Source organism: Triticum urartu, chromosome 3A (genome assembly GCF_056163025.1).
Source record: "Triticum urartu cultivar PI428250 chromosome 3A, HENAU_Tu73, whole genome shotgun sequence".
In the NCBI taxonomy this organism is placed as follows: Eukaryota; Viridiplantae; Streptophyta; class Magnoliopsida; order Poales; family Poaceae; genus Triticum; species Triticum urartu.
This window is the reverse complement of record NC_141875.1, coordinates 642,555,071-642,627,159: the sequence shown is the minus strand read 5'-3', so window position 1 is coordinate 642,627,159 and position 72,089 is coordinate 642,555,071. Positions and strand designations below refer to the sequence as shown.

Here is a 72,089-nt window from a genome sequence, read left to right as displayed (position 1 = left end):
TTTCATTGGGTGTGTAACCATATAAGGTTTTATTCATGTAAACAGAACAACAATTTATTCTCTTACTTAAATGAATAACCGTATCACAATAAACATGATCAAATCATATTCATGCTTAACGCAAACACCAAATAACACTTATTCAGATTCAACACTAATCCCGAAAGTATAGGGAGTGTGCGATGATGATCATATCAATCTTGGAACCACTTCCAACACACATCGTCACTTTACCCTTAACTAGTCTCTGTTTATTCTGCAACTCCCGTTTCGAGTTACTAATCTTAGCAACTGAACTAGTATCAAATACTGAGGGGTCGCTATAAACACTAGTAAAGTACACATCAATGACATGTATATCAAATATACTTATGTTCACTTTGCCATCCTTCTTATCTGCCAATCACTTGGGGTAGTTCCGCTTCCAGTGACGAGTCCCTTTGCAGTAGAAACACTTAGTCTCAGGCTTAGGACCAGACTTGGGCTTCTTCACCTGAGCAGCAACTTGCTTGTCGTTCTACTTGAAGTTCCCCTTCTTCCCTCTGCCCTTTTCTTGAAACTAGTGGTCTTGTCTACCATCAACACTTGATGTTTTTCTCGATTTCTACCTTCGTCAATTTCCGCATTACGAAGAGCTTGGGAATCGTTTCCGTTATCCCTTGCATATTATAGTTCATCACGAAGTTCTACTAACTTGGTGATGGTGACTAGAGAATTCTGTCAATCACTATCTTATCTGGAAGAGTAACTCCCACTTGATTCAAGCGATTGTTGTACTCAGACAATCTGGGCACATGCTCACTAGTTGAGCGATTCTCCTCCATCTTTTAGCTATAGAACTTGTTGGAGACTACATATCTCTCAACTCGGGTATTTGATTGAAATATTAACTTCAACTCCTGGAACATCTCATATGCTCCATGACGTTCAAAACGTCTTTGAAGTCCCGATTCTAAGCCATTAAGCATGGTGCACTAAAGTATCAAGTAGTCATCATATTGAGCTAGCCAAACGTTCATAACGTCTGCATCTGCTCCTGCAATAGGTCTGTCACCTAGCGGTGCATCAAGGACATAATTATTCTGTGCAGCAATGAGGATAAACCTCAGATCACAGATCCAATCCGCATCATTGCTACTAACATCTTTCAACACAATTTTCTCTAGGAACATATCAAAATAAACACAGGGAAGCAACAACGCGAGCTATTGATTTACAACATAATTTGCAAAATACTACCAGGACTAAGTTCATGATAAATTTAAGTTCAATTAATCATATTACTTAAGAACTCCCACTTAGATAGACATCCCTCTAATCTTCTAAGTGATTACGTGATCCAAATCAACTAAACCATAACCGGTCATCACGTGAGATGGAGTAGTTTTCAATGGTGAACATCGTTATGTTGATCATATCTACTATATGATTCACGCTCGACCTTTCGGTCTCCGTGTTCCGAGGCCATATCTGCATATGCTAGGCTCGTCAAGTTTAACCTGAGTATTCTGCGTGTGGAAAACTGGCTTGCACCCATTGTAGATGGACGTAGAGCTTATCACACCCGATCATCACGTGGTGTCTGGGCACGACGAACTTTGGCAACGGTGCATACTCAGGGAGAACACTTCTTGATAATTTAGTGAGAGATCATCTTATAATGCTACCGTCAATCAAAGCAAGATAAGATGCATAAAAGATAAACATCACATGCAATCAATATAAGTGATATGATATGGCCATCATCATCTTGTGCTTGTGATCTCCATCTTCGGAGCACCGTCGTGATCACCATCGTCACCGGCGCGACACCTTGATCTCCATCGTAGCATCGTTGTCATCTCGCCAATCTTATGCTTCCACGACTATCACTACCGCTTAGTAATAAAGTAAAGCATTACATCGCGATTGCATTGCATACAATAAAACGACAACCATAAGGCTCCTGCCAGTTGCCGATAACTCGGTTACAAAACATGATCATCTCATACAATAAAATTCAGCATCATGCCTTGACCATATCACATCACAACATGCCCTGCAAAAACAAGTTAGACGTCCTCTACTTTGTTGTTGCAAGTTTTACGTGGCTGCTACGGGCTTAAGCAAGAACCAATCTCACCTACGCATCAAAACCACAATGATAGTTTGTCAAATAGACTCCGTTTTAACCTTCGCAAGGACCGGGCGTAGCCATACTTGGTTCAACACATAACCAAGAAACCTTCGGAAATCATCTACCTCAACCTTCGAAAAGCATCCGTTATACGAGTTATGGCGATACTCCCGAACTCCCGCCCCAGTACTGGGTGGCGTCGAGGTTATCTCACCAACGAACTGCATAAAAGAGATTTTTGATGTCGGCGTACTAAACTCAGGTATTCCAGAACTGCAACGATAAAATTATGACGACAACACCTCAGAGCTCAACTCCCCGGGACACTTCCACTAAACCCCTGACAGGAGGCACCAAGACAATGTTCTCATCATAAAACCATCGGAACGATTCCAAGATACCCGCGTGATCCTAAATTTTTTTTAGTGAAATTTGAGAAGAGAAGAGTCGAAACTCTACGTCAGGATGCCTTACCAGAGCGATGAGGAGACTGGGAAGTAAAGAATTCCTAAACTCTCCGATATATAATTCCTAAATGACTCAAAACATTTTTCTAGACACAACTCGGCCGCTAATAACGATCAAGCAATGGGGCTCCTAAGGTCGGGGAAGGCTCTGATACCAACTTGTAACGCCCTCGATGCGACTATATCTCCCACGTGTCGAGGCACGACTTAGAGGCATAATCGCATTGAAGGCATATGTCGCAAGTGAGGTAATCTTCACACAACCCATGTAATATAATAAGGAAAGAGAGATACATAGTTGGCTTACAATCGCCACTTCACACAATTACATGAATAAAACATTACATCATCCAGATACAATCAAGGTCCAACTACGGAACCAAAATAAAAGAGGAACCCCAAATGCGACAAAGGTCCCCGATCGACCCCAACTGGGCTCCACTACTGATCAACTAGAATGAAACAACACAAAGGACAAGATCTTCATCGAGCTCCTCCTGAGCTTGGTTGTGTCATCTGCATGGACTCATCGGCACCTGCAAGCTGGTTTTGGAAGTATCTGTGAGCCACGGGGACTCAGCAATCTCGCACCCTCGCGATCAAGACTATTTAAGCTTATGGGTAAGGTAAAAGGTATGAGGGTGGAGCTGCAGCAAGCAACTAGCATATATGGTGGCTAACATACGCAAATGAGAGAGAGAAGAGAAGGCAAAGCACGGTCGGTAAAAGTATGATCAAGAAGTGATCCTATAACAACCTACGTCAAGCATAACTCCAACAACCGTGTTCACTTCCCGGACTCCGCCGGAAAGAGGCCATCACGGTTACACACGCGGTTGATTCATTTTAATTAAGGTCAAGTTCAGGTTTTCTACAACCGGACATTAACAAATTCCCATCTGCCCATAACCGCGGGCACGGCTTTCGAAAGTTCAAATCCCTGCAGGGTGTCCCAACTTAGCCCATGACAAGCTCTCACGGTCAACGAAGGAATAGACCTCCACCCGAGACGTTCCGATCAGACTCGGTATCCCGGTACAACAAGACATTTCGACAGGGTAAAACTAAACCAGCAACACCGCCCGAATGTGCCGACAAATCCCGATAGGAGCTGCACATATCTCTTTCTCAGGGCACACCGGATCGTCCAAACTTCCGGTAGGCCAGCCCAGAGTTGCCCCTGGTGGCCACCGGCGGCTGACAAGTTGGACCAACACTCAGAGGAGCACTGGCCCGGGGGGGTAAATAATGATGACCCTTAGGAGCACGACTCCCAAGGGAAAAGAAAAGGCTAGGTGGCAAATGGTAAAACCAATGTTGGGCATTGCTGGAAGAGCTTTACTTAAGGCGAACTGTCAAGGGGTTCCCATTATAGCCCAACCGCGTGAGGAACGCAAAATCCGGGAACATAACACCGATATGATGGAAACTAGGGCGGCAAGAGTGGAACAAAACACCAGGCATAAGGCCGAGCCTTCCACCCCTTACCAAGTATATAGATGCATTAAGATAACATAGCAATATAATGATATCCCAACAAGTAAATAAATGTTCCAACAAGGAACGGCCTCCAATCTTCACCTGCAACTAGCAACGCTATAAGAGGGGCTGAGCAAAGCGGTAACATAGCCAATCAACGGTTTGCTAGGACAATGGTGGGTTAGAGGTTTGACATGGCAATTTGGGAGGCTTGCAAGCAAGTGGTAGGCATCGTAGCAATGGCATAGCAAAAGAGCGAGCAAACTAGCATAGCAACGATAGTAGTGATTTCGAGGATATGATCATCTTGCCTGAAATCCCGCAAGGAAGAAGAACGAGTCCATGAAGAAGACAAACGAACAAAGTCGAACGGATCCTCACAAACGCGACGTTAACGGAACCAACCCGAAGAAGCAACACCGGAAAGAAGCAAACAATATAGTAAACAACCATCACATAAACATGGCATGATGCACAATCAAGTATGATGCATGTCCGGTTTAAAGAGGCATGGCATGGCAAAATGCACAAGCAATCCTACAAATTAAGTGGAGCTCAATATGCAACGAGTTGCATATTGACGAAACACCACATCAATTATTTAGTTCGATCTCGTTTATGTACCCAACAATATTAAATGTTGTTATCATGGCAAGAGGTGAAGCATGATGAAACTATCTAATCTAGGCAAGTTTAAATGAGGCCGAAAACAACGAACAACAAGTCCGGAAAAATCCCCATGTGCAATTTAAGGATTTGGTACTGTTCTGCCCTAAACCATATTTTATAGCTATTAAACATGCAAGATGATGCCACCATGTTAAACTAGGCAAAATTCTACCCCATTTACATCTAAAGTTTATTAAATTTGGAGCTATGGTTAATTAGTTATGAATTAAATCATATTAGCATGGCATAGGAGCAAATTAATGCAAACAACATTTTAAGCATTTCAAATATAGATGAAAGTTGGATATTATTAAACTACACAAAATTCTGAGCAAGTTTCATATATAAAACATTTTAATCCGACGCACGGTTGTGGGGTTGTTAAATGCATGATGTTCAAGGGTTTTTCTGCAAAACTGTAAACTCCTGGATAAATGGACAAATTCGCAGCGCACAAAAAAAAACAAATATGGGCTGAATCTGAAACAGGGCAGGCGGTGGGGGCTCTCTCACCACGGGCTTCGGCCCGGTAGAAGGAGGAGGAGGCAGGCCGGCGATGCTGGGTCTCGGATCTGGTTGGCGGCCCAGCAGAGAGGAGGGGCTGGCGCTGGGCCTTGACGTGGCGCTGGGCCGGGTGGAGCTGGGCCGGATCGGGCGAAGGGGAGGCGGCCCGCGCGAGGGGGATCTCGTCCCCGACCTCCCGCCGAGGCCGAGGCGAGCCATGGTGGCGGCGGCAGGGTCCGGTGGTGGCCTGAGGCGGCGGGGCGAGGCGGCACCGGCAGGAATGGACAGATCGGGAACTGGGGAAGCCGGATCCGGTGTCGGGGGTGGCCGGTGGCGCTCGGGGAGACTCCAGATGTGACGAACGACGCCCTGCGGGGCGGTGGCGGCTTGAACGAGGTCCGGCGATGGAGGCAGCGAGGCGACGGGCGAAGAGGCGGCGCCGAGTGCGGGCGGCGGCGCGAAGACCTGGCGGTGGCCGGCGACGGGCGTGGGGAACCGCGCCGGCGAGGTGGAGCGCTCCGGTGGGCGATTCCGGCGACCGGAGATGGTGAAGACGACGGACGTGGGCGGCGGTTGTGCGGGGAAACGGCGGCCCGGCTCGGGCCCGGGGAGGGCCGGATCTGGGCTCCTCCGGGCCCCGACGAAGTGGGGCGCGGGGAGGACATGTGGCGGCGTCTGTGTGGAGGAGAGGGGCGGCGGAGCTGACGTGGCTCGCCCCCATTGGTCGGAGGGACGTGGCAGCGGGCGGCGGACATTGTCTGGGCGCGGGGTGGACGCGTCCGGTGGCGCGAGGAGGACGAAGTTAGGGTTCATCCGCGAATTGATCCGAAATTTCGGGGAGGGGTGCTCTTTTATAGGTAGAGGGAGCTAGGAGAGTCCAAATGAGGTGCGGTTTGCGGCCACGCGATCGTGATCGAACGACCGAGATGATGGAGCAGAGTTAGGTGGGTTTTGGGCCAAAATGGAAGGGTGTTGGGCTGCAACACACATGAGGCCTTCTCGGTCCCTCGGTTAACCGTTGGAGTATCAAAGTAAGTCCAAATGGTACGAAACTTGACAGGCGGTCTACCGGTAGTAAACCAAGGCCGCTTGGCAAGTCTCGGTCCAATCCGGAAATGTTTAATCCCCACACACAAAAGAAAGGTAGAAAAGACCACCGGAGGAGAACGAAGCGCCGGAATGCAAAACGGACAACGGGGAAAAATGCTCGGATGCAAGTTTTGAAAACATGATGATGCAATGCACATGATGACATGATAAGATGCAACACGCAAGCACATGACATGGCAACAATAGCGAATAATTGGAGGACACCTGGCACAACGGTCTTGGGGCGTTACAACACTCCACCACTATGAGAGGATCTCGTCCCGAGATCTAGAATGGCACCGGAGGGAAAACGGACGAGAAAGAGAAGCGGTAAAACTAAGTTGCTTCTTTGACAAACGAGTGAAACCAAGAACCTTGCGAGGTTGAACAAATTCGAGAAAAGAATACAACGAAGGTGAACTAGGTCAAAAACACTCCATTAGAAAAGAGGGACAAAGAACATTGCGAAAACCTTGAGGTTTTAAGGAAGATATACATAGAAAACACTTCGGTTAAGGAAGGGGATCAAGGAAGACCAAATTCGGGCAGCCTCCGGTAGAAAAGAGAGGAATTGAATAAGAACTTGATAAGGTGATATAACTTGAAAAGAAGGCACGACACTCCGGTTAAATGAATAAGCAAGGAAGGAACAAGGTCCTGACAAAAAACAAAAGGAAAGGTTGAAGATAGCAACATCACCATGCCTCCGGAACAAAAGAATAGAAGATAGATAATTGAGATAGGGGAATGGAGAAGAAAATGCCAACTTCTGCCACAAAATAGCTTGAGAAGGCATCCTTAGGAGAAGGGTCGAATTGGGAATCCAACAACGAAAAGAGTAAGCTGGCAGTGGGCTTATGGAAGACATCTCAAAATTATGAGGTGAAATTCTTCCACTAACGAAAACAATAAATTGGCTTGATATCAAGAAGGATACGAGAAACTATCGCACCGGGAGAATAAATCAAGAACTTGGATCATTTATAAGCACCATAGATAGCAACAATCCTTAGGGAAGGCTTTAGGTGAAATATAACCCAAGGTAACTCCAATGACGAGATTGAAGGATTTAAAATACCTCATTCTTAATAAGATGTGAATCATGAAACATGAACTCAAATTATCAAGAATGACATAATACCACCTCCAATGATACAAAAGAAAGAATTGCACTCCGGATAGCAAGATGAAGAATACTTGAGCTCACTAGAAATGAATGTTGATGAACATTTTGAGAAGGAATTAAATCCTTGATGAATCATCATGTAGAACCTTCATGAAGAACTCCGGTAACAAAAGGATGATCAAACAGGAAGGAAAGAGAAGTTGAAACACAAGGTGAGCCTTGTAATGATTTAGAAGAATCTCCGTGGTGATATAATTGAAAGAGGTTGGAACTCCGGGAAAAAGAGAAGACGAACAATTGAAAATAGGAATTTGATGAGCCTACGGAATAGGGAATTGAGCTCACTCGATGAAACAAAAATAAGAATTGCATTATGCGTATCCTTCACCAATTTAAATTGATGACAATCACGGGAAAAAGAATTGGATTGGTATATTACTTATCCTCATAGAAAGGATTAAAAGAGATATAGCGCAAACTTGAGAAAGTCTTCAACGAACCACCGGTAGGATTGGAACAATGAATGAATTGATACGATAACGAATGATGAGAACTCATGCACGAACCACCGTTAGAATTGGTTATGAACGAAGTAAGGATAAAGAAACACCGAAAAGAAATATGAAATGAACGAAGATACTTGAGAGGATTTAGATACATTAGAACGAAGAGATCACGAGCCGATACAAGATCACTTGAACGAAGCACCTATAAAATAGGAGACTGATAAGTGACCGCTGAGAATGAATAAACCTGAATTGACGGACTCCGGATAACAAACTGAGAAGACTCTTGAATTGCTCCGGATAGTTGAAAAGAATTCTCACGATCAAAACAATTACGAGAGGATGGCAACAAGCTAGAATGACGAATCTTGAAGAGAATGGAGCAAGATTAAAGAGAAACTCTTCTTCGGTCTTCAAAAATCTGAGAATTACAACGGGAAACACCACCAAGAATTGTTGAGGCACTCCGGAATGAAGAATGGAAAGGTTGAGCCAACGATGAAAAGAATTTGAGAAATCTTGGAGAATGCATTTGACTGAAGATAAATCATTCTTACGTCAAACTTCTGAAAAAGAATTGAGAATAACTCCGGGAAAATAAGAAGAGTCAGGTAAGATCCTGGAAAAGACCTATGGGTTAGGGGCCACTCAAAAGATACACCGTTGAACGATTTCAAAAATAGATTGCACCGGTTGAATTTAAATGGCTTGAAAGAGATAACATCCTCGAAATAGCTTGAATGAAATAAGAGTGGAAACACGATTCTTCGAGATATCTTCAGCACTCCGGAACAATTAAATAGCGAGAAGTGAATGAATATGAGGTGCACCGGTATGACAAAAGCATTTGAAATACAGAAAAGAATATGATCAACACCGAAAGCTTGAATTAGATCCACCGGAGAAGAAAAGAATGAATAATGGTGAACTAGAAACTTCGTTAAAATCTTCATGATCATCACCGGATAAGAACATTGAAGGAAAAGAATGGAGAGGTTTCACATCAATAAGATGGATACTCGATTAAGAAATCTGAGTCCTTGAAGAAAACAAGGGAGGGAGGGCGGGAAAACAAAGACAACTTGGGATGGATGAACGAACACCGTTGAGAAAGCTGAGATTGGATCTTGCGGATGTTGAAAATGTTCGGATCCACTTGAAGAGAAACACATCGGTGAAAAGGATTGACATGACAGTCTCGATTATCAAGAGGATTGGTATTCACATCGGAGTATGAGAACACCATTTCGGAAAGGTATGGAATCAACACTTGACATTGAAGCAACTCGAATACCACAACTCAAAACAAAACAAAGGATTGGCTCGCCGAGTAAGCCGGAACAAACATATGATAGAGATTTCGTCCGAAGTTTTCGTGGTGGGGCCTACACGGGCTCGATCGTACAGCACCATCATGTACAAGGCAGTGCACATGACATACGAAGCGTCCCCGAGTCGGCATAGCCAAGGACTCTTTAAGACAAAACGAGACCACTGTAAAACCGACCGTGAATAGGCGGACCACTAGACGTCGAACCCCAATTTCATATCATACATCTGTCGGAAAGATATCCTAAGAGCTACTTGAATTCCCACCTATGAAACTCCCGAAATTTTCCGGTTATGCAATCAGGTGTTGGGGATACATGGGAAGCATAATATCTCACCCAAACTAGCAAATCCTACATCCAGCTGTATCCATCCTTCAACACATAACCAAGAAACCTTCGGAAATCATCTACCTCAACCTTCGAAAAGCATCCGTTATACGAGTTATGGCGATACTCCCGAACTCCCGCCCCAGTACTGGGTGGCGTCGAGGTTATCTCACCAACGAACTGCATAAAAGAGATTTTTGATGTCGGCGTACTAAACTCAGGTATTCCAGAACTGCAACGATAAAATTATGACGACAACACCTCAGAGCTCAACTCCCCGGGACACTTCCACTAAACCCCTGACAGGAGGCACCAAGACAATGTTCTCATCATAAAACCATCGGAACGATTCCAAGATACCCGCGTGATCCTAAATTTTTTTTAGTGAAATTTGAGAAGAGAAGAGTCGAAACTCTACGTCAGGATGCCTTACCAGAGCGATGAGGAGACTGGGAAGTAAAGAATTCCTAAACTCTCCGATATATAATTCCTAAATGACTCAAAACATTTTTCTAGACACAACTCGGCCGCTAATAACGATCAAGCAATGGGGCTCCTAAGGTCGGGGAAGGCTCTGATACCAACTTGTAACGCCCTCGATGCGACTATATCTCCCACGTGTCGAGGCACGACTTAGAGGCATAATCGCATTGAAGGCATATGTCGCAAGTGAGGTAATCTTCACACAACCCATGTAATATAATAAGGAAAGAGAGATACATAGTTGGCTTACAATCGCCACTTCACACAATTACATGAATAAAGCACTACATCATCCAGATACAATCAAGGTCCAACTACGGAACCAAAATAAAAGAGGAACCCCAAATGCGACAAAGGTCCCCGATCGACCCCAACTGGGCTCCACTACTGATCAACTAGAACGAAACAACACAAAGGACAAGATCTTCATCGAGCTCCTCCTGAGCTTGGTTGCGTCATCTGCACGGACTCATCGGCACCTGCAAGCTGGTTTTGGAAGTATCTGTGAGCCACGGGGACTCAGCAATCTCGCACCCTCGCGATCAAGACTATTTAAGCTTATGGGTAAGGTAAAAGGTATGAGGGTGGAGCTGCAGCAAGCAACTAGCATATATGGTGGCTAACATACGCAAATGAGAGAGAGAAGAGAAGGCAAAGCACGGTCGGTAAAAGTATGATCAAGAAGTGATCCTATAACAACCTACGTCAAGCATAACTCCAACAACTGTGTTCACTTCCCGGACTCCGCCGGAAAGAGGCCATCACGGTTACACACGCGGTTGATTCATTTTAATTAAGGTCAAGTTCAGGTTTTCTACAACCGGACATTAACAAATTCCCATCTGCCCATAACCGCGGGCACGGCTTTCGAAAGTTCAAATCCCTGCAGGGTGTCCCAACTTAGCCCATGACAAGCTCTCACGGTCAACGAAGGAATAGACCTCCACCCGAGACGTTCCGATCAGACTCGGTATCCTGGTACAACAAGACATTTCGACAGGGTAAAACTAAACCAGCAACACCGCCCGAATGTGCCGACAAATCCCGATAGGAGCTGCACATATCTCTTTCTCAGGGCACACCGGATCGTCCAAACTTCCGGTAGGCCAGCCCAGAGTTGCCCCTGGTGGCCACCGGCGGCTGACAAGTTGGACCAACACTCAGAGGAGCACTGGCCCGGGGGGGTAAATAATGATGACCCTTAGGAGCGCGACTCCCAAGGGAAAAGAAAAGGCTAGGTGGCAAATGGTAAAACCAATGTTGGGCATTGCTGGAAGAGCTTTACTTAAGGCGAACTGTCAAGGGGTTCCCATTATAGCCCAACCGCGTGAGGAACGCAAAATCCGGGAACATAACACCGATATGACGGAAACTAGGGCGGCAAGAGTGGAACAAAACACCAGGCATAAGGCCGAGCTTTCCACCCCTTACCAAGTATATAGATGCATTAAGATAACATAGCAATATAATGATATCCCAACAAGTAAATAAATGTTCCAACAAGGAACGGCCTCCAATCTTCACCTGCAACTAGCAACGCTATAAGAGGGGCTGAGCAAAGCGGTAACATAGCCAATCAACGGTTTGCTAGGACAATGGTGGGTTAGAGGTTTGACATGGCAATTTGGGAGGCTTGCAAGCAAGTGGTAGGCATCGTAGCAATGGCATAGCAAAAGAGCGAGCAAACTAGCATAGCAAAGATAGTAGTGATTTCGAGGATATGATCATCTTGCCTGAAATCCCGCAAGGAAGAAGAACGAGTCCATGAAGAAGACAAACGAACGAAGTCGAACGGATCCTCACAAACGCGACGTTAACGGAACCAACCCGAAGAAGCAACACCAGAAAGAAGCAAACAATATAGTAAACAACCATCACATAAACATGGCATGATGCACAATCAAGTATGATGCATGTCCGGTTTAAAGAGGCATGGCATGGCAAAATGCACAAGCAATCCTACAAATTAAGTGGAGCTCAATATGCAACGAGTTGCATATTGACGAAACGCCACATCAATTATTTAGTTCGATCTCGTTTATGTACCCAACAATATTAAATGTTGTTATCATGGCAAGAGGTGAAGCATGATGAAACTATCTAATCTAGGCAAGTTTAAATGAGGCCGGAAACAACGAACAACAAGTCCGGAAAAATCCCCATGTGCAATTTAAGGATTTTGTACTGTTCTGACCTAAACCATATTTTATAGCTATTAAACATGCAAGATGATGCCACCATGTTAAACTAGGCAAAATTCTACCCCATTTACATATAAAGTTTATTAAATTTGGAGCTACGGTTAATTAGTTATGAATTAAATCATATTAGCATGGCATAGGAGCAAATTAATGCAAACAACATTTTAAGCATTTCAAACATAGATGAAAGTTGGATATTATTAAACTACACAAAATTCTGAGCAAGTTTCATATATAAAACATTTTAATCCGACGCACGGTTGTGGGGTTGTTAAATGCATGATGTTCAAGGGTTTTTCTGCAAAACTGTAAACTCCTGGATAAATGGACAAATTCGTAGCGCACAAAAAAAACAAATATGGGCTGAATCTGAAACAGGGCAGGCAGTGGGGGCTCTCTCACCACGGGCTTCGGCCCGGTAGAAGGAGGAGGAGGCAGGCCGGCGATGCTGGGTCTCGGATCTGGTTGGCGGCCCAGCAGAGAGGAGGGGCTGGCGCTGGGCCTTGACGCGGCGCTGGGCCGGGTGGAGCTGGGCCGGATCGGGCGAAGGGGAGGCGGCCCGCGCGAGGGGGATCTCGTCCCCGACCTCCCGCCGAGGCCGAGGCAAGCCATGGTGGCGGCGGCAGGGTCCGGTTGTGGCCTGAGGCGGCGGGGCGAGGCGACACCGGAAGGAATGGACAGATCGGGAACTGGGGAAGCCGGATCCGGTGTCGTGGGTGGCCGGCGGCGCTCGGGGAGACTCCAGATGTGACGAACGACGCCCTGCGGGGCGGTGGCGGCTTGAACGAGGTCCGGCAATGGAGGCAGCGAGGCGACGGGCGAAGAGGCGGCGCCGAGTGTGGGCGGTGGCGCGAAGACCTGGCGGTGGCCGGCGACGGGCGTGGGGAACCGCGCCGGCGAGGCGGAGCGCTCCGGCGGGCGATTCCGGTGACCGGAGATGGTGAAGACGACGGACGTGGGCAGCGGTTGTGCGGGGAAACGGCGGCCCGGCTCGGGCCCGGGGAGGGCCGGATCTGGGCTCCTCCGGGCCCCGACGAAGTGGGGCGCGGGGAGGACATGTGGCGGCATCTGTGTGGAGGAGAGGGGCGGCGGAGCTGACGTGGCTCGCCCCCATTGGTCGAAGGGACGTGGCAGCGGGCGGCGGACATTGTCCGGGCGCGGGGTGGACGCATCCGGTGGCGCGAGGAGGACGAAGTTAGGGTTCATCCGCGAATTGATCCGAAATTTTGGGGAGGGGTGCTCTTTTATAGGTAGAGGGAGCTAGGAGAGTCCAAATGAGGTGCGGTTTGCGGCCACACGATCGTGATCGAACGACCGAGATGATGGAGCAGAGTTAGGTGGGTTTTGGGCCAAAATGGAAGGGTGTTGGGCTGCAACACACACGAGGCCTTCTCGGTCCCTCGGTTAACCATTGGAGTATCAAACGAAGTCCAAATGGTACGAAACTTGACAGGCGGTCTACCGGTAGTAAACCAAGGCCGCTTGGCTAGTCTCGGTCCAATCCGGAAATTTTTAATCCCCACACACAAAAGAAAGGTAGAAAAGACCACCGGAGGAGAACGAAGCGCCGGAATGCAAAACGGACAACGGGGAAAAATGCTCGGATGCAAGTTTTGAAAACATGATGATGCAATGCACATGATGACATGATAAGATGCAACACGCAAGCACATGACATGGCAACAATAGCGAATGACTGGAGGACACCTGGCACAACGGTCTCGGGGCGTTACAGTAACCTTAAGCGTGCGGAACCTATGGGTTCGAGAACAATGTAGACATGACCGAGACACGTCTCCGGTCAATAACCAATAGCGGGACCTAGATGCCCATATTGGCTCCTACATATTCTACGAAGATCTTTATCGGTCAGACTGCATAACAATATACGTTGTTCCCTTTGTCATCGGTATGTTACTTGCCCGAGATTCGATCGTCGGTATCCAATACCTAGTTCAATCTCGTTACCGGCAAGTCTCTTTACTCGTTCCGTAATACATCATCTCACAACTAACATATTAGTTGTAATGCTTGCAAGGCTTATGTGATGTGCATTACCGAGAGGGCCCAGAGATACCTCTCCAACAATCGGAGTGACAAATCCTAATCTCGAAATACGCCAACCCAACAGCTCCCTTTGGAGACACCTGTAATGCTCCTTTATAATCACCCAGTTACGTTGTGACGTTTGGTAGCACCCAAAGTGTTCCTCCGACAAATGGGAGTTGCATAATCTCATAGTCATAGGAACATGTATAGGTCATGAAGAAAGCAATAGCAACATACTAAACGATCGGGTGCTAAGCTAATGGAATGGGTCATGTCAATCAGATCATTCAACTAATGATGTGACCTCGCTAATCAAATAACAACACTTTGTTCATGGTTAGGAAACATAACCATCTTTGATTAACGAGCTAGTCAAGTAGAGGCATACTAGTGACACTCTGGTTGTCTATGTATTCACACATGTATTATGTTTCCGGTTAATACAATTATAGCATGAATAATAAACATTCATCATGAAATAAGGAAATAAATAATAACTTTATTATTGCCTCTAGGGCATATTTCCTTCACCTTGAGGGTTGGCTCATCACTTTCTTGGCCTTCCAGGCAAGATTGGAGTTCTTGGTTGCTTGAGCAATTGCAAAGGTCTTCTTGGACTTGGTCTCCAAAAGAACATGAGTGGAGAAAGTGGAGACAACTTGAGTCGCGGTCAACTTGTGATAATCTGGACGTTGATGTATCATCATGACCATGGTATGTTTCGTGAGAACCATAGCATCTATAAACTTGTCCTTGATGAAATCATCATTTGCCCAAGTGCACCCAAAGGTTCTCAAGTTGAGAACAAGGGACTTTAGCCTTCGGTAAACCTCTTCCGCGGACTCGCCCTCATTCCTCACAAAGAGATTGACTTCTTGCTTGAGCAAAGCCAATCGAGATATCTGAATTGCTTCATCTCCTTCGAGGGCCTCCTCAAGGCAATCCTAGATTTCCTTGGAGGTCTTGAGAAGAGCAATGGAGTCACTATAGTCTTCGGTCACCGCGGTGCGCAACATGTTGTGGGCAGTTGCATTAAGTTGGTCATCAATCGCTTCTCTTGGAGTGAGATTCATTGGGTCCTTGGGGTTGAATCCATTGACCACAATCCACCAAAGTTGTGTTGAAGCACTGTGAAATACGAGACTCCAATCCAGCTTCCATTTAGCAAACGCATTAGCTTTCAAAGGGGGTGGAGGCCCAACAGGATTAATGCGAGGATGTTGCAAGGGTTGCGGAGAGTAAAAGGGTTCCACAACATTGTACTTGGGAACTTGAGTACGAGCCAAAGATGCAAGAGGTTCTCTCGAGTCATTGTAACGCCCGGGTAATTAAGCTACAGTAATCCCACGTTAACGGTGCCACGTCACCTCGGTTACTGTTGTTAATATCGCGTTGGATCAAAACTTTTCAAAATTTAAATTCAAATTAATGTCAACAATAAATTTTTTCGAAAGTTAAGACAAAAATGTTCGGGCAGTGCCTATTATTACGTAGGTAATTATAGTGAAGAGAACCCCCTTTTAGAAAATGCATAGATATTTTAAAATGATTTAAAATAGAAAAGAAAAGAAAATACAAAAAATATAAAAAAGAGAAAGCCCCCCCGGCCCCTTGGGCTTCGGCCCACCAGGCCACAACCGACCGGCCCACCCCGCCTCCCTTATCCTCCCACGACCCAAACCCTAGTGCTCACCACTCCCCACTCCCCCCACTCCTCGCTCTCCCTCCCCGATCCAGATCGGGATTGGGGGCGTTCGACTCCGCCCCCCGCCGCTCGACGCCATCACCTAAAGCCGCCCCCGACGCTGCCGAACCCCGCCGCCTCCTCCCCACCGTCGCTCGTCTCCGTCCTCCTCCTCGCCCCCATTGCCCCGATCCCTACAAGCCCCCCGTGAGCTGCCCCCTTTCCCCCTCTCTGCCCTGCACCGTCTCCCGCGCATGCCCGCGCAGCCATAGCAGCGCCCCGCTTCGGCTCACCTCGGGCACCCCCCTGCGGCTCCTCCTCCCGCGGCCGCGCGCATCCTTGCGTCACGCCCGCGCCTCCCTTCGGCACCCCTGCTCCGCGCCACCGCACGCGCCCGCAACCTCCCTCTCGCGCGCGCCCCACACCGCACTCGCCGCCCACCCACGCGCACCCGCTGCTCCCGCCGCCTCTGCTCACATTGCCGCCTCCTAGCTACGGCCCTGCGTCGGCGCTCGTCGCCGCCCGCCCGTGTGTTCACCTCGTCGTTGCCGCTCCATCGCCGCGGCCACGCCTTCCCTGTAGCTGCTATTGCCGTTGCCGCTCTGCGACTCCTCCCGTGCTGTGCCCCGCCTCCCCTGACATCTCCTGCGTCCACTCGCCGCCGCCGCCGCTGGCTACCTCGCCGCGGCACCGGCTCGCTGAGCGCGGCCCGGCCCGGCACCCGCGGCCCCCGCCGTCTCGCTCCCCCACCGGCGCGCAGCCCTGGACCCCTGCACTGCTGCTGCCGCTCGACACGGTGGCCGCCGGCGCCCAGCGCCCACCACTCCTCTATCGGCCTGGGTGGGTGCCCAGCGCCCGCTCCTGGCGCCCGCGTGCCTATTCCCGTTAAGGCCCATAGGGCCAATGACAAGTGGGGCCCTGCCCCCAGAACGTTTACAAAAAAAGAATTTAAAAATATACAATTAAATAATTAACTTAATTAATTCTGTTTAAATTAACTAATTAAGTTTAATTAACCTAATAACTAGGTAATCTAATTAACTACTGTTAATTAGTCAAACAGTCGCTGACAGGCGGGACCCACCTGTCAGGTTGACCAGGTCAACGCTCAACTGCTGATGTCATGCTGACGTCAGCGTGCACTGTTCTGGATAATGTTGAATTAAATTAATTAAATAAATGCTAGAATTTATTTATATCTTTTAAAATCAACTAGCAAAAATGCCCGTGCGTTGCAACGGGAGAAAGAAAACTTGACACACCCCGCATGACCTATGCTTGTTGTTGGATTTCCTATTCACCACCATTGCCGATATGGTCACGCTATTCACGTATTCACGAGAAACATGATTAATCCCAATGCGATGAGCTTTATGTGCATTTGGTACAAAAGTGGTTTTGCTATATCATTTATAACCCTTTAGTATTTTGAGTCTTCAATATACCAATTTTTTTATGCATCCATACACAATTTAATAGGTTTAGCTATTATTTCTTATCACTCAAATTTTCAGCTATGTGTATACCCAAACAGGATTGAATTAGCATGGTTCAATTTAGCACTTACCTACACTTAAATCAAATAAATAGGAAATAGTGTATCTGGAACAGAGGAGCGTCACATCAAATGTAAACTCATGTGCAAGTCTGTATTGAACTTTCAGATATGTGACTTGTTGAGATAACAACCAGGTAACTTGAAGATTCTCACCAGAACCCAAGCAAAAAAGAAGAGTATTTGACAGGATTGTCCTTTCATACACAACAATCAGGTGTGTGGTTAAGCTCAAAGTACCGGCAGCTAATAGCTCAAAGTACGCCTTTCCACTCATCTAGCCCTTTCAGAAGAAAAGAGAGACAAGGTTAAATTGAGATGTCTTGTATTGTATTGATGGTTTGGTAGATCCTTTTCCTATGCAATATCACAAACCATATATGATCGCTCTAACTCTGAACTGCAAAGAGAGAGGAGTATGTTTTATCTCTCTCGTTGTTTCTGTCCTCACGAAACCCTTCACTTCTCCTTGTTGCCATCCTCCTCATCAAGTGCCCCCAACTCTTCTTAATTGGCGCAACACAGCAAGCTGGGCACAACAGCGAGAGAGGTTGAGGATTGAATAGGGCTTCACTTCCTAGGTTTTAAGAGAGAGAGAAAGCTTGGACTTGACACAAAATTAGAGCATTGCATTTGAAACGAACATTAGGGCTGGTGTCTCACTTTTGATGCTAGTCATACCATTGACTATAAATCTTCCTGCATCTACATCTTTCCGAAGGATACAATACTGTTGTGATACCTAACAAACAATAAATCAGAAGTTACAATAAATTTCCCGTTCATTATTTACCTTTGCAGACTAAGCTACAATTTCTGGAAGTTCATTAGCCATAACATCACTCAAAGCCTGCAGCCAATTTGCATCCAGAACTACCTGCATAATCAGCATTTTATTATCCAGTTTATGCTAAGAACCTGAGTAGCAGCAGAAAAATGAACCATTGAATGGTTATTTCACAACAATGCTCAAGCCTTAATATCATTCAAAACCTGCGATGAATTTATAACCAGAAGTACCTAGTATTATGCTACCAGCTTATGCTAAGCATCTTGGTAGGAGTAGAAAGAGTAATCATTAAATGGTTATTTCACATGGTTGCTCAAACTGTAAAAGGTCATATTTCTATCAGTTCTGGACCTTCTAGGTGACACCGATAAAATGTAATTTCTCGATCAAGTATGAAGTCTATAATTGTCTATGGAAGAGAACAAAAATGTAATAAAATTTATTATGAGCATGCTATATATTGCTTTTTGCCAGCTCATGACTCAATATGTTCAAACAGCAAAACTTGCGTTATTTTTAATTCAAACCACAATCTTGAGCCAACCTACCAAAATTTATCTTTTTCTTCTTAATTTTATATTTCAACTTATATATTAACTCCATGGCGTATAAATTCCCATGCTAAAGGAAGCATTCCAAGAACCACATCACCTGCACCCAGGTGATTCTCTTTTGAATCAACAACATATAAGAAGCTCGTAGTAGCCGCTTTGGAACATAGTTTATCATCTATGAATAGAAAGTTTGTTAATGGTATAAGAGACTCTAGAATGGTATAAGAGACTCCAGAATGGCTGCTCTGGAAAGTACTAAATGTAGGTTGATGATCAAATAATTAATTAATTAAACATAAAATGATAAGAAGAGAAAACATTGAAAAAGATGTTATTTTAGAAATTACTACCAGGCAGAAAAATCCTATTGTCCATGAATTACAAATAATTCTTATTGTACCATGAGTCGGGCATGAACAAAAATCCACTGCAAAGGACTACAGTAATACTGTAAGAAATTGTAGAAACTGAATTCATCTACTGACGGAGATCCAAAGTATGCAAAAGATGATCATGAGGGAAACAACAATGGAATGAAAATATTAGTAAACATAGACGTGGCAGCTTTTTTGCAAGTCTAATTCTCAAGCCTAAATATTAAGGAATACGGGACTGACTGCATGGACTTGTTTACCACTGTTTATGTCAGGTGACAGCGCCATCCTCCTCGCCACGCTACTGATTGCTAGATGTCCATCTCCTTGTTTTTTTCTCATGTAGGCCAATCCTTTTGTTGTAATGTTTCACATGGCATACCTAGTCCTCTTCCTGAGTTATCATCCTCGCACATCTTCACCTCCGCTGCTTCCCCTCCCCCTCTTATTGTTGTCAACTCATCCACAAAATTGAAAGGAGCAAACCATCAGATTATTTCCCAGAAAAAAGGACGGGTCTTCTTCCCATGGTTGTCCTTCTGCTACACACGCAACTTGGACCCTTGTAGCCCTTGCATTGTGTCATCATCCAAATGTCATGGCAGAAGCGCCTTGTGCTCGCCGGTGTCCTCCTTTGATACTTTCTGCCATGGTAAGGACGCCCAGAACACCGCTGTCAGGGCAGGCAAGGGAGAAGAGGCCGGGTTCTTACCACAGCCACCATTGCGCACCCTTGATGGAGGAGAAAGTGACCTTATGGGGTGAGTGAACGTAGTTCGGCTGGATGAATTTGTCGGTGTCGAGCTTGAGGTCAGACTCGATGAAGTTCTGGCCGAGCTTGTTAGCGCATGTCGAGCACTCCCTCTACAAGTAGCTCATGAAGCGGCATGACCGGGTGGAAGGGATCCGGTGGGGGGGTGCACGGTGGGGTGCTGTATACGGTGGCGATCTGGGGCAGCCACGAGCAACGCCTAATGCTGGGGGCGACATGAACGAACGGTGGTCGGCCGAAGAATCGTCGAGCTCGGAGCATGGACGGGCGGAGACGTCAACCGGGAAGACTTGCAGCGGCTGTTGGGACCGTGCTAGAGGCGGCGGCGGCATCGCATCTCGTAACCCTAGACAGGGATGGGGGATTGAACCCGAGTGGGATGGGGTTTCAGAATTAGGCATAAACACCCCTGTGTGTTGGAGGTTTGTTTGGTGCCCGGCCGAGCGAGCAAAGGCTTGTGGAGTAGCAAGCATGGGCCGAGGCGGCCCAACGCAGCGATTCCGATTATGTAGCGTTTTTACACCGGGTTGCAGTGGGTAAATATTAGTACCACCCCGCGTATATGTTTTAAATTCAAACTGAAAGCATAAAATCATGGAAAGAAGCGTATTATGACGGTGAACCCGAAGACTCAATCCGTGCTTTATTATTAGGGAGAGATATAAAATAAACCGTAGCTCGGATGGAAAAACTTTGTACATGAAAGTTGCTCAGAACGACAAGACGAATCCGGATACGCAGCCCTTTCGTCCGCCACACATCCCTAGCATAGCGAACATGCAACTTTTCCCCTCCGATTCATCTGTCCGAAAACGTGAAACACCGGGGATATTTTCCCGGATGTTTCCCCCCTTCACCGGTATCACCTCATACCGCGTTAGGGCACCCCTAGCACCGCTACTTGTCATGTCATGCATCGTTATGCATCTGTTTGCATTGAATTCATTGTTTCTTCCCCCTCTTCTCTCTGGTAGACTACGAGGCTGACGCTGCTGCTGGTGCCCCGATCGACTACGCTGTTGACGACCCCTCTTTCTTGCCAGAGCAACCAGGCAAGCCCCCCCTTGATCACCAGATATCGCCTACTCTCTTTCTACTGCTTGCATTAGAGTAGTGTAGAATGTTACTGCTTTCCGTTAATCCTATTCTGATGCATAGCCTGTCATTATTGCTACAACTGTTGATACCTTACCTGCAATCCTAAATGCTTAGTATGCTAGTTTATCATCAGTGGCCCTACATTCTTGTCTGTCTGCCTTGCTATACTACCGGGCCGTGATCACTCGGGAGGTGATCACGGGTATATATTATATACTTTATACATATAAATGTTGTGACTAAAGACGGGTCGACTCATTGAGTACCCGCAAGTGATTCTGATGTTGGGGGTTGAAGGGCAGGTGGTTCCACCCAGGTAGTGGTGGGCCTGGGTTCCCGACGGCCCCCGGCTGTTACTTTGTGGCGAAGCGACAGGGCAGGTTGAGACCACCTAGGAGAGAGGTGGGCCTGACCTTGGTCGGCATTCGCGGTTAGTTCAAAATAACACGCTTAACGAAATCTGGGTATTTGATCTGAGTCTGGCTACTGGCCTATACGCACTAACCAACTACGCGGGAACAGTTATGGGCACTCGACGTCGTGGTATCAGCCGAAGCCTTCGTGACGTCAGCGACTGAGCGGCGCGCGCCGGGTTGGACTGGAACGCCTGCTCTTGTATAAGGGAGGCTAGGTCTGCTCATCGGCCGTGTACGCAACGTGCAGGTGTGCAATGGGCGATGGGCCCAGACCCCTGCGCCATAGGATTTAGACCGGCGTGCTGACCTCTCTGTTGTGCCTAGGTAGGGCTGTGACGTGTTGATCTTCCGAGGCCGGGCATGACCCAGGAAAGTGTGTCTGGACAAAGGGGATCGAGCGTGTTGGGAAATGTGGTGCACCCCTGCAGGGAAGTTAATCTATTCGAATAGCCGTGATCTTCGGTAACAGGACGAGTTGGAGTTGTACCTTGACCTTATGACAACTAGAACCGGATACTTAATAAAATACACCGTTCCAAGTGCCAGATACAACCGGTGATCGCCCTCTCACAGGGCGACGAGGGGAGGATCATTGGTTTGGATTATGCTATGTGATGTTACTTGGTGAACTTACCATCTACTCTCTTCTTCTGCTTCAAGATGGAGGTTACCAGAAGCGTAGTCTTCGATAGGACTAGCTATCCCCCTCTTATTCTGGCATTCTGCAGTTCAGTCCACATATGTTACCCCTTTTCCATATGATACCAATGCATACATATGTAGTGCAGTTCCTTGCTTGCGAGTACTTTGGATGAGTACTCACGGTTGCTTTGCTCCCCCTTTCCCCCTTCCTATACCCGATTGCTGCGACCAAACGTTGGAGTCCCGGAGCCAGACGCCACTGTCGATGACGACTGCTACTACTCGGGAGGTGCCTACTACTACGTGCAGGCCGCTGACGACGACCAAGAGTAGTTTAGGAGGATCCCAGGCAGGAGGCCTGCGCCTCTTTCGACCTGTATCCCAGTTTGTGCTAGCTTTCTTAAGGCAAACTTGTTTAACTTATGTCTGTACTCAGATATTGTTGCTTCCGCTGACTCGTCTATGATCGAGCTCTTGTATTCGAGCACTCGAGGCCCCTGGCTTGTAATATGATGCTTGTATGACTTATTTTATTTGTAGAGTTGTGTTGTGATACCTTCCCATGAGTCCCTGGTCTTGATCGTACACGTTTACGTGTATGATTAGTGTATGATTGAATTGAGGCGTCACAAGTTGGTATCAGAGCCGACTGCCTGTAGGAATCCCCCTTCCACACTCCTTGGCCGAAGTTGAGTTTAGACATTACAAAACTTTTTACTAACATGGTTGTGTGCCTTACGGGCCCACGTCGCCATTTGGGTGGTATTAGGATCTTTTACTCCTCGATTCTTACTCTAGGACTCTGAACTCTCTTCTACTCGGGTTAAACGATTTTACTAACTCTAACATTAGGATCCTGTGACCACGTTCACCCCAAAGTTGGATAAGCCCTAGCTATTTCTTAGAGTAGTATATTGAACATTTTCCACACTGTCATTTGACTCCTTTGAAACATCTTTGTTTTCAGATGGAACCCACGAGACAGGTCGTGCGCCACACGACGGCCATTGGTGCCTCAGGATCACCTGCTGTGTTGGTTGAGATGATGACCTATCTGGATTATCGCTGGCACCCTGAGTACACCGTCTACGAGGAGTACCAGGACTTCAACCAGGAGCAGTACCATGCCATCGTCCACCTCTACTCTCGGGAGTATGACTCCACTACCGCGCTGCACACTGCTCATGGTGTTGGAGTGACTATCGACATGGCGGTCCATGATGCTTCTTATGCTGCTCTGACACATCTTCATGGAGAGTATCAGGAGTTGGAAACCTCCCCTTGCAGGCACATTGCTATCTGTTGTGCCTAGGTAGGGCTGCGACGTGTTGATCTTCCGAGGCCAGGCATGACCCAGGAAAGTGTGTCCAGACAAAGGGGATCGAGCGTGTTGGGTGATGACCCACAAGTATAGGGGATCTATCGTAGTCCTTTCGATAAGTAAGAGTGTCGAACCCAACAAGGAGCAGAAGGAAATGGTAAGCGGTTTCCAGCAAGGTATTCTCTGCAAGTACTGAAATAAGTGGTAACAAATAGTTTTGTGATAAGATAATTTGTAATGAGCAACAAGTGACAAAAGTAAATAAGGTACAACAAGGTGGCCCAATACTTTTTGTAGCAAAGGACAAGCCTGGACAAACTCTTATATGATGTAAAGCGCTCCCGAGGACACATGGGAATATCGTCAAGCTAGTTTTCATCACGTTCATATGATTCGCGTTCGGTACTTTGATAATTTGGTATGTGGGTGGACCGGTGCTTGGGTGCTTCCCTTACTTGGACAAGCATCCCACTTATGATTAACCTCTATTGCAAGAATCCGCAAATACAACAAAAGTATTAAGGTAAACCTAACCATAGCATGAGTCGGAGAGGTATCTCTGGGCCCTCTCGGTAATGTACATCACTATAAGCCTTGCAAGCAATGTAGCTAATGAGTTAGTTACGGGATGTAGCATTACGGAACGAGTAAAGAGACTTGCTGGTAACGAGATTGAACTAGGTATTGGGATACCGACGATCAAATCTCAGACAAGTAACATACCGATGACAAAGGGAACAACATATCCCGTTATGTGGTTTGACCGATAAAGATCTTCGTAGAATATGTAGGAACCAATATGAGCATCCAGGTTCCACTATTGGTTATTGACCGGAGACATGTCTCGGTCATGTCTACATAGTTCTCGAACCCGTAGGGTCCGCACTCTTAACGTTCGGTGACGATCGATATTACGAGTTTATGTGTTTTGATGTACCGAAGGTAGTTCGGAGTCCCGGATTTGATCACGGACATAACGAGGAGTCTCGAAATGGTCAAGATGTAAAGATCGATATATTGGAAGCCTATGTTTGGACATCGGAATGGTTCCGGGTGAAAACGGGAGTATACCGGAGCACCGGGAGGTTACCGAAACCCCCCGGGAGGTATATGGGCCTTATTGGGCCTTAGTGGGAGAGAGGGGAAATGAGCAAAGGAGAGGGCGCCCCCCAAGACCAATCCGAATTAGGAGGGGGGCGTCCCCCTTTCCTTCCTCCTCCCTCCTCCTTCCTTCTCTCCTAAATCCAACAACGCAAGGGGGGATCCTACTCCCACCGGGAGTAGGACTCCCCTTGGGGCGCGCCTAGGAGGCCGGCCCCCTCCCCCTCCTCCACTCCTTTATATATGGGGGAGGGGGGCACCCCATAGACACACAAGTTGATCATTGATCTTTAGCCGTGTGCGGTGCCCCCTCCACCATAATCCACCTCGGTAATATCGTGGCGATGCTTAGGCGAAGCCTTGTTCCGGTAGCAGCATCATCACCGTCATCACACCGTCGTGCTGACGAAGCTCTGCCTCGAAGCTCTACTGGATCGTGAGTTCGCAGGACGCCACCGAGCCGAATGTTTGCAGATCGCGAAGGTGCCGTATCTTCAGTAGTAGATCGGTCGATCGTGAAGACGTACGACTACATCAACCGCGTTGTCATAACGCTTTCGCTTATGGTCTACGAGGTTACGTAGATGATACTCTCCCCTCTCATTGCTATGCATCACCATGATCTTGCGTGTGCATAGGAGTTTTTTTGAAATTATTGTGTTCCCCAACAGTGGCATCCGAGCCAGGTTTATGCGTAGATGTTATATGCACGAGTAGAACACAAAGGAGTTGTGGGTGTGGGTATATACATATTGCTTGCCATCACTAGTTGATTCTTGATTCAGCGGCATTGTTGGATGAAGCGGCCAGACCGACATTACGCGTACGCTTACGCAAGACTGGTTCTACCGACGTGCTTTGCGCACAGGTGGCTAGTGGGTGTCTGTTTCTCCAGCTTTAGTTGAATCGGATTCAATGAACATGGTTCATTCTGAAGATCAAAAAGCAATTACTATACCGCGTTGTGGTCTTTGATGCGTAGGTAAGAACGGTTCTTGCTCAGCTCGTAGCAGCCACGTAAAACTTGCAACAACAAAGTAGAGGACGTCTAACTTGTTTTTGTAGGGCATTTTGTGATGTGATATGGTCAAGACATGATGCTAAATTTTATTGTATGAGATGATCATGTTTTGTAACACAGTTATCGGCAACTGGTAGGAGCCATATGGTTGTCGCTTTATTGTATGAAATGCAATCGCCATGTAATTGCTTTACTTTATCACTAAGCGGTAGCGATAGTCATAGAAGCAATAGTTGGCGAGACGACAATGATGCTTCGATGGAGATCAAGGGCACAAGATGATGATGGCCATATCATATCACTTAAATTGATTGCATGTGATGTTTATCCTCTATGCATCTTATTTTGCTTAGTTCGGTGGTAGCATTACAAGACGATCTCTCACTAAATTTCAAGGTATAAGTGTTCTCTCTGAGTATGCACCGTTGCTACAGTTCGTCGTGCTGAGACACCACGTGATGATCGGGTGTGATAAGCTCTATGTTCACATACAACGGGTGCAAGCCAGTTTTGCACATGTGGAATACTCGGGTTAAACTTGACGAGCCTAGCATATGCAGATATGGCCTCGGAACACTGGAGACTGAAAGGTCGAGCATGAATCATATAGTAGATATGATCAACATAGTGATGTTCACCATTGAAAACTACTCCATCTCATGTGATGATCGGACATGGTTTAGTTGATATGGATCACGTGATCACTTAGATGATTAGAGAGATGACCATCTAAGTGGGAGTTCTTAAGTAATTTGATTAATTGAACTTTAATTTATCATGAACTTAGTACCTGGTAGTATTTTGCATGTCTATGTTGTTGTAGATAGATGGCCCGTGCTGTTGTTCCGTTGAATTTTAATGCGTTCCCAGAGAAAGCTAAGTTGAAAGATGATGGTAGCAACTACACGGACTGGGTCCATAACTTGAGGATTATCCTCATTGCTGCACAAAAGAATTACATCCTGGAAGCATACATCCTGGAAGCACCGCTAGGTGACAAACCCGCTGCAGGAGCAACGCTAGATGTTATGAACACCTGGCAGAGCAAAGCTGATGACTACTCAATAATTCAGTGTGCCATGCTTTACGGCTTAGAACCGAGACTTCAACGACATTTTGAACGTCATGGAGCATATGAGATGTTCCAGGAGTTGAAGTTAATATTTCAAGCAAATGCCCGGATTGAGAGATATGAAGTCTCCAATAAGTTCTACAGCTGCAAGATGGAGGAGAATAGTTCTGTCAGTGAACATATACTCAGAATGTCTAGGTATCACAACCACTTGACTCAACTGGGAGTTAATCTTCCTGATGATAGTGTCATTGACAGAGTTCTTCAATCACTACCACCAAGCTACAAGAGCTTCGTGATGAACTATAATATGCAAGGGATGGATAAGACGATTCCTGAGCTCTTCGCAATGCTAAAGGCTATGGAGGTAGAAATCAAGAAGGAGCATCAAGTGTTGATGGTGAACAAGACCACCAGTTTCAAGAAAAAGGGTAAAGGGAAGAAGGGGAACTTCAAGAAGAATAACAAGCCAGTTGCTGCTCAAATGAAGAAACCCAAGTCTGGACCTAAGCCTGAGACTGAGTGCTTCTAGTGCAAAGGAACTGGTCACTGGAAGCGGAATTGCCCCAAGTATTTGGCGGTGAAGAAGGATGGCAAAGTGAAAGGTATATTTGATATACATGTTACTGATGTGTACCTTACTAATGCTCGCAGTAGTGCCTGGGTATTTGATACTGGTCCAGTTGCTAACATTTGCAACTCGAAACCGGGGCTACGGATTAAGCGAAGATTGGCTAAGGACGAGGTGACAATGCGCGTGGGAAATGGTTCCAAAGTCGATGTGATCGCCGTCGGCACGCTACCTCTACATCTACCTCCAGGATTAGCTTTAGACCTAAATAATTGTTATTTGGTGCCAGCGTTGAGCATGAACATTATATCTGGATCTTGTTTGATGCGATACGGTTATTCATTTAAATCAGAGAATAATGGTTGTTCTATTTATATGAGTAATATCTTTTATGGTCATGCACCCGTGATGAGTGGTCTATTTTTTACTAAATCTTGATAGTAGTGATACACATGTTCATAGTATTGAAGCCAAAAGATGCAGAGTTGATAATGATAGTGCAACTTATTTGTGGCACTGCCGTTTAGGTCATATTGGTGTAAAGCGCATGAAGAAACTCCATTCTGATGGACTTCTGGAACCACTTGATTATGAATCACTTGGTAATTGCGAACCATGCCTCATGGGCAAGATGACTAAAACTCCATTCTCCGGAACAATGGAGCGAGCAACAGAGTTATTGGAAATCATACATACTAATGTATGTGGTCCAATGAACATTGAAGCTCATGACGGATATCGTTATTTTCTCACCTTCACAGATGATTTGAGCAGATATGGGTATATCTACCTGATGAAACATAAGTCTGAAACATTTGAAAAGTTCAAAGAATTTCAGAGTGAAGTGGAAAATCATCGTAACAAGAAAATCAAGTTTCTACGATCTGATCATGGAGGCGAATATTTGAGTTATGAGTTTGGACTTCACTTGAAACAATGCGGAATAGCTTCGCAACTCACGCCACTTGGAACACCACTGTGTAATGGTGTGTCCGAACGTCGTAATCGTACTTTAGTAGATATGGTGCGATCTATGATGTCTCTCACTGATTTACCGCTATCATTTTGGGGTTACGCTTTAGAGACAACTGCATTCACATTAAATAGGGCACCATCTAAATCCATCGAGACGACACCTTATGAACTGTGGTTTGGCAAGAAACCCAAGTTGTCGTTTCTTAAAGTTTGGGGTTGCGATGCTTATGTGAAAAAACTTCTCTCGAACCCAAATCGGAGAAATGTGTTTTCATAGGATACCCAAAGGAGACTGTTAGGTACACCTTCTATCACAGACCCAAAGGCAAGATATTCGTTCCTAAGAATGGATCCTTTCTAGAGAAGGAGTTTCTCTCGAAAGAAGTGAGTGGGAGGAAAGTAGAACTTGACGAGGTAATTGTACCTTCTCCCTTATTGGAAAGTAGTTCATCACTAAAATCAGTTCCAGTAATTCCTACACCAGTGAGTGAGGAAGCTAATGATGATGATCATGAAACTTCTGATCAAGTTACTACCGAACATCGTAGGTCAACCAAAGTAAGATCCGCACCAGAGTGGTACGGTAATCCTGTTCTGGAAGTCATGTTACTTGACCATAACGAACCTACGAACTATGAGGAAGTGATGATGAACCCAGATTCCGCAAAATGGCTTGAAGCCATGAAATCTGAGATGGGATCCATGTATGAGAACAAAGTGTGGACTTTGGTTGACTTGCCCGATGATCGGCATGCCATAGAAAATAAATGGATCTTCAAGAAGAAGACTGACGCTGACGGTAATGTTACTGTCTACAAAGCTCGACTTGTTGCGTAAGGTTTTCGACAAGTTCAAGGAGTTGACTATGATGAGACCTTATCACCCGTAGCAATTCTTAAGTCTGTCTGAATCATGGTAGCAATTTCCGCATTTTATGATTGTGAAATTTGGCAAATGGATGTCAAAACTGCATTCCTTAATGGATACCTTAAAGAAGAGTTGTATATGATGCAACCAGAAGGTTTTGTCGATCCAAAAGGTGCTAACAAAGTGTGCAAGCTCCAGCGATCCATTTATGGACTGGTGCAATCCTCTTGGAGTTGGAATATACGCTTTGATAGTGTGATCAAAGCATATGGTTTTATACAGACTTTTGGAGAAGCCTATATTTACAAGAAAGTGAGTGGGAGCTCCGTAGCATTTCTGATATTATATGTAGATGACATATTTTTGATCAGAAATGATACTGAATTTCTGAATAGCATAAAAGGATACTTGAATAAGAATTTTTCAATGAAAGACCTCGGTGAAGCTGCTTATATATTGGGCATCAAGATCTATAGAGATAGATCAAGACGCTTGATTGGACTTTCACAAAGCACATACCTTGATAAAGTTTTGAAGAAGTTCAAAATGGACCAGGCAAAGAAAGATTTCTTGCCTATATTACAAGGTGTGAAGTTGAGTCAGACTCAATGCCCGACCACTGCAGAAGATAGAGAGAAAATGAAAGGTGTTCCCTATGCTTCAGCCATAGGCCCTATCATGTATGCAATGCTGTGTACCAAACCTGATGTGTGCCTTGCTATAAGTTTAGCAGGGAGGTACCAAAGTAATCCAGGAGTGGATCACTTGACAGCGGTCAAGAACATCCTGAAATACCTGAAAAGGACTAAGGATATGTTTCTCGTATATGGAGGTGACAAAGATCTCGTCGTAAACGGTTACGTCGATGCAAGCTTTGACACTGATCCGGATGACTCTAAGTCACAAACCAGATACGTGTTTTTATTAAATGGTGGAGCTGTCAGTTGGTGCAGTTCCAAGCGGAGCGTCGTGGCGGGATCTACATGTGAAGCGGAATACATAGCTGCTTCAGAAGCAGCAAATGAAGGAGTCTGGATGAAGGAGTTCATATCCGATCTAGGTGTCATACCTAGTGCATCGGGTCCAATGAAAATCTTTTGTGACAATACTGGTGCAATTGCCTTGGCAAAGGAATCCAGATTTCACAAGAGAACCAAGCACATCAAGAGACACTTCAATTCCATCCACGATCAAGTCAAGGAGGGAGACATAGAGATTTGCAAGATACAAACGGATCTGAAAGTTGTAGACCCATTGAAAAAACCCCTCTCACGAGCAAAACATGATCAGCACCAAGACTCCATGGGTGTTAGAATCATTACAATGTAATCTAGATTATTGACTCTAGCGCAAATGGGAGACTGGAGGAAATATGCCTTAGAGGCAATAATAAAGTTGTTATTTATATTTCCTTATATCATGATAAATGTTTATTATTCATGCTAGAATTGTATTAACCGGAAACTTAGTACATGTGTGAATACATAGACAAACAAAGTGTCACTAGTTTGCCTCTACTTGACTAACTTGTTGAATCAATGATGGTTATGTTTCCTGACCATAGACATGAGTTTTCATTTGATTAACGGGATCACATCATTAGAGAATGATGTGATTGACTTGACCCACCCGTTAGCTTAGCACGATGATCGTTTAGTTTGTTGCTATTGCTTTCTCCATAACTATACATGTTCCTATGACTATGAGATCATGCAACTACCGAATACCGGAGGAACACTTTGTGTGCTACCAGACGTCACAACGTAAATGGGTGATTATAAATGTGCTCTACAGGTGTCTCCGATGGTATTTGTTGAGTTGGCATGGATCAAGATTAGGATTTGTCACTCCGATTGTCGGAGAGGTATCTCTGGGCCCTCTCGGTAATGTACATCACTATAAGCCTTGCAAGCAATGTAGCTAATGAGTTAGTTATGAGATGTAGCATTACAGAACGAGTAAAGAGACTTGCCGGTAATGAAATTGAACTAGGTATTGGGATACCGATGATCGAATCTCGGGCAAGTAACATACCGATGACAAAGGGAACAACGTATACCGTTATGCGATTTGACCGATAAAGATCTTCGTAGAATATGTCGGAACCAATATGAGCATTCAGGTTCCACTATTGGTTATTGACAAGAGACATGTCCCAGTCATGTCTACATAGTTCTCGAACCCGTAGGTTCCGCACGCTTAACGTTCGGTGACGATCGGTATTACGAGTTTATGTGTTTTGATGTACCGAAGGTAGTTCGGAGTCCCGGATTTGATCACGAACATAACGAGGAGTCTCGAAATGGCCGAGACGTAAAGATCGATATATTGGAAGCCTATGTTTGGACATCGAAATGGTTCCGGGTGAAAACGGGAGTATACGGGAGCACCGGGAGGTTACCGGAACCCCCAGGGAGGTATATGGGACTTATTGGGCCTTAGTGGGAGAGAGGGAAAAGGAGCAAAGGAGAGGGCGCGCCCCCCAAGCCCAATCTGAATTGGGAGGGGGGCCGCCCCCCCCTTTCCTTCCTCCTCCCTCTTCCTTCCTTCTCTCCTAAATCCAACAAGGCAAGGGGGGATCCTACTCCCGGTGGGAGTAGGAATCCCCTTGGGGCGTGCCTAGGAGGCCGGCCCCCTCCCCCTCCTCCACTCCATTATATACAGGGGAGGGGGCACCCCATAGGCACACAAGTTGATCATTGATCTTTAGCCGTGTGCGGTGCCCCCCTCCACCATAATCCACCTCGGTAATATCGTAGCGGTACTTAGGCGAAGCCCTGTTCCGGTAGCAGCAGCATCACCGTCATCATGTCGTCGTGCTGACGAAGCTCTCCCTTGAAGCTCTACTGGATCATGAGTTCGCGGGACGTCACCGAGCCGAACATGTGCAGATCACGGTGGTGTCGTATCTTCGGTACTAGATCGGTCGATCGTGAAGACGTACGACTACATCAACCGCGTTGTCATAACGCTCCCACTTACGGTCTACGAGGGTACGTAGATGATACTCTCCCCTCTCGTTGCTATGCATTGATACGTCCATTTTGCATCATGCTTTTATATCGATATTTATTGCATTATGGGCTGTTATTACACATTATGTCACCATACTTATGCCTATTCTATCTTATTTTACAAGGTTTACATAAAGAGGGAGAATGCCGGCAGCTGGGATTCTGGGATGGAAAAGGATCAAATATTAGAGACCTATTCTGCACAGCTCCAAAAGTCCTGAAACTTCACGGAAGTTATTTTCAGAATATATAAAAAATACTGAGCGCAAGAAGTACCAGGGGGGGCCACTGACTAGCCACGAGGGTGGGGGCGTGCCCTACCCCCTGGGCGCGCCCCCTGTCTCATGGGCCCCCTGGTGGCCCTCCGATGCCCATCTTCTGCTATATGGAGTCTTTCGTTGAGGAAAAAAATCATAAGCAAGCTTTCGGGACGAGACTCCGCCGCCACGAGGCGGAACCTTGGCGGAACCAATCTAGCGCTCTGGTGGAGCTGTTCTGCCAGGGAAACTTCCCTCCGGGAGGGGGAAATCATCGCCATTGTCATCACCAACGCTCCTCTCATCGGGAGGGGGCCAATCATCATCAACATCTTCACCAGCACCATCTCCTCTCAAACCCTAGTTCATTCATTGTATCCAATTCTTGTCTCTAAGTCTGGGATTGGTACCTGTAGGTTGCTAGTAGTGTTGATTACTCCTTGTAGTTGATGCTAGTTGGTTTATTTGGTGGAAGATCATGTGTTCAGATCCTATATGCATATTAATACCCCTCTGATTATGAACATGAATATACTTTGTGAGTAGTTATGTTAGTTCCTGAGGACATGGGAGAAGTCTTCTATTAGTAGTCATGTGAATTTGGTATTCGTTCGATATTTTGATGAGATGTATGTTGTCTCTCCTCTAGTGGTGTTATGTGAACATCGACTACATGACACTTCACCATTATTTGGGCCTAGAGGAAGGCATTGAGAAGTAATAAGTAGATGATGGATTGCTAGAGTGACAGAAGCTTAAACCCTAGTTTATGCGTTGCTTCGTAAGGGGTTGATTTGGATCCATATGTTTCATGCTATGGTTAGGTTTACCTTAATACTTTTGTTGTAGTTCCGGATGCTTGCAATAGAGGTTAATCATAAGTGGGATGCTTGTCCAAGCAAGGACAGTACCCAAGCACCGGTCCACCCACATACCAAATTATCAAAGTACCGAACGCGAATCATATGAACATGATGAAAACTAGCTTTACGATAATTCCCATGTGTCCTCGGGAGCACTTTTCTCTATATAGGAGTTTGTCCAGGCTTGTCCTTTGCTACAAAAAGGATTGGGCCACCTTGCTGCACTTTATTTACTTTTGTTACTTGTTGCTCATTACAAATTATCTTATCACAAAACTATCTATTACCTATAATTTCAGTGCTTGCAGAGAATACCTTGCTGAAAACCGCTTATCATTTCCTTCCGCTCCTCGTTGGGTTCGACACTCTTACTTATCGAAAGGACTACGATAGATCCCATATACTTATGGGTCATCATGCATCACCAGGATCTTGCGTGTGCGTAGGAATATTTTTGAAATTACTGCGTTCCCCAACAAATATTCACCCAGGTCCCTAATTCAGTTTCCATTTTCCAGAGCCATTTAGCTAACAAGGCTTTATTCATGATTTCTAAATTAATGATTACAAGCCCCCCTTGTTATTTTGGTAGGCAGCATGTTTTCCAGTTAACCAAATGATATTTTTTTTCTTATTTTCATGTTCTTGCCACAGAGGTCTGGCTTTGAAGAAGTATGCTTTTTTCCTGACTCCAACAGGTAAGGGATAAAAGGACATCATGAAAAGAGGAATGTTGGTAAGGCAGGCTTGAACTAGAGTTACTCTCCTAGCCATGTTTAATAACCTACCTTGCCAGCATGCACATCTTTTTTCAATTTTTTCTGTAACTTCCTTCCAGAATTTATTTCCCGGTCTAATATCATCCACTAGTAGTCCTAGATACTTAACGGGTATTTTTCCCACCTCACATGTAAAGATTTCTTGAGAGATATATATATCGGTCTTGTTTACAACCTCTCTAAATAAGGAAATTTCACTCTTGTGAAAGTTTATGGTCAGCCCAGACATTTGCTTAAAAGTTGTTAGAATGAATTTTAAATTCTTTGCATTTTCCTCATCATCTTGTAGAAGGAAAACTGTGTCATCTGCATATTGTAGCATATGGACTTCACAGTTATTATATTCTGAGAGCACCCCTTCACAAATCCCTCCTGCATGGCTTTTTCTAAGATTATAGCCAATGCATCAGCAGCTATGCCAAATAGTAGGGGTGACAGGGAATCTCCCTGTCTCAGCCCTTTGAAAGTTTTAAAATATGGTCCAATAATATCATTTACTTGAATCCCTACATGTCCCCCACCATGGTGTGCATTACCAAGTCACACCACTGATCAGGGAAGTTTTTTAGCTTCATCATCTTATACACAAAAGGCCATTTGATTTTATCATATGCCTTTTCAAAATCTACATTGAATAGCAGACCACTCTGTTTCTTTTTATGCATTGTATTCAAGGCTTCATGCAACACCACAACCCCTTCCATAATATATCTCCCTTTTATGAATGTTGTCTGGTTTGGAGAAATTATTGGTCTAGTAAACTTGCTGAGTCTATTCATTAATACCTTTGTTATTATTTTGAAACTCACATTAAGTAAGCATATTGGTCTGAATTTCTGTATTTTTTAGCATCTTTAACCTTGGGAACCAATGTAATAATTCCATAATTCAGCCTGGAGATGTCCAGATTTCCAGAATGGAAATCATCAAGCAAGCCCTTAAGATCCCATTTAATTAATCCCCAGAAATTTTGGTAAAATTCTACAGGCAGACCATCTGGACCAGGGCTTTTATTTTTCTCCATATTTAAAACCACCTCCTGTAGCTCTTGCATACTAAAGGGTTCAATTAGAGTTCTAGCTTGTTCTTCTGAGATACCAGGAGCATCTTGAATGTTTAAGTCACAGTAGAATTTTCAGGTTGACCAAATAGGTCTCTATAGAAGTCTGTGATGTACTTAACCAATTCCTCATCCCCTTCAATCTCCCCCTCAGCCTGGCTTAGGGAGGATATTCTATTTTTCCTTCTCCTCCCATTCACCTTAGCATGGTAAGATTTAGTGTTATTATCCTCATCTTTGATCTCTCTATCTTTGTATATTTGTAGCCATTTTATTTCGTCTTGTTTCACCAGTCTCCCTAATTGAGCTCTCAATTCTTTTTGCTCATTTCTATCACAGGTAGATAATCCCAGTACCTCTGCTCTTTTATTAGTCTCATCTAATTTGGATAAGATTTCTTTCTTATTTTCCTATATAGTGCATCTGAGTTCAGAATCCATCCTCTTGCCTTTTGTCTAAAGGTTCTTAATTTCTTTTGCCATCTCTCTATGTTATTTACAACAATCTAGACATCCCACACTTTATGAACAAATTCCTTGAATCCTTCTTTAAGCATCCAGGAATTTTCAAATCTAAATATTGGGGTAGCATTTATATTTTCCCCAGAATCCACTATCAGTGTTGTATGATCAGATAACTCTCTCTCTCTAAAGCCTGAACTGTTGTTAAAGGATAATGTTCTTCCAAATCAGAGCAAATAAGCATCCTATTTAGTTTTTCATAAATAGGATCACTCTAATTATTAGCCCAAGTGTATTTTCTCCCTCACAGGTGTCGGTGTCAAAACTGGCAGATCTCGGGGTAGGGGGTCCCGAGCTCTGGATTCTCGGATCAATGGTAACAGGAACGAAGGAGACGATGTTTTACCCAGGTTCGGGCCCTCTTAATGGAGGTAAAACCCTACATCATGCTCTTGTTTATATTGATGGAGTATCAAGTACAGAGTTGATCTACCTCGAGATCATATGTTGTGGTCGAAAACCTGAGGGTATGATGAATAATGTCATAATAATCTAGCGACTAGCCTGGCCTCAGCTTATATAATGTACCGGAGGCCTAGGATAACAAGAGTCCTGGTCGAATACGTTGGTGGAGAGGAGTCCTTATCTTGATCATCAAGTCTTGTGGAATCTTCCTCGCGTGCAACATGGGCTGACCGAAGTGGCCCATGAGTGAACCGCCATGGGGGTCCTCGGACCGATCCAGCTGGTCGGGAGACGACATGGTGAGTACCCCCTAGTCAGGGACACCATCAGTAGCCCCCTAAACCGGTCTTCAAGTTGGGGACACCCCTCGATTCTTCCGAACTGTTCTCCATCTTCGGTCGTCGGTCTTGAAAACTGGTTCAACAAATCTTCTTATCTTTGATCTTGAGGATCGCCGAAGTAAATTCAAAGAGTTTACACGTTGGGTATCCTGAGGAGCTCCTTTAAGTTATCGGCCGTTATCAATGCCTTGTTATTTTTACGCCCACCTCGGGTTTGAAGTGTTTCCCGTGCAGCGGTGTCCTCTCGCGTCCGAGCTCCAATGCCGGACTGCATTCAAGGTATCTTTTGCAACCGAGCACCAACGCCGGACCGCTTCCGAGCTTCAAAGCCGGAATGTATCCGAGCTCCAACGCTGGACTGTATCCGAGGTGTCATAGATTACCTTGGTCTTGAAAAAGTTTTAGCCGAGCTTAATGTCAGAAATGCCCTCTAAGGAGCTAGCCACTTGCATCCGAGCTATATACCGAACTACTTCCAAGGTGGCTCAGCACCTCGGTCATGGGCTGATTGTTTGCAGATTTTATTTTCGATGCATATAAATTTATTTGCTAACGAGATGTATGGCCAGTAGCCCTCAAGGTGTCTGTCGGCCTAAAATCTGAGATGCACCTGAAGGAAAATATGAAACCATTGATCCTAGTAGCTTCTGAGACTCAGGTCATGAAATCGGCCCGAGGATCAACTCCTAGCTCGGCAACATACATAGGAAAAGAAATGCAGTGTAATATATTAGAGGTAATAGTGATCGGTAGACGGGCCCTTGAGAGAGGGTTTTGAGAAGTCGCCGTAATATATTAGCTTGATGCCGGATAAGTCCCAGATGGTACTTATTGTTGTCCGAAGACGCGTTTGCCCATAGTTCGGTCCAGCCGAACACTGAGCACTTTGAATTTTCTACATTGAATAGGCAATGTAGTAGCCCCCGAGACACTGGTCGGGTGGCAACACTAGATCAGGGGATCGATACGCCTCTTTTAATATTAGTGAATGATAAGCCCGAAGCCCAGTAGCCCCCGAGCCTTAATGTGGGCATGGGTAGCCGAATTAAGGATCGATATCCAGAGTAAAATCACAAATTATGTGTAATGATTCTACGTATCCAAGTACTTTACATCATTAATGCTCGGATCCGCATTGTACAAAACTTTGTTGACCGACCATCGGCTTCAACCTCCTCGGCCAGAAGCCGGGGAGTGTTTGTCCTACTTTATAAAGCCGTTATAAGGGCAAAGATTTATGGAAAACAAGGCAATCCGGCCATACGGTTTTACAAACAAAGGTACGCAGAGAGATATGAAACATCTTCCAAAGAAAATAATCCCGCTATCGTCTTTGGGTTGTCATGCTGATCATGATCATGAAACCTCACCTCCAATCAATGTGGGAGGAAAATATTGAGGATTTAGTTCGGGGAAAGTTCCCGAACTCTATGGTATTAATGAACCAAAATTTTCACTTCCGTCGTTGCCGACCAATTATATCCTTTAAGATCTCTAGCTTTCGGCTTCACCCAGTCTGAGGTACTAACTCAGATGACCCGGTAGTAACAATCACAGGGTGCTTCCTTTACCGCCTAGCCGAACAATTGGGAATGTAGGGGTAAGCACAGAAGCAGGCAACCCAGCTTGGCCAAAATCTTAAGTCAATTTGATGCATATTTATGGTTTTATAACGATGATTACGGAAGGTAGCCCTCGTATATAAAATACGAATGCCGATGATGTATTTATTTTGACTCCGCTGCGACCGTTTATCACTTGAAAGTGGCCCATCGTCGGCTTCCACCCCCTTGTAGATGCTACGCAGGGTGTTTCCGCAATAACAAGACAACCCTTAGCCGACGTCTCAGTGCCCGAAGGCGATTGTGTTAGCAGAAACGAGGCAATCAGATATGCGGGCTTTATAACTTTCACTTAGTCATAGGAGCTTTAAACTGGGGAAGCTAGCTACGAGCCCCGGGTTAGTGTTCGGCACCGACCGAAGTCTAGCCATTATCACTTCGGCCAATGTTATGAAAGGCCCATCGTTTAACATGGGGTAATCAGTATCGATCTACAGTTTGATACCGTCATCGGATCGCTGACTAGTTTACACCCATTGTGACAGTCAGTTTTCGGCTTTCTCCACTGAGGTGCTTAACCATTCGAGCTGGAAGCACAATTGTAGTGGTTCTCCTTTTCACACCTAGCCGAACAAAGCGGAACGTAGGAGGCAAGCATAGGAGCCGGGCAACCCAACTATTGACCAAAGACACAATTCGAAACCGATGCATATATAGCAATATCCGAGAATTTTGTGCCGAATCTCTAAAGGTGTCTAGCGCTGCACTACGAGATTTGTGCTGGAAACAAACAAATAGTTTAAAAGTGCCATAGGCTTGAAAAACCAAAAAAATTCAGTAAAAACTTTACGCCGGAACTAAATGAAGTCATTTAGTTCCAATCCGAAAATTGGTCTTACTTTTGTGCTTTTGTCGTGCATTAATATGACACATCCGATCTCAAGACTTCAAGCGGGTCAGCCTACGGCTGCAACCTCCTAACCTGAAGGCGGAGTACTGCTCGTTAGACCAGTTTAGCGAACTAAACTCGAGCGGTCACTAGAGAGAAAATGGGCTATCCGGCTACTGACCACACACTCGCGTCGAAAAAGGAGTGATAAAAAAAGATTTTGCAACGACTAGGAAGAAAACACATTTAGCATAAAACGGCTCATATAAATTTAAGAGCCCCTAGTAAACTTGGGTAAAAGAATTTTATGTATAATAATTGTATGTACCGAAGTACTTATATCATATCTGTGTTCACCGAACTTTTAAACGCGTCTTAACCGACCGTCGGCTTCTCCCTCTTCGGTCAAGGGCCGACAAGTGTTATGTACTCCACCTGTCGAGAATATCGACGGTGCTTCTGATAACCAGGCAATCATGCCATAAGGATGCAACAGACAAAGCGCTCTTAGGGAACTTATGCTATATTACTGACGAAGTGTAAGAAGCATCTTCGAAGAAAATAGTACCCCCATCGATACCTTTCTTCGGTTGCTCATTGTTACTATGAGACTTGTGCAATAAATTTTTGTACTCATGAGTTCCGTTGTGTGTCGACCATGATTGAAAACAATAAGAGCGCTAGCTTTCGGCTTTACCCAGTCTGATGTCCGAGCTCGGGTGACCCGATCGTGACAATCGCAGAGGTGCTCCCTTTACTCCCTAGCCGAACAATCAGGAACGTAGGGGTAAACACAGGAGCAAGGCAACCCAGCTTGCGGAACACTTAATTCAACATGGTGCATATTGTGGCGTAATACACGAACAAGGAACGAAGCCATAAAAGTATAATCATATGCAAGAGGAAAGGCTTCATAAAGGAAGCCCCCAAGTAAACGGGGTATTTGAATTTGTGTGTCACAAACAAAGTTCTGACAAGGAGGTTTTTCACAAACAACTTTTTGCCAAAAAAGTATAATGCTTGGTCGAACTGAACAAAATTGAAAACTAAAAGTTTTTGAGCATGAGAGCAACTTAGCTGGTTAATGTGATCGGTGTTGATGACGCAGTCCAAGCTTACGGCGGGATGAGCTCCCCGCCCCCAAGCCGGTCCCGAGGTGGCAGAGCAAAGAGCTCGATGCTCCAAAGTGGCGACATAGCACAGCCGATGCAGGCCGGAAGTGTGACGCTGAAGTACCCGTCGTGGGTTAATGAAGTGATGACGAAGCCCCCGGTCCAGCCGAGGTGACGTGGTATGTCGATACGCCAAGGTGACAACGCTGCCCAATCTGGATCATTTACCTGTGCACAGAAGATAGTGCAAGCCGGAGATAATAGTAATAATAATAATTTTTTTTAAAAGGATGCATGATTAATAATTTATGCAAAGTGGGTGATAAAAGAAATATGGCCTGTGTGCCGAACACTCGATGAGGTAGAGCTCCCTCAGCGATGCCGAAGTCCCGAGGCAACGGAACATGTCGGTATGGCAATTCGACTAACAAGGTGATCACACGAGCCGATTTAGGCCGATTGGGACGATGACGTCGGCTTGCCAAAGTGACCGCGTGACGCAGTCGAAGTCGATTACCTACACATGTAAAATAGTGTAGTCCAACAATAATAATATAAATATATAAAAATCCTCGCGTAATTAATTTACGCAAAATAATTTATTTAAAGATATGTGGCCTGGCGCCGAAGTCAATGCCGATGTAGGGCGTCGACGTGATGCGGTAAAGGCATGGCAAAGCCGAACCACCACACAACCGTCGTTAATGCGGCCACTATTTGATAGACCTGTGTACAGATGATGGAACAAACCAGAGTAATAATTCCTCGGGAAAAATAAACCCAAACAAGCAAAAATTACTAGGATTAATAGCACCTGGTTTATTTGTTGTAGCAATCCGAAGAAAGGTGACTCCAAAAATTGGGACTCGATCCACACACCCATTGCCCGATGGACGATAAAGCGACGGCATGACGACGCTGGCAAATGTTGGCTCGCCGAGGCAAAGCCCCCGGTCCAGCTAATGTGACGAAACTGGTCGGCTGGTGACGCCGGAGTCACTGGAGTATGTTGATGAAGAAATAGCAAAGTCCCCGATCCAGCCGAGGTGTCGAAGCCTCCATGTCAGCCAATGAGTCGAAGCAGGTCGGCTGGTGACGCCAAAGTCACCAGAGTAGGTTTGATGAAGATATGGTGAAGCCCCCGGTTCAACCGAGGTGACGGAGCGGGTTGGTAAGGAGATGTTGCAGTTGTCGTGTCAGCCGAGGTGTTAAAGCAGTTCAGCATGATGGACATCGGCTTGAAGAAGCAATAGTGCGACCATGCCGACGCAGGTCGTAACTTGTAACGGGGTCAATGCTGGCTTGATGAAGTGACCATGCGGCGATGCCGGTGTGCCCGCTCCATGTGATCCATAGGGTGGCGATGTTGGTGATGATTTATCTGTGCGATTCCAAACTCTTTGTTCGGCTCGCCGAGATGATGATCCGAAGAAGTTGAGCTTGGCTCAACAAAGCGACGACGTGTCTAGTGCAGGTCGGCAGCCGTGAAGCAATATTGCCAGACTGGTTTGACACCAGCATGACGGTGAAGATTACCTCCGAAAAGGAGAAAAATTCGTGAGCATGTGTTCGGAAACAAATCACAATACCCTAGAAAGAGATTCTTCCAAAAAGGTTGTCCAATATCTCGTTCATGAAGAGAGATGATCTCAGGTCGGATTCGTATTCGCGTAGAAAACAGATCTGAAAAGTGATGCACTAATTGGAAGGTTTCTAGAGTTTGAACGGTCAGATCGAGCTGAAATTTTGAGAGATGGTAGATATGAAAATTCCGCAGCAGATGAACGGTTGGATCTTTCAAATAACCTCCGAGCTGGGATCTGGAGACCACGCCCTAAACTCGTCCTGATTTCCGTCCAGACTCGATAGGGCTCCGGTATATCGGAGATCGGTGGAGATTGCTCCATCGGAATGCGACAAAATTTTACAGGGTTGCTGTAGACTCAGTTCCGCACAATTCTACTGAAGGAATCATCAAAGCGATGCTTGAGGAGGTGGTGGCAGCGGATACAAGTTTGCTGTCTGAAAGAATAGCACGGTCACCCGAGGGCAATGTTGACGTTGAGCCCGCGAGCTCCAAGGATGATTCCTCCATGATCATGATAGAGATCGGAGTTGATGTTTGATGAAGGCCCTCATCCAAACATGACGATTGGAGGCGGTGCACGGTCCTTGGTCAAGGCAAGGTGACCAGTCAAGCCAGCGACGAAGACGCCGACGTCGCAGTTGATCTACAGGCGAGCCATTGATCCTTTATCGATTTCACAGCGGAACTCTCAATGAAAGCACCATTGGCGGTGTCAAAACCGGCAGATCTTGGGGTAGGGGGTCCCAAGCTGTGGATTCTCGGATCAATGGTAACAGGAACGAAGGAGACGATGTTTTACCCAGGTTTGGGCCCTCTTGATGGAGGTAAAACCCTGCGTCCTGCTCTTGTTTATATTGATGGAGTATCAAGTACAGAGTTGATCTACCTCGAGATCATATGTTGTGGTCTAAAATCTGGGGGTATAATGAATAATGTCATAATAATCTAGCGACTAGCCTGGCCTCGGCTTATATAATGTACCGGAGGCCTAGGATAACAAGAGTCCTAGTCGAATACGTTGGTGAAGAGGAGTCCTTGTCTTGATCATCAAGTCTTATGGAATCTTCCTCGTGTGCGGCATGGGCTACCCGAAGTGGCCCATGAGTGAACCATCATGTGGGTCCTTGGCCCGATCCAGCTGGTCGGGAGACGACGTGGTGAGTACCCCCTAATTCAGGACACCGTCACCACAAGCAGTTCTCTCAGACCAGCTTATTCAATGATGGCATTAAAAACAAAGCTCCAATGGTCATTGTTAGTGGGTTTGTTTTTCTTCATCACTTTTCCTAATGATATTAAAATATCCCCCTATCATCATATGAAGGGAAGAGTTGTTTTGGTAAACTCTAGACAATTCAGCCAAATAGACATTTTTGCCAGTGATTTATGCATCTCCATATACCACTATTAGATTTCAGTCAATTTTTCTTTTTTATCAAACATCAGAATTCTAATAACTTAGATGCCAATTTCTACATTAATAATGTCAAAATTATCACAATTAACCCCAACAAGTATCCCCCAGATCTCCCTCTTGGTTGGGACCATTTCCAATCAAAATTTCTCCCCCACATAAAGTTGTGTAACTCTGTCTTAGATAAATTAGCTTTAATAGTTTCCTGGATGCCAACAAAATCCAGTTTCCTATTGTTGATGTTCTCTCTAATAAATTTTTTCTTGTTATCCTAACCAATCCCCCTAACATTCCAGAACATCCCTATCATTTTATTTTATTTTTATATGTCCCCCCTCCCCAATCACAACAGTTGTCTTTCCATAAGAGAATCTTGGTGAGTTCGAGCTATTCTTTTTTACTTTTGTAAAGAAACTTTTAAGATGGGAAAAGTGATCCATCTCTATCTCAGCATCATAGTGGTCTTCATCAGAACAAAGTTCTTTGATGTCAGCATCTCCAATATCTATGAGATTGGTGTCCTCATTTTGTTCAACTCCTTTTTTATTTTGGCAAATATGTTGTAAATAAAAGTCTTTCCTACATTGCTCCATCTTGGCTATGATGTCCAAGTTTGAGTCAATCACATTGATTGAACAATCCAGATCAATTTCAATTTTATCTGCCATGAATAATAATGAGGCATTATGAAAGTAAAGCTCATATTCCTTACCATAATTGTCTTGAGCAACAGCCCTTTCCTTAGCCAGCTCCTCAATATTAGCATCTTGCTTGTCTGCCAGTCTTCCACACCTTCTCAAATTTTCCTCTAGGATGCTTTCACTATTCTCTCCTTCATTGTTTCCTGTCTTTACTCCCACTTTTGTCCCAAACGACACTAATTCTTGACTAACATTATAGTCCACTGGTTCACTATAATTATTGTGGTCATCTTGTTTTTTGTCAGCTTACAGATTCTTTAAGTCAGCTTCAGTGATTTCCTCCAATTCTTTTTCTCTGGTTTCCCACATATCAATTTTCTCAACACATCTGTCAACACCTCTTGTTGTTTGTTAATTAGTTCCATGAGATTTTTCTTATCTTGTTCCAGCTCCATGATCTTTTCTTCTTCTTTCACTCTGAGGGCCTTTTGTCTTATCTTATCCTCTTCCAAATCCTTTATTTTCTTCATGGTCATATCTAAGTTAGTTTCCACCTTGTTCCTGGCCTCCATCTCTATAGCTTGCCCTTTTTGTATCATCATAATCTTCTCATTTTTCTTTTTCAGCTCCTCAAATTGGGCCAACCCTATGCTCCCCAAAGTAATCATTTCCTTGGTTCCTGTTACATTATCATCATCTTCTTTGTGTCTTTTCCTCATGGTTTCTTCATTAGTGTCTACTTATGCCCCTTCAATCTCATGTCTCTTGTGTTCTCCATACCAGCCCATCTCTACCACACTTTCTAATTCTGGTATAACCCTGTATATCATTAGCTCTTTGTTAGTGATCTCGGTATATGGTGGTATTTTTTCATAGTCTCTGATCCCCACCTTAGCTTTGATCTTCTCCTTAGTGATTGTATTCATATCAATCTCTAGCACTGGCCATAAAGTGGTAGCCACCTCACACATCCCAAAAAATGCCTGAAACATTCAGGCACTTTTCCAAATTGGACCCAGACTGTGTGAAGTTTACCAATAGCCTATGAGTCAAAGCTCCACCCTCTCACATTGATCACAGCACCTGAACCCAACAAGGTAAAATCATTGCATTTGTTCAACTTCATCAGTCTTCCCTTGTTAGGAAATCTGACCAGGAAAGCATTTTCTCCTTGTTTCTTACATCTCCACTGCCAGTTCCAGTTGAACATATAATGCATTCTCTTCATTAATTGAGTTTCATTAATTTCACCAGACACCACTGTTATTATTGCCATGGGATTCGGGTTTTCAATATCCAAGACCTCTTTGGCACTCTGAACCAGCAACACCCCGAGCCCCCTAGTTGCATACCCCACAAACTTTGGGACATGCTTCATCTGTTTCAGCCAGGTGCAGTCATCAGTGATATGGTTCTTTTTTCCACAGACTACACAGTGTCCAAGAGTACAATCTTTTGTCATGTGACTGGAGTCTTTGCATTTGGTGCACATCATCCTATTTATCCCACCAATTCCCAGTCTTCCTCCTTCCTGACTATTCCTATTGTTGTATTGTTCCCTATCATTGTCATTGGAGCCCCTCTGCAACTATGGTCCTTCTCCACTCACTGTCATCTAATTCTCTCTCCCCTGTTTCATCTAAGCCCCTACTTCTGGATTTGTTTTGCCTCCATCACCAACTATGTTGTCTATTCCAGCCTTAATCTGTCCATCACTAGTCCCAACTCTTATAGTTGCATCATTTTCAGGAAAAAAATTACCTTGCGAGATTTGTGCCAGCAGAACCTTGAGCAATAGTTGTTGTTGATGTGCCAGATCTTGACCTCCCTTTTCTTCAATCCCAACAGCTTCCCCTTGATTTGCCCTTGTCTCCTCCTCTTTCCCTTTGCTTTTACTGTTAGTCTGGTCTCCCTCAGCATTCCCCCCCTCTTGAAACTAGATCTTGCCTCAATTCTTGTTTGTCTTGAAACCTCCAATTCTCTCTCCCTCGAGTGGAATCTCTCCTCTCCTCCCAGGGCAGATGATTCTTGTGATAATCATCTCCCTCCTCTTTCCTCCTATACTACCAACCATCTCTTCCCCCTTGTTAAATCGACCTACCCCCCAAATCTCTCCCTCTGTTTTGTCCATGTCTCTCTCTTCCGACTGCGGCTCACTGGGAAACCCTAAAATCGACCCCCTCTTTCTTGCTCTTTACATAGAGATCTTGGGAGGAGTTTAGTTGGGTGAAGGAATTTGATAGCGTATTTTCTTTCCCCATTTTCCCACTATCTGGGCCAGGACAGCCTACTGTTGGGCTCAAATCCATGGCCTAGTTCTCCAAACTTTCATCAGTACCAATTTTGCTCATTGTTTTTTTTGTGAGTTTAATGTCATCGACTGTATTGATCTCACAGTTAGAAACTACCAAAATATCTACATCTAACCCAATCTCAGACCAGAAATCTGGTATGTCAGGTTTTTTCCTCAATTTTTCTCTGACCAAATTGTCATCCATGATTTTTCTATAGCCCACACCCAGGCTATCTAACTTTTGTGTTATTTTTTGTCCCCGTTTTCCTAAATTTCTTTCTTTGTATTTTTTATTTTCAAACAAAACTTCCCCAGGACTGTTGTTAGTTGGACGGTACCCATTGTTTCGGACTAGCCGTGGAGTGTGCTTGTTGGTGGTGGGGGGTATAAACTTTACCATTCTGTTTGGGAACCGCCTATAATGTATCTAGTATGGAATATGCCGAGATATGTTGGTTGTTATGTTGACAATGAAAGCATACCGCTCAAAAATTATTTATCTCTATTTCAAAAACTCGAGCTCTGGCATCTCTGCAAATCCCTGCTTCCCTCTGCGAAGGGCATATCTATTTTCTTTTATTGCTGAGTCATTGTCCTTTTATACAAAACACCAGTTAGAGAGCACCACTGTCATTTGTATGTGTTGTTATATTAATTGATATTGAGTATGACTGTGAATGGATCTCTTTTACCATGAATTAAAATGTCTAGTCAGTCCTTCATCTTCAGGGGTGCTATGCATTTGTGTTTTGCGGTCTCGGAAAGGGCTAGCGAGATACCATCTTGATATATCATATCATGATTGTTTTATAAAAGTGTTGTCATTCGAGATTTATTATTATTGCTCACTAGTTTATTATGCCATTGATATGAGTAAATGTGAGACCTAAATGTTATTCTGAATATGGCTAGTTCATAATCTTTGCTGAAAACTTGAATGTTGGCTTTACATATTTGCAACAGCAAGATCAAACAAAGTTTGTAAAAGTTTTTCTTTATCACTTTTAGTTTGTCAACTCAATTGCTTGAGGACAAGCAATGGGTTAAGCTTGGGGGAGTTGATATGTCTCCATCGTATCTACTTTTTCAAACTCTTTTGCCATTGTTTTGGACTCTAATTTGCATGATTTGAATGGAACTAACCCGGACTGACGTTGTTTTCAGTAGAATTGCCATGGTGTTATTTTTGTGCAGAAATAAAAGTTCTTGGAATGACCTGAAACTTCATGGGGATCATTTTTTGAATAAATAAAAAATATCGGCGAAAGAATCAAGTGAAGGGGACCCACACCCTGTCCACAAGGGTGGAGGAGGCACCCACCCCTCTGGGGCGTGCTCTCTGGCCTTGTGGGTCCCACAGACCTCCACCGACCTCAACTCCAACTCCATATATTCACGTTCGGGGAGAAAAAAAATTAAAGAAAGGATTCATCGCGTTTTACGATACAAAGCCGTCGCCATCTCTTGTTCTTCCTCGGAAGGACGGATCTGGAGTCCGTTTTGGACTCCGGAGAGGGGAAATCGTCGCCATCGTCATCATCAACCATCCTCCATCACCAATTTCATGATGCTCACCGCCATCATAGGCTTGCTGGACGGTGATGGGTTGGATGAGATTGACCATGTAATCGAGTTAGTTTTGTTATGATTTGATCCCTAGTATCCACTATGTTCTAAGATTGATGTTGCTATGACTTTGCTATGCTTAATGCTTGTCACTAGGACCCGAGTGCCATGATTTCATATCTGAACCTATTATGTTTTCATGAATATATTTATTTTCTTGATCCTATCTTGCAAGTTATAGTCACCTACTACGTGTTATGATCCGACAACCCCGGAGTGACAATAGTCGGGACACTTCCGGTGATGATCGTAGTTTGAGGAGGTCATGTATTCACTAAGTGCTAATGCTTTGGTCCCGTACTCTACTAAAAGGAGGCCTTAATATCCCTTAGTTTTCAATAGGACCCCGCTGCCACGGGAGGGTAGGACAAAAGATGTCATACAAGTTTTTTTCCATAAGCACGTATGACTATATTTGAAATACATACCTACATTATATTGATGAATTGAAGCTAGTTCTGTGTCATCCTATGTTATAACTATTGCATGATGAATGCCATCCGACATAATTATCCATCACTGATCCATTGTCTACGAGCTCGTTTCATATTGATCTTTGTTAAGTTACTTTTCCGTTGCCATTATTACGGTTGCTACAAAACTGCTACTCTTACTTTTGCCACTGTTACCGTTACCTTCATACTACTTTGCTACTAGATACTTTGCTGTAGATATTAAGTATTTCAGGTGTGGTTGAATTGACAACTCAGCTGCTAATACTTGAGAATATTCGTTGGCTCCCCTTGTGTCAAATCAATAAATTTGGGCTGAATACTCTACCCTCAAAAACTGTTACGATCCCCTATACTTGTGGGTTATCACAATCTATGGAGGAAGCGTGGGGATCTGCGAGAGGTGTGGATCTTCTCCTTTGTCTTCTTCCCATTCCCTTGCTTCTCCATCCCCATCTGCCTCGAGCTTGCTCCTAGATTGCTTTGCTCCGCTTCTTTTTCCTCTTCGCTGTCCTCAATCTGGATCGGCACCCAGCATGTCCCTGGGGTGGGGATGGCCATCAACGCTCCCACCACAAATTCCTCCGGTCCGGTCAGGAAGCGGCGATGGGAACGAAACGCCCACCACTTCTACTTCTGCGGCTGGTCTTCTCCCTCTGTTTCCTCCATGGTCTAGATCAAAGCGGCCAGGGAACTCACCGGCACACCAGACGGGGTGGTCATCCCGTTCGGACTGAGCCACTCATCCTCCTCCACTGTCAGGTTTCTGAAAATGGACTTCGCCGCCGTCCGCATCTCCTTCCTGGTTGAAAACTAGGAGATGATCTCGTGCACCCTTTCCAACTTCGCGTCGTCTCCGCTCGCGAGCTCCACCATGGAGCGCTCCATCTTCATTCTCCAATCGTCCATCTCAGCCGGATTCACATCTCTCTCTCTCTCTCTCTCAGCATGCCGTTGCGGCGAGGTGTGGTGGGTGGGGATTTCTGGCTCCGAATGCGTCGACTCGCCTTCGAGGGTGGGGGATTTATTGCCCACCTTCCCCTCGCATTCATGGTGGTTGCTCGCCTCGGAATTCGCCCCGTAGTCTTCAATTCCACACGCTACCGAATCCCCAACCTGAACAACGTGATAGGGCAGCCAGACTACTGATCGCCATGAAATCCTCTCACAAGCACGCAAACCCCGGCTATCAATTACCATATCCTCTCCATTGAGCAGCAGGATCCTCTGGATCTCACCTTGGACTAGGAGCGAGCCCTTCTGATAGCAGAGGAGTCTCGCCGCCAAGGGGCTCGGGATGTACAGCACCGGCCATCTCTCCTCGCTCTGCTTGCCGGCGTCCCGAGGCTCGCCGTCAAGCGAGCTCTCACCACCACGGAGGTCACCACGCGCGTCGTCGCCTCTCTGGTTGCATGTCATGTCCGCCTTCATCAGTTGTGTGATCACCCGGTCGCTTCTTTAAATGAATATGTAGAAGAAAATATCAAACATGTACAACATCAAATCTACTAGCTAGATCAATCATGGAAGGAGACGCGGGCGCGAGGGAGCAAGCTCCGTGAAATTTCCGCTTCGACCAGCCGGCAAAGCATGAAAGGCTGGAGTGAGGCCATGAATTACCGGCGCAGCGCACACTGGCCATGGCTGTGGCCGGTCATGCCGGAAACGGAAACGGAAACGGCCTATTTGGAGGAAGAGGACGCCGCTTTTGCCTCAACCATGCTTCTGCATCTACCCATGCTGCCACTCAGCTGGCGAAAGGCACGACGTACGGGTCTCTCTCACCCCCGTCACATTTACTGCCTCGTGTCGTGCATCGTTTCTCTTTTTTTTTTTCCTGCAGCTAGCACAAGGCCTAGAGTGGAAACCAAATCACCGCGGAGAACAACAGAAGTGAAGAAAAATCAAATCAGAGTTTCCAAATATACATGCGTGGCACAACTAGCTGTTCACGCTTGAGTTTAGTACTCCAATGGGATGCCACTTCATCAGCCAGACTCAAGTGGAAACCATATACAATTCAAAAAAGTGGAAATCATAAGTGGGAAGGGGATGGAAGAGAATGGTAAGTGAGACCCAATTATTTTCGGGGTTCATGTGAGCTCTAACTCAAGTTCACAAAGGGAGTAGCCAGTGCGCGCGTTCGCCAGAAAAGAAGGCAGTTTGCTTATCTTTAGAAATTATATTTGTTCATGTTGATGTTCACGCTTGTAGGTGCTTGTGTTTACTTTGCCCCGCGGCTGGTCCAACTTGTATCGCATGGAAAAGTTGATGGACCGGTAGAGTAGGATAGCAAGACAGTTTCCTGATAATTTGCAATCCCTCCGTTTTAAAATAGATAACCCAACTTACCAAGTTGACAACTTGACATTAATTCATTGATCCATTTTAAAAGTAGCATACAAATCTTTATCTTTATCTTTACCTAATAATAAAGCAAATTGGATTTCTTTCGTCCGTCATGACATTTTTCAGAAAAGTCCCTCTATTTCAAAGAATTCAACCCGCAATCCTGTTTTAAGTTAAAACGAATCGTTATTTTCGTATTTTTTACACAAGTCCCTGTCTTTTCTTAAAATCAACCCGCCGTCCGGATTTAAGTCACACACGTACCGTTATTTTACATTTTTTTGAAACCCCCCCTGATGTTTTAGGTAATTCATCCGCGAATCATATTTAAGTCGAACAAATGCTTTTTAAAATCATCCATATCTTTTAAAGCGTGACTCCGATTTGAACATGTTATATATGAAATTTGATTAGAAAAATATGTAGAATATGAATATGAGATTATGTTTACCCGTTAAGTATTTTTAAATGTTATTTTAGAATATATTTGAGTCAAACCAAATAATTTTCTAAATTATCTGTATCTTTTAATCTATAACTTTGGTTTAACATATTATATATGAAATTTTATTAGAAAAATGTGTGGAATCTAATTATGATATTAATTTTACTTGTTAAATATTTTTAAAATATTGTTATGGAAGCAAACTTATAATTTATAGTGCAAGCTCCATTTTTTTTCATACCGGTGGCGATCCAGATTGCAAATAAACACCCCACTATAACCATATAGGGAAAATAAAACATCAATAACTACACATGCATATATCTGAAAAATGTCGTAGGGGAAAACAACAGATTTCTCATCGCAAGAGTGAGAGGGAGAGGGAGAGAAAGAGAGAGGGAGAGGGAGAGGGAGGAGAGAGGGAGAGAGAGACGTCCTAGGATTAACCATATTCAACACACGTTTTTTGTTGTTTTTTGTGAACACCGAGGCCATCGCCGACGAGGGTGAGAAGGAGGATAAGCGGCAACACAAATATGATGCCTCGCAAAAATAAGGGAGATGAACCTATTATGGTCTTAAGTGATGGTTGTTGAGTTAAGAGCGTGTGTTATATTTTCTCTTCCGTTGTAACGCACGAGCTCTTTTGCTAGTAAGAGTAAATAGAGTAGCAAGAAGAAATTAAACGGCACTTGGCTTGCGTTCGTGAGGTGCACATATGGCGGGGACTAGTGATACAACTCATCCAAAAAAATCCCTAAAAAAACTCATCCAAAAAAAATTTAGAAAAGGAGGAGGACCCCTGGCCTCTGCATTTGGATGATGCATGCAGCCACTTTATTAATTAATTACACAAGATTTTATCAAGTCATACAACAGTAAGACTAAAGCCACCATCTAGGCAACATCTATCGCTACTCCTATCCAGTTGATATAGGATACTATCTGATAGTTTGGGCCTAATACCAAACAGACCTCACAGCCAAACCTAACATCTAAGACGTGAGGTCCCAACCAGGACGCTTGCCAGGTATGGGGCACCCACCAGTCCGGCACACTTCTCAACCAGGACGCCTGCCGAGTATGAGGCCGCCGCAGCCACCTGCCACCAATCCATCTTCAGTGTTGTACTGCTGCATCTACCTTGCCCGGTCTAGCTGCCGTTGATGCCACTACGACGCCAGACAACGCCACCATCCTGCGCTCGTCCATCATCACACGCCCACCGGCGAGACCCCACTGCTCCATGCCATTGAGACCCGCCATTGTCGACGTGCCAGATGCCACGCCGCTCCTCCGACTCGAAACACCACCTGTTGCCACCGGTCCCATCCCCTCCACCTGCAGTTTCTCAAACCGAGCACCCAAATGCCCCAGGCGCCGCCTCCAAGAAGGGTACGACACAGGCAGTGCCGTCGCCGCCCAATCTAAGAAGATTTAGAGTTTTCACCCGGGCATGGGGTCGGGTGGAGGGCAGGGACCTCGACGGCGCCTGCAAGGAGGAGAATGACGACCCTAGTCGTCGCCACCGTCGGGATGCACGAGTCATCCAGAGTTTCCTCCGGTCCGATGTCACCTCTACCAGCCCCCACGAACGCACTGAGGCCGACGACCGCGATCGTATGCCACCAAGTGCAGCGGGAGAGAGCCTGCAGCGCGAAGGAGATCCACCGACGACTCACCGCCCACGCGGTCAAGACGTCGTCCATCCACCCCCCACGAACGTCGCCAGCCAAGGGCGCCGTTGCCATGCCTAACGGGGCCGCCGCCCCTGGTCCAGGTTCTTCCATGAAGGCTGGAGTGACGAGATCCGACAACACGCTGCCAACGCCATCGCCCAAGCCCGCCGTTGACTGATCCCGCCGCCGTCGGGAGCCCGCACGCTGCCGGAAGTCCTACACCCATGGATCTGGGCACCCGTGCACCGCCGCGAGACCGCCGCCTCGGGGATCCGCCACACCGACGGGAGGGCCGCACCCCGCGGATCAGGATGCCCGCGCCGCCGCGGATCCGGAAATGGAAGGAGAGACCTGCCGCCGCCGCCGTCGCGCGCACGGGCTTTACCCGGCGCCGACCATTGGCAGCGTCGGAGAGGGAGAAGGGCGATGGAGGGACTAGGCGGCGGCGGCTGAGCCCTCCCGAGTCGCCCGCAGGGGAGGCGACTCGAGAGGAACGCGAGAGGGACGCAGGGGAGACAACTCATCCAAATACTCATCTAAATTACTCAACAATCATACTTGATATATAAGAGTAATGCTACACATACAAACGAGTTACAAGGTTTTACAAAAAGGATTAATTTAATTGGTCAATAGGTGGGGAGGCAAGTTTATGATTGGTTAGTAGATAGAAAAAATTCTAGTCAGCGTGTAATTGCGCATAACTCTTTGTATATTTAGCATTATTGCATATATAAATCCCAAGCATCCAAAGTCTCCAAGACCTTCTATAGGAAGATATTAGAAATAGGGACAATTAGCTTTGTGCCCCTAGTTGCGTCCCCCTCGTCTGTTTTACCCCTAGTTTGAGAAAGTCACTAATTCTGTCAACACCACTTTGGAATTCCTTCGTTTTTGCCCTTCCTTCACGGCTCCGCTTGGTCAGTGCCGTTTGACCACATACGGCGCTCCGTTTTGGACCCTGCTTGCCCCCCGCTAGGACAGAACCCACTCGGGCCCATCTCACTCTCATCCCCACTCTCTCCCGTTCCCCACTCTCTCCCCGTTCCCACTCTCACGAACCCTAGCTAGGAGGCGACAGCGGCGACAGTGTTGACGACTGCGGTGCCCGCGGTGTCTGCTGGAGATGGTGGATGACAGCAACGGCAGCGGTGCCACCTGCGGCGACCGCAGCCGCAAGACAAGGATGGTGGACGACGGCGACGGCAGCGGTGCCACCTGCGGCGCCCGCGGCCGCAAGGCAAGAATGGTGGACGACGGCGATGGCAGCGGTGCCACCTGCGGCGTCCGCGGCCGCAAGGCAAGGACACGGTCGCAGACAACATTAGGGTAAGTCCCTGTTGGAAATATGCCCTAGAGGCAATGATAAATTGGTTATTATTATATTTCCTTGTTCATGATAATCATTTATTATCCATGCTATAATTTTATTGATAGGAAACTCAGATACATGTGTGGATACATAGACAACACCATGTCCCTAGTAAGCCTCTAGTTGACTAGCTCGTTGATCAATAGATGGTTACGGTTTCCTAACCATGGACATTGGATGTCGTTGATAATGGGATCACATCATTAGGAGAATGATGTGATGGACAAGACCCAATCCTAAGCCTAGCACAAGATCATGTAGTTCGTATGCTAAAGCTTTTCTAATGTCAAGTATCATTTCCTTAGACCATGAGATTGTGCAACTCCCGGATACCGTAGGAATGCTTTGGGTGTACCAAACGTCGCAACGTAACTGGGTGACTATAAAGGTGCACTACGGGTATCTCCGAAAGTGTCTGTTGGGTTGGCACGAATCGAGACTGAGATTTGTCACTCCGTGTAAACGGAGAGGTATCTCTGGGCCCACTCGGTAGGACATCATCATAATGTGCACAATGTGATCAAGGAGTTGATCACGGGATGATGTGTTACGGAACGAGTAAAGAGACTTGCCGGTAACGAGATTGAACAAGGTATCGGGATACCGACGATCGAATCTCGGGCAAGTGTCGTACCAATAGACAAAGGGAATTGTATACGGGATTGATTAAGTCCTTGACATCGTGGTTCATCCGATGAGATCATCGTGGAACGTGTGGGAGCCAACATGGGTATCCAGATCCCGCTGTTGGTTATTGACCGGAGAACGTCTCGGTCATGTCTGCATATCTCCCGAACCCGTAGGGTCTACACACTTAAGGTTCGATGACGCTAGGGTTATAAAGGAAGTTTGTATGTGGTTACCGAATGTTGTTCGGAGTCCCGGATGAGATCCCAGACGTCACGAGGAGTTCCGGAATGGTCCGGAGGTAAAGATTTATATATGGGAAGTCCTGTTTTGGTCACCGGAAGAGTTTCGGGGTTTATCGGTAATGTACCGGGACCACCGGGAGGGTCCCGGGGTTCCACCAAGTGGGGCCACCTGCCCCGGAGGCTTGCATGGGCTAAGAGTGGTGAGGAACCAGCCCCTTAGTGGGCTGTTGCGCCTCCCACAAGGGCCCATGACGCCTAAGAGGTGGGAAGGGGGCAAACCCTAAAAAGGATGGGCCTTAGGGCCCATCTAGTGGCGCCTCCCTCCCCTCTCCCCTCTTGGCCGCCACCTCCTTGGCCATCTAGGGCTGCCGCCCCCCCCCCCTAGGGGTGGGAACCCTAGAGGGGGGCGCAGCCCCTCCCCTTCCCTATATAAATAGAGGCATTGGGCTGCCCATAACACGGGTGATTCGATCTCTAGTTGGTGCAGCCCTGCATATCTCTCTCCCTCCTCTTCTGTGGTGCTTGGCGAAGCCCTGCAGGATTGCCACGCTCCTCCATCACCACCACGCCGTTGTGCTGCTGCTGGATGGAGTCTTCCTCAACCTCTCCCTCTCTCCTTGCTGGATCAAGGCATGGGAGACGTCGTCGGGCTGTACGTGTGTTGAACGCGGAGGTGCCGTGCGTTCGGCACTTGGTCATCGGTGATTTGAATCACGACGAGTACGACTCCATCAACCCCGTTCACTTGAACGCTTCCGCTTAGCGATCTACAAGGGTATGTAGATGCACTCTCCTTCCCCTCGTTGCTAGTCTCTCCATAGATAGATCTTGGTGACACGTAGGAAAATTTTGAATTTCTGCTACGTTCCCCAACAGTGGCATCATGAGCTAGGTCTATTGCGTAGATTCTATGCACGAGTAGAACACAAAGTAGTTGTGGGCATTGATTTTGTTCAATATGCTTGCCGTTACTAGTCTTATCTTGATTTGGCGGCATCGTGGGATGAAGCGGCCCAGACCAACCTTACACGTACACTTACGTGAGACCGGTTCCACCGACAAACATGCACTAGTTGCATAAGGTGGCTGGCGGGTGTCTGTCTCTCCCACTTTAGTCGGATCGGATTCGATGAACAGGGTCCTTATGAAGGGTAAATAGCAATTGGCATATCACGTTGTGGTCTTTGCGTAGGTAAGAAACGTTCTTGCTAGAAACCCATAGCAGCCACGTAAAACATGCAACAACAATTAGAGGACGTCTAACTTGTTTTTGCAGGGTATGCTATGTGATGTGATATGGCCAAAGGATGTGATGAATGATATATGTGATGTATGAGATTGATCATGTTCTTGTAATAGGAATCATGACTTGCATGTCGATGAGTTTGACAACCGGCAGGAGCCATAGGAGTTGTCTTTATTTATTCATGACCTGCGTGTCAACATAAATGTCATGTAATTACTTTACTTTATTGCTAACCGTTAGCTGTAGTAGTAGAAGTAATAGATGACGTGGCAACTTCAAGAAGACACGATGATGGAGATCATGGTGTCATGCCGGTGACGATGATGATCATGGAGCCCCGAAGATGGAGATCAAAAGGAGCAATATGATATTGGCCATATCATGTCACTATTTGATTGCATGTGATGTTTATCATGATTATACATCTTATTTGCTTAGAACGACGGTAGTAACTAAGATGATCCCTCATAACAATTTCAAGAAGTGTTCTCCCCTAACTGTGCACCGTTCCTAAAGTTCGTCGTTTCTAAGCACGCCGTGATGATCGGGTGTGATGGATCCTTACGTTCACATACAACGGGTGTTGATGAGCCTAGCATGTACAGACATGGCCTCGGAACACAGCAAAACACTTAGGGTTAACTTGACGAGCCTAGCATGTACAGACATGGCCTCGGAACACAGAAGACCGAAAGGTCGAGCATGAGTCGTATAGAAGATACGATCAACATAAAGATGTTCACCGACGTTGACTAGTCCGTCTCACGTGATGATCGGACACGGCCTAGTTGACTCGGATCATGTAATCACTTAGATGACTAGAGGGATGTCTATCTAAGTGGGAGTTCATAAGATGAACTTAATTATCCTGAACATAGTCAAAAGGATTTTGCAAATTATGTCGTAGCTCGCGCTTTAGTTCTACTGTTTAGATATGTTCCTAGAGAAAAATTAGTTGAAAGTTGAAAGTAGCAATTATGCGGACTAGGTCCGTAAACTGAGGATTGTCCTCATTGCTTATTAGAAGGCTTATGTCCTTAATGCACCGCTCAGTATGCTGAACCTTGAACGTAGTCTGTGGATGTTGCGAACATCTGACATACACGTCTTGATAACTACGTGATAGTTCTGTTAAACGGTTTAGAGTTGGGGCACCTAAGACATTTTGAAACGTCACGAAACATATGAGATGTTTTGAGGGCTGAAATTGGAATTTCAGGCTCGTGCCCACGTCAAGAGGTATAAGACCTCCGACGATTTTCTTAACCTGCAAACTAAGGAGAAAAGCTCAATTGTTGAGCTTGTGCTCGGATTGTCTGAGTACAACAATCATTTGAATCAAGTGGGAGTTGATCTTCCAGATAAGATAGTGATGTTTCTCCGAAGTCATTACCACCAAGCTGCTAGAGCTTCGTGATGAACTATAATATATCAGGGACATATATGATGATCCTTGAGATATTCGCGATGTTTGACACTGCGAAAGTAGAAATCAAGAAGGAGCATCAATTGTTGATGGTTGGTGAAACCACTAGTTTCAAGAAGGGCAAGGGAACAAAGGGATACTTCATGAGACGACAATTCTGCTGCTGCTCTAGTGAAGAAACCCAAGGTTGAACCCAAACCCGAGACTAAGTGCTTCTGTAATAAAGGGAACAGCCACTGGAGCAGAATTACCCTAGATACTTGGTAGATTAGAAGGCTGGGAAGGTCAATAGAAGTATATTGGATATACATTATGTTAATGTGTACTTTACTAGTACTCCTAGTAGCACCAGGGTATTAGATACCGGTTCGGTTGCTAAGTGTTAGTAACTCGAAATAAAAGCTACGGAATAAACGGAGACTAGCTAAAGGTGAGCTGACGATATGTGTTGGAAGTGTTCTCAATGTTGATATGATCAAGCATCGCACGCTCCCTCTACCATCGAGATTGGTGTTTGCGTTGAGCATAGACATGATTGGATTATGTCTATCGCAATACGGTTATTCATTTAAGGAGAATAATGGTTACTCTGTTTATTTGAATAATACCTTCAATGGTCTTACGCCTAAAATGAATGGTTTATTGAATCTCGATCGTAGTGATACACATGTTCATGCCAAAAGATAGTAATGATAGTACCACCTACTTGTGGCACTGCCACGTAAGTCATATCGGTATAAAACGCATGAAGAAGCTCCATGTTGATGGATCTTTGGGCTCACTCGTTTTGAAAGGTTTGAGACATGCGAACCATGTCTATTGGTGTATATGCATGAAGAAACTCCATGCAAATGGACCGTTTGAACTCACTTGATCTTGAATCACTTGAGACATGCAAATCATACCACATGGGCAAGATGACTGAAATCCTCAGTTTCAGTAAAATGGAACTAGAAAGCAACTTGTTGGAAGTAATACATTTTGATGTGTGCAGTCCAATGAGTGCTGAGGCGTGTAGTGGATATCGTTATGTTCTTACTTCACAGATGATTTGAGTAGATGTTGAGTATATTTACATGATAAATCACGAGTCTGAATTATTGAAAGGTTCTAGTAATTTCAGGGTGAAGTTGAAAGATCGTTGTAACAAGAGGATAAAATATCTATGGTATGATCATAGAGATGAATATCTGAATTACGAGTTTTGCACAGAATTAAGACATTGTGGAAATCGTTTCACGACTAATACAGCCTGGAACACCATAGTGTGATGGTGTGTCCGAACATCATAACTGCACCCTATTGGATATGATGCATACCATGATGTCTCTTATCGAATTACCACAACAGTTTATGGGTTAGGCATTAGAGACAACCACATTCACTTTAAGTAGGGCACCACGTAATTCCGATGAGATGACACCGTATGAACTATGGTTTAGAGAAACCTAAGCTATCATTTCTTAAAAGTTTGGGGCTGCGACGCTTATGTGAAAAAGTTTCAGGCTGATAAGCTCGAACCCAAAGCGGATAAATGCATCTTCATAGGACACCCAAAACAGTTGGGTATACCTCCTGTCTCAGATCCGAAAGCAATAAGGGATTGTTTCTAGAATCGGGTCCTTTCTCGAGGAAAAGTTTCTCTCGAAAGAATTGAGTGGGAGGATGGTGGAGACTTGATGAGGTTATTGAACCGTCTCTTCAACTAGTGTGTGGCAGGGTACAGGAAGTTGTTCCTGTGGAACCTACACCAATTGAAGTGGAAGCTTATGATAGTGATCATGAAACTTCAGATCAAGTCACTAACAAACCTCGTGGGATGACAAGGATGCGTACTACTTCAAAGTAGTACGTAATCCTATCTTGGAAGTCATGTTGCTAGACAACAATGAACCTACGAGCTATGGAGAAGCGATGGTGGGCCCGGATTCCGATAAATGGCTCGAGGCCATAAAATCCGAGAGAGGATCCATGTATGAAAACAAAGTGTAGACTTTGGAAGAACTACTTGATGGTCGTAAGGCTGTTAGGTACATATGGATTTTAAAAGGGAAGACGGACAATGATGGTAAATGTCACCATTAAGAAAGCTTGACTTGTCGTTAAGATGTTTTCCGACAAGTTCAAGGAGTTGACTGCGATGAGACTTTCTCACTCGTAGCGATGCTAAGAGTCTGTTGGAATTATATTAGCAGTCACTGCATTATTTATGAAATCTTGCAGATAGGATGTCAAAACATTGTTTCCTCGACGTATTTCTTGAGGAAAGGTTGCATGTGATACAACCGGAAGGTTTTGTCAATCCTGAAAGATGCTAATAAGTATGCAAAGCTCCAGCAATCCTTCTAGGGACTGGAGTAAGCATCTCGGAGTTGGAATGTATGCTTTGATGATGATCAAAGATTTTGGGTGTATACAAAGTTTATGAGAAACTTGTATTTCCAAAGAAGTGAGTGGGAGCACTATAGAATTTCTGATGAGTATATGTTATGGATCGGAAATGACGTAGAATTTCTAGAAAGCATATAGGGTTATTTGGAAAGTGTTTTCAATGGAAAACCTGGATTAAGCTACTTGAGCATTGAGCATCAAGATCTATAAGGATAGATCAAAACGCTTAATGGTACTTTCAAATGAGCACATATCTTGACATGATCTTGAAGGTGTTCAAGATGGATCAGTCAAAGAAGTAGTTCTTGCCTGAGTTGTAAGGTATGAAGTTAAGACTTAAAGCTCGACCAGGGCAGAATAGAGAGAAAGGACGAAGGTCGTCCCCTATGCTTAAGACATAGGCTCTACAGTATGCTATGCTGTGTACCGCACCTGAAGTGTGCCTTGCCATGAGTCAGTCAAGGGGTACGAGAGTGATCCACGAATGGATCACAGGACAGCGGTCAAAGTTATCCTTAGTAACTAGTGGACTAAGGAATTTTCTCGATTATGGAGGTGGTAAAAGAATTCGTCGTAAAGGGTTACGCCGATGCAAACTTTGACACTAATCCAGATTATTCTGAGTAGTAAACTGGATTCGTATAGTAGAACAGATATTTGGAATAGCTCCAAATAGAGCATGGTAGCTGCATCTAGGAGATGACATAGAGATTTGTAAAGCACACGCGGATCTGAAAGGTTCAGACCCGTTGACTAAAACCTCTCTCACAAGCAACATGATCAAACCTAGAACTCATTGAGTGTTAATCACATAGTGATGTGAACTAGACTACTGACTCTAGTAAACTCTTGGGTGTTAGTCACGTGGCGATGTGACTTGTGAGTGTTAATCACATGGCGATGTGAGCTAGATTATTGACTCTAGTGCAAGTGGGAGACTGTTGGGAATATGCCCTAGAGGCAATGATAAATTGGTTATTATTATATTTCCTTGTTCATGATAATCGTTTATTATCCATGCTATAATTGTATTGATAGGAAACTCAGATACATGTGTGGATACATAGACAACACCATGTCCCTAGTAAGCCTCTAGTTGACTAGCTCGTTGATCAATAGATGGTTACGGTTTCCTAACCATGGACATTGGATGTCATTGATAACGGGATCACATCATTAGGAGAATGATGTGATGGACAAGACCCAATCCTAAGCCTAGCACAAGATCATGTAGTTCGTATGCTAAAGCTTTTCTAATGTCAAGTATCATTTCCTTAGACCATGAGATTGTGCAACTCCCGGATACCGTAGGAATGCTTTGGGTGTACCAAATGTCACAACGTAACTGGGTGACTATAAAGGTGCACTACGGGTATCTCCGAAAGTGTCTGTTGGGTTGGCACGAATCGAGACTGGGATTTGTCACTCCGTGTAAACGGAGAGGTATCTCTGGGCCCACTCGGTAGGACATCATCATAATGTGCACAATGTGATCAAGGAGTTGATCACGGGATGATGTGTTACGGAACGAGTAAAGAGACTTGCCGGTAACGAGATTGAACAAGGTATAGGGATACCGACGATCGAATCTCGGGCAAGTGTCGTACCGATAGACAAAGGGAATTGTATACGGGATTGATTAAGTCCTTGACATCGTGGTTCATCCGATGAGATCATCGTGGAACGTGTGGGAGCCAACATGGGTATCCAGATCCCGCTGTTGGTTATTGACCGGAGAACGTCTCGGTCATGTCTGCATGTCTCCCGAACCCGTAGGGTCTACACACTTAAGGTTCGATGACGCTAGGGTTATAAAGGAAGTTTGTATGTGGTTACCGAATGTTGTTCGGAGTCCCGGATGAGATCCCGGACGTCACGAGGAGTTCTGGAATGGTCCGGAGGTAAAGATTTATATATGGGAAGTCCTGTTTTGGTCACCGGAAGAGTTTCGGGGTTTATCGGTAATGTACCGGGACCACCGGGAGGATCCCGGGGGTCCACCAAGTGGGGCCACCTGCCCCGAAGGCTTGCATGGGCTAAGAGTGGTGAGGAACCAGCCCCTTAGTGGGCTGGTGCGCCTCCCACAAGGGCCCATGGCGCCTAAGAGGTGGGAAGGGGGCAAACCCTAAAAAGGATGGGCCTTAGGGCCCATCTAGTGGCGCCTCCCTCCCCTCTCCCCTCTTGGCCGCCACCTCCTTGGCCATCTAGGGCTGCCGCCCCCCCTAGGGGTGGGAACCCTAGAGGGGGGCGCAGCCCCTCCCCTTCCCTATATAAATAGAGGCATTGGGCTGCCCATAACACGGGTGATTCGATCTCTAGTTGGTGCAGCCCTGCATATCTCTCTCCCTCCTCTTCTGTGGTGCTTGGCGAAGCCCTGCAGGATTGCCACGCTCCTCCATCACCACCACGCCGTTGTGCTGCTGCTGGATGGAGTCTTCCTCAACCTCTCCCTCTCTCCTTGCTGGATCAAGGCATGGGAGACGTCGTCGGGCTGTACGTGTGTTGAACGCGGAGGTGCCGTGCGTTCGGCACTTGGTCATCGGTGATTTGAATCACGACGAGTACGACTCCATCAACCCCGTTCACTTGAACGCTTCCGCTTAGCGATCTACAAGGGTATGTAGATGCACTCTCCTTCCCCTCGTTGCTAGTCTCTCCATAGATAGATCTTGGTGACACGTAGGAAAATTTTGAATTTCTGCTACGTTCCCCAACAGTCCCCCCATCCCAGATCTGATGTTTCTTCCTCCCCTAGATCCCAGATCTGTTGTTGTATGTTGATATTGTGCCCTGTTTGCATAGGATTGATCCGGCTAGAGCATTTAATATCAGTGTTAGAATGGAGACATGCACTTTAACTGCTGTTGGTACAGAAGGAAAAGAAACTGGCTTCACATTTCCATTAGTGGTGGACAACAACAGCACATTTGAGCAGTTTAGGGCAACAATATTTGCCAAATATCCATGGGGATTACATGATGCTGTTGAGCTAAGGTACTGGGATGTGTCGAAAGTTTCTTGGGTGCCTGTTCAGTCTGATAATGAGTTAGGTGCCATGTTTGCAAATAATGCACAAACCATGTCATGCAATCTGTAAATCAATGTTATTCAGAGGCGTAGGCCCCCCTCTGGTTCAGAAAATAATTCAAACCCCCATGCTTCAAGGCCCTCTGGTTCTAAAGCATTTGCAAAACCTAGGACTAACACAAGGGGAACAAGTAGCAGTTGCAGGCCACCTACAACCCCAAGTGCAAATGCTCAGTCTGAGCATTCTTGCAGTAAAACCCAAGCTAAACCTAGCATACTAGTTGATCCTGTTGTGGAGGAAGCAGAACCTGATGCAGCACTTTTGTCTGATGAAGAAGATGAGAAACTTTATCCAGGCTATGGTCAGCACAACAATGAGGAAGATCATGTAGATGAGGAGTACATTCCTGCTGAATTCTCTGATACAGATGAAGATGAGAAGCAGGAGGACCTGGACAATGGAGATTTTCAAGCTGAAGATGAGGACAGACCTGTCATGATGTATGACAGAGATAATCCCTCTATTGGGGAAGGTGTAGTTTTTCCATCAGCAATTGACTGCAGAAATGCAGTTGCAACTTTCTCAATTACCACTGAAACAGAGTACATCACTTTGAAAAGTGACCAAAGAAGGTTTACTGTAAAATGTGCCTCTGATAGATGTAAGTGGAGGCTGCATGCCTCTTTAATGAGGAGAAGCACATTATTTCAGGTACTAATGCATTTTTTTGTTTTCCTTTTTATAATTATTGTTCAAAATTTATGTTTCATGTACTAATTGCTTGTTCTTTTTTAACAGATTAAGGTCAACCCTTACCCTCACAACTGTCCAAGTGTTAACAGATCTCAGAGATTGAGGGCTGCAAAGAGAAGATGGATAGCAGATGCTTCTATGGCTTGGATTAGAAAAAATCCAGGGATAGGTCCAAAGGAAATTCAGCACAGGTTGACAGAGAAGTATGGAGTGGAGGTGCCATATAGTAGGTGTTATTTTGGTAAAGAGATGGCACTAGATAAGATGTTTGGCAAGTACAATGATAGTTTCAATCTGATTTATTCATTCAAGGCTGAAGTTGAGAGAACATCACCAGGCAGTGTAGTTGAAATTGACAAGCACACTGTGGAATACTCATTGGGAGGAAAGAAACTGCACAAGGAGTGTTTCAAAAGAGTGTTTGTGTGCTTCAAGGCATGTCAGACAGGTTTCTTGGAGGGGTGCAGGCCTTACCTTGCTGTGGATGCAACAACACTGAATGGTAGGTACAGGGGCCAGCTTGTTTCTGCTTGTGCCCTTGATGCACACAGTTGGTTATTTCCAGTTGCCTATGGTGTCATAGAAGCAGAGTCAATTGAGAGTTGGACTTGGTTCTTCCAACAACTGAAGAAAGTAATAGGACATCCAGAAGGTTTAGTCATACATACTGATGCATGCAAAGGATTGGAGACAGCTGTTGATGATGTATATGCTGGGGTGGAGCACAGGGAGTGTATGAGGCATTTGGCTCAAAACTTCAGCAAGAAATTCAAAGGCAAGTTCTATGATGAGAATTTGTGGCCATGCTCACTTACATACAGCATTAAAAAGCACAACTATCATCTGAATCAGTTGCACAGTAGGCCCAAAGTTAAAGAATATTTAGAGGAGCATCAGACAAAAATATGGGCTAGAGCACACATCAATGACATTTGCAAGGTAGACTATGTGAACAACAACCTTGCTGAAGCTTTCAACTCAAGGATCAAGAAATACAAGGGGCTTCACATAGTTGACTTGTGTGACAAGATCAGGCAGTACATTATGCAAAAATTTGATATAAGGAGCAGGATTGCCATTGATCATTTTGAAGGCCATCTCATTGTTCCATCTGTGATGAAGGCCTTAATGGCAAAAACAAAAGGTTTAGAAATGAGTTTGATTAGGAGAAGCCCAACAGAGGCTGAAGTTACTGCTACTGATAGAGAAAAAAGAGAATGGAGGTACCCTGTTGACTTACAGAAGTGGTCTTGTAGTTGCAGACAAAGGCAAGTAACTGGTAAGCCATGTATCCATGCTCTGTTCTTTATCACTTCTCTTAGAGGTGAAGCCAGTGGAATAGATCACTATGTGCACAAGTTTTATTCTGTTGAGAAATTCAGAGCTACTTATGCTGACAACCTTCCAGCTTTGGAAGGGAAGCAACAGTGGGAAATTGTGAATCCAGGATTTAAACTTTCTGCTCCAGTTCAAAACAGAGCACCTGGCAGGCCGAGGAAAACTAGAATTAGGTCCACTACTGAAGGAAAAGGACTAGGTCCTAGGAGGAAAAAATGTGGCAGGTGTGGAGGATGAGGACACCATGCCAACAAATGCAAAAATTCAGTTGATGCAGCCTTTGGTGGAGATGAACATTGCGGAGCTGAGAATGCAGAAGAGCCAGCAGTGCAAGTGGCAGCAGTGGAAGTAGATGATGGAACAGATGCAGAAGATCCACCACAAGAGCAACCTATAGAGCCAACACCAACATCTACACAAGCTACTATAATCAGGTGATGTTTGTGTATGTTTTTGTATATATGTTTGTTTTCATGCACTATCATATGAAATGTGACATGCTTGCACTTTTCACAGCCCAAGAAAGAATTATAAGAAGGCAGCAGATAGAGGAGCTTCTCCAGCTAAGAAGCAGACAACAACAATTGAAGTTCCTGGTGTGCTATCCCCCAACCCAGCAAAGAACACCAGGAGCAAAACAAGGCTAGCCCCCAATCTAGCTGAGAACACCAGGAGCAAAAAACTCAAGTTTTAGGTCTTCATTTGCACTTGCTGGTGACTGTTTGAGATGACTGTATGTTGAACTAGTATTTTCACTTGCTGTTGAACTACTGTTTGAGATGTCAGGATGTTGAACTAGTATTTTCACTTGCTGTTGAAGTACTGTTTGAGATGTCAGGATGTTGAACTAGTATTTTCACTTGCTTTAATTTGAAGTTGTTTGATCATATGTGATGCTTGCTATGTCATGCTTTAATTTGAAGTTGTTTGATCATCTGCCAATATGAACCAAATTGTCGTCGTCGACGACAATTTGGTCATCTCTCTAGTCATCTGCTAATATAAACCAAATTGTCGTCGACGACGACAATTTGGTCATCTCCCTAGTCATCTGCCAATAAGAACCAAATTGTCGTCGACGAAGACAATTTGGTCATCTCCCTAGTCATCTGCCAATAAGAACCAAATTGTCGTCGACGACGACAATTTGATCATCTCCCTAGTCATCTACCAACATGAACCAAACTGCAGAAATTTAGAACACCAAATAGCATTACATTAGGATTGGTACATTACAAAGTTTATCCATATCCTGCACTACAACAACAATAAACATGCTTGCTTCACTTAGTGGCTTGATTCTGTGATAACATTGATAAAGCCACAACTACAACACATACAACAATTCCACTAAACAACACTGCCCAAACATTGAGCATCTCATCTCTCTCCTTCAGTTTCTTGTTCAAAGCACGGTTCTTCTTTGATAGCTCCATATTTTCCCTTTGCAATTTGTGAGACTTGATCCAGCTGCGTTCAATCTCTGCATGTAGATCTTCAAATGCAAGGGCCACACGCAGTGGAGGAGGAGGGTCAACCCAAACCACCCACTTGCACTCATCTGGCAACTAATTAGATGAACAAAATTAGAAATTTCAAAATAACAACAACCTCCCAAATTGACAAGCAACTACTTACATCAAGAGGGCAACCCAAAAATCGTCGGCCCGTGCTAGCCCCTCCCCAAGCCACCCGACGAGCAGGAACTAGGCCATGTCCAGGGCAACGGTGCTTAGATCTAGGCTCCAAGCCGGAAAATGATTCGTCTGGGTGATGGTACTCCGAGACGAGCTCCACAATCCCCATCCCATCGATCTAAATCAGAAGAAGAGCAAAAAAATCCCCAAATCAGAGAAACCCTAGAATGAGGGGGTCAAATGGTTGAAACCCTAGAAAATCCCCAAATCCCCACGGAGTGCTCCACTTACCTCTGCGGCAGTAGAACCAGCCGCCGTCGAGGAGTTTGACGGCGGGAAGCTTGTCGTCCGCATCTTCTCCTCCCGCTCGGGCCTCTCCCACGGCGGCTCTCGATCCCGTTCTTCACAAGCTCTCCCACTCTCTGTTTGTTTCTGCACGAGAGCTCGAGGAGGACGAAGGGGTATCGGGGCTGGGGACACAGGGGCAAAAATGTCCAAAACGGAGCGCCGTATGTGGTCAAACGGCGCTGACTAAGCGGAGCCGTGACGGAAGGGCAAAAACGAAAGAATTCCAAAATGGTGTGGACAGAACCGGTGACTTTCTCAAACTAGGGGTAAAACAGACGAAGGGGTCACAACTAGGGGCATAAATCAAATTGTCCCTTAGAAATAAGCTAGCCTAATTCATTCCACCATGCATCAATCGGACACTACTCCCCTTAGTTATTAGCTACTTGCGGCTGCTGGTGTTGCTGGGCGCTCCGTCACTGCTGCTTCTTAGTCGCTGTTCGCCGCCACGCCGTCGAAGCTCTCGCGGTTGCTGGGCGCTCCCGCTCCGTCACTGCTGCCCTTGCACACGAAGAACACCACCACCTGCGCCACCAGGCCCGCCATCACCGCCGCCCACAGCGCCACCGCCATCACCACCCCCGCGGCCACCCGGTGCAAGACGCCGAGGCCCATCCTGTTGTCCACCACCAACACCCCCAAAGCAAGCTGTACGACCAGCACCGACATTACGCATGCGACGCGCCACACCGTGCCGATGCGCGCCGCCGCCGCTCCGGCGAGGTACCCGGCGCCGATCAGCAGCAGCATCGCCCGCGACAGCTGCGCGCTGCTCTCTTCACCCGGAGCAGCGGTGAGGAGGTAAGGGCGCGTGATCCAGGCGGCGGCACCGAAGAGGGTGGTGTAGCCGACGAGGTGGAGGAAGGCGCCGAGGCAGGTGGCCACGAGGCGCCAGGCAACCTTGGGGCCGGTCCAGACCAGGCCCGCGGTGCAGAGAGAGTTGCCCCGGAACACGGACACGACGTACCTGGCGAGGAACCCGGGGACGGCGCGGAGGTCGCGCGCGATTGAGCGGGCGTCGGGATCGTCGGTTACGCCATAGCGCGGGGCGACGGAGAAGATGCAGAAGGCGGCGGAGCCGAGCGACTGGACGAGGATGGCGAGGAGGCAGGCCGCCTCATCGAGGAAGAAGAGTTCCCAGTTCGTGGCGAAACGGACGAGGCCGGCGCCAGCGTCGGAGGAGGCGACACCGTCGGAGAGGAGCCTATAGAGGGCGCGAGCGATGGCGACGTGGGCGAGCAAGGACACGGAGAGCGTGATCACCATGCTGACCATGAAGGAGAAGCCCGGACGGCTGGAGCGGATGACGCGGACGGTCTCGCGGCAGATGCCGGCAAGCTCAAGAGCCCGGAGAGCGGCGTCCTCTCGGTCACGCTCCATGAACCGGTTGTTGCTGAGGAAAAGCGAGGAGCTGAGCAAAGGGGAAAAGCAACAGAGACGAGGGATAAAAAAAAATGAGATCAGGCCAAGGGCTAATTCTAGTTGATTTTTTTATAGGAGAAACTCCACGAGGGCCGCGTGTTAGAGCCGAGACTCGAACCCGAGCAGGCTAGCACCAGCACAAGAGGTCATATATACACATTTGCTGTAAAATATGTGAAAATTAGTCAATATATAATTAGAAATGCGCAAATTTAGTTGAAGGTAACCACACAACTTTATAATGGTCAAATCTGAATTTTGAGATTTTTCTCAATTTTTTGTGGAAACTTTTTTTGGCCAAATTTGACCCAAAATGGCTCTGAATTTGATTTTTTTTCTACTTGGCAAAACTTGTTGAAACTTTCCCAGATTGGATATAATGGTTGCATGGATATTTGAGAAAAAAATCAACCTTTTTTGGAACGTTTTTTGGCAAAAATTTGACCCAAATGGCTCTGAATTTGAATTTTGGCTCTCATTTTTTCTCAGCTTGGCGAAACTTGTTGAAACTTTCCTTGATTGAATATAATGGCTGTTTGGCTTTTTGAGAAAAAAATTCAAAATTTCTGAGGACTTTCATTTTTCTAGTCGAATATTTTTGCAGCATTATACTTAGCTAGCATTAGGCCATGACTTGGCGCTGACTAGGATGTTGACTGGTCAAACTGGTCAAAACAGTCAAAAACCACCCAGAGTTCCTTTTGTCCGGTCTTGAAAGTTCACAGTTATAAATTAGATGGTTTCGTAGTTCAGAGTTGTGTTTTAGACTTTGATGGTAGTTTGAGATTGTAGTATAACTTCTCTTTTGATTATATACGGAGTGAGATGGGGATGACCAAAGTTGAATGTTGATAAAAAGGCATAGAAAAGCAAAAACTTGTGAACTGATGGTCCATGTGTTATTCGTGCTCCAAGTGTCATCGTTTTCTCATGACTGCGTCTTCTTCTACCCCCAATGAAAATGGGAGGAGAGTCGACAAGAAGAGCAACGACGAGGGAGCCAAGACTAGAAGGGCTAGTTGTGGATAGGGGTTTTAACAGTTATCAAAGAAGAGTGTGTGCTCCATGTGCATCGAGACATGGCCTGCATACCGGCTATCGAGGCGGGTCATGTAGAGGGTGTGACAGAGAAGACGAGCGAACCGGTGGCTAAGGAACCGAGTAGGAGTCATGGAAAATTAGTGAAAGGACGGTCCCCGACAATGGAAGAGGTGCACCAATTTGTGTCCATTGTCCAATGTTGAAGGTTCGCCAATTTGTTCATTACATTGTGTGCATGATTCATGTAGACAATATTAGGCACCAAATATTACGAATCCGGCCGCCTTGTTATAGAGCAATGCAAATTAAAAAGAAACACTCTGATACGCGAAAACGGCACATCACTCTGATACGCGAAAACGGCACATCACTCTGATACGCGAAAACGGCACATCACCTTGACTGCTGAAACCAGAAAATGAGTAGTATAGGATTTCACCACAACGGATGAAACTTTTTATGGTATTTAGCCCTGGCCAGTAAGAGCATCTCCAGCCGTTCGGCTTTCAGGAGGCGCTAAAAATCGCCCTCTAGAGGCGCACCGGCGCAAAACCGCGTGCTGGGGCGTGATGCCCCTCAGTCGCGGCGTCCATGTTTTTTTTATATTTAAATTCGGCACAAACACGACGCAAATTCAATCAAATTTCGGCGAGTTCATACATATTTAAAAATATTTTTTAAAAAGAAAAAAACTACTAGGCCCGCCGTCTCGCTCGTCGCTCCTTGCCGCCCGCCGCCCTTGCTCTACATGCCGAGGAGGCGGTAGAACTGCGTGTAGTCGCCACCGCCGCCGTCGTCGTCGTCGTCACCTCCTCCGCGGCCGTCGTCCCTGCTGCACCCCTCCCTTGGTTGGTGCGGCGGGTTGGACGGTCCGGGGCGTCCTCGTCGTCGAAGCTGTTGAGGATGACGACGCCGTGCTCGTCCTCGCGCCCACGCCTGCGGGCGGCGATCTCCTCCAGGGCCCGGCATTGCCGGACCGTCTCCTCGCGGAGGTAGTCGTCCCGCGCCCACCGCAGGGCATCCTCGTCGGAGATGTCGCGCCGAGCTATCTCCTCGTACTCCGCAGGAAGACCGGGCTCCGGCTTCGGCCTGACGAGGACGAGGCGGCCAGAGGGGGGTGGAGTCGGCGATGCGAACGCCGGAGCTACAGGTGCGGCGGCTGACCGGCGTGTCCTGGGGCTCCAGCTTGACGGGGTGGAGGCAGGGAGAGCCGCTGGACGAAGAGGAGGTCGCCCCCGGGTCCATGCGCCTCAGCGTCCACGAGCTCCCACGCCGGCGGGAGAAGGACGGGGGAGCGGCCGTGGCGTGTTGCCGCCCTCGATGTACTCGAGGACGGCCTCCAGCGTGCGGCCTGGCACGCCCCACCATCGGCGGCGCCCGTCGGCGTTGAGCCTCTCGGAGGGCACGACGCCGTTGGTGGCCTCGAGCTGCTCGGCGTGGCGGCAACGGAAGTAGGTCTCCCATAGAGGGCTATCGGGGATGTACCGCGGCCCTTCCCTCACCGCCTGCGGCAGCGAGGTGCAGATACGCGCGATCTCCGCACGCCTCACCGCCCCGGTGGGCGGTGATGGCACCGGGACCCCGCCGGCGCTGATCCTCCACGCCCCGGACACCCGCATGTCCGGTGGGACCGGGTACTCGGCCTCGTGAAGATGGCGGCGGCCGAAGCCGTTCGCCGCCGCGGCGTCGCCTGGGAAGCGCTCAGCCATGGGTGATGAACTGGAGACGGCGAGAGAGAGGAGAGGGAGGAACGGCAACGGCGAGAGAGTGCGAGTCTCCTCCTTCGGCGCGCTGGGGCGCGTCTTATATAGGCCGAGGCGCCGCCCGTACGCGTGCCACCGTGTGTACGCGTGGCGGGCGAGAGACGCGATTCATCCGGTCTTCACTGCGCCGCCCGTGAGGCATCAATGGCGCAGGCTGACCGGCGCGGCAGCGCGCGGCAGCTTTGGCATTGATTCGCCGCGGGAAACGAGGCGATGCGGACGACGAAGCGGCGAGAAGAGAGATGAGTCGCTGGCGAGAAGGGCGCACGGCTCTTTCGCGCCAATATGATTCGCCCGGCGACCCCGAGCGCCCCAGCGCGCCGGGTTCATGTTGGGTCCGCCGGCGCTAATTTCGACCTGACCCGGCGAAAAACAGATTATTGGGAGCGTGACTAGGCTAATTTTTCAATGTCGGTGGCCAAAAAGTGACATGAAGGATTTTGTTGAGGGCGCGCCTGAAGATGCTCTAACTAATACACCGTGTAAACTGGCTTCTTCGGAACGAGCCATCACGAATGACCTGTTCTGCTGGGCACAAGCCTAGAGAGGTACTAATGACACCCCACATGCATGGCCGGCCAGCAGCAGCGGCCATCATCGCGCTACTCACAAAACGAAACCAACCGGCTTGTGATAGCAGACGTGGACGGTGTCAGTTTCGAAGCTAAAAACGGCATGGCCTTTTGACTATGAGCACCACTTGGTGTTTGCAAGCCATCTTAGGAAGCCGGGAGGCCATATCCATGGACCAGCTCAGGGAGCTCACCGTCAGTCTTTCGGCGAGCGACCACTGATTAGTGGTTACTGTGGGCGCTGAAGAGTGAAGAGCGCCATCGCGACACTGTGGGCGGTGAAGAGCACCGTCGTGAAAAGAGAACACCCACATCGTACAAGATGGAAGCTCTTCCACGTCCCAACAAACCAAAAACTTGGCACGTCTCACAAGTGGGTGTATTGGGCTATGGGCCATTCGTAATGACGCTTGTGGTGAGACGAGCTATA

At 46.1% G+C, this 72,089-nt stretch overlaps 3 protein-coding genes and 2 pseudogenes across 3 annotated transcripts; 1 reads left to right on the top strand and 4 right to left on the bottom strand.

Moving 5' to 3' along the window:
- Positions 1 to 18,388: 18,388 nt before the first annotated feature.
- On the bottom strand, positions 18,389 to 44,325 carry LOC147981040 (uncharacterized; annotated as a pseudogene).
- Positions 44,326 to 44,346: 21 nt separating this feature from the next.
- On the bottom strand, positions 44,347 to 45,101 carry LOC147981039 (uncharacterized; annotated as a pseudogene).
- Positions 45,102 to 63,472: 18,371 nt separating this feature from the next.
- Positions 63,473 to 65,570, top strand: LOC147981038 (uncharacterized). The gene is made up of 4 exons (XM_087515844.1): positions 63,473 to 63,496; positions 63,584 to 65,075; positions 65,145 to 65,310; positions 65,393 to 65,570. The coding sequence occupies exons 1-4, from the start codon at positions 63,473 to 63,475 to the stop codon at positions 65,568 to 65,570; spliced, it is 1,860 nt and encodes a 619-aa protein (XP_087371970.1).
- A 564-nt stretch (positions 65,571 to 66,134) lies between these two features.
- LOC147981037 (uncharacterized) lies at positions 66,135 to 66,902 on the bottom strand. The gene is made up of 3 exons (XM_087517015.1): positions 66,805 to 66,902; positions 66,515 to 66,691; positions 66,135 to 66,444 (listed from the first exon to the last, which is right to left on the bottom strand). Exons 1-3 carry the CDS (start codon positions 66,865 to 66,867, stop codon positions 66,160 to 66,162), a joined length of 525 nt encoding a protein of 174 aa, XP_087373141.1. The 5' UTR covers positions 66,868 to 66,902; the 3' UTR covers positions 66,135 to 66,159.
- Positions 66,903 to 67,050: 148 nt separating this feature from the next.
- LOC147981036 (uncharacterized) lies at positions 67,051 to 68,420 on the bottom strand. Its single transcript, XM_087517014.1, has one exon. It carries the CDS (start codon positions 68,239 to 68,241, stop codon positions 67,291 to 67,293), a length of 951 nt encoding a protein of 316 aa, XP_087373140.1. The 5' UTR covers positions 68,242 to 68,420; the 3' UTR covers positions 67,051 to 67,290.
- Between the last annotated feature and the right edge of the window lie 3,669 nt (positions 68,421 to 72,089).

Excerpts from the sequence above, each read along its gene's own strand:
- LOC147981038 (XM_087515844.1), top strand. The coding sequence starts at position 63,473 with ATGAGGAGAAGCACATTATTTCAG. Across the intron at positions 63,497-63,583 it reads GGAGAAGCACATTATTTCAG|ATTAAGGTCAACCCTTACCC; the intron begins GTACTAATGCAT and ends CTTTTTTAACAG. Across the intron at positions 65,076-65,144 it reads TACTGAAGGAAAAGGACTAG|TTGATGCAGCCTTTGGTGGA; the intron begins GTCCTAGGAGGA and ends GCAAAAATTCAG.
- LOC147981037 (XM_087517015.1), bottom strand. The coding sequence starts at position 66,867 with ATGCGGACGACAAGCTTCCCGCCGTCAAACTCCTCGACGGCGGCTGGT. Across the intron at positions 66,692-66,804 it reads CTGGTTCTACTGCCGCAGAG|ATCGATGGGATGGGGATTGT; the intron begins GTAAGTGGAGCA and ends CTTCTGATTTAG. Across the intron at positions 66,445-66,514 it reads TTTTGGGTTGCCCTCTTGAT|TTGCCAGATGAGTGCAAGTG; the intron begins GTAAGTAGTTGC and ends TCATCTAATTAG.
- LOC147981036 (XM_087517014.1), bottom strand. The coding sequence starts at position 68,241 with ATGGAGCGTGACCGAGAGGACGCCGCTCTCCGGGCTCTTGAGCTTGCC.